This window comes from Talpa occidentalis, unplaced genomic scaffold (genome assembly GCF_014898055.3).
Source record: "Talpa occidentalis isolate TD23 unplaced genomic scaffold, MPIMG_talOcc4v2.1 talOcc4.11, whole genome shotgun sequence".
In the NCBI taxonomy this organism is placed as follows: domain Eukaryota; kingdom Metazoa; phylum Chordata; class Mammalia; order Eulipotyphla; family Talpidae; genus Talpa; species Talpa occidentalis.
This window is the reverse complement of record NW_023601104.1, coordinates 38177503-38244205: the sequence shown is the minus strand read 5'-3', so window position 1 is coordinate 38244205 and position 66703 is coordinate 38177503. Positions and strand designations below refer to the sequence as shown.

The window sequence follows — 66703 nt, the reverse complement described above, 5'->3', positions numbered from 1 at the left end:
AGCGGGCGGGACAGGAGAGGTCTGCAACGCCATGTGGGTATCTCCTGGCTGGCTGGGAATTGAACCCATGCTGCAGAGGCTGCGGACAGCTTCACAGCACTGTACTCAACCTCTTGTGCCACCGGAGGCATATATATATATATATATATATATATATATATATATATATACATATATATATATTTTTTTTTTGCATTGTTCTTCCTTTTTGTACAATGCCACTATATCTTTAATTCCAAAATCCAAAGACAATGATGTTATGACAAAAGAAAGTTAATTTCATCTATAGACATGAATGTAACAATCTTTAATAAAATACTAGCAAATTGAATCTATTGTTAGTATTAAAAAAGATAATACAACTTGTGTTATTCCAGGTATGTAAAGCTTGTTTAACATTAAAAAATCTAGGTATGTAATGGATCATGTTTACACATTGATACATGTGGTAAAGCATTGGATAAAATTCAACAGAAATTCATTTAAAAGATTGTAAACTACCAACACCAGAGAGTCTTATACTGAGAAATATTTAACCTGATAAGCAATATCTACAAAAATACTTAAAATAAATATCATGCTCACTGTTGACGATTAAACACATTCACCTTGAAAATGGGACAGAAATAAGAATATCATGCCTACTTTAATTCAACATTATTCTGGAGGTTGAGACAGTGCAATGAGGAAAGAAAAATAAATAAAATGGCATAAGAATTTGAATGAAAGAATAAAACATTCATTATTCATAGATGATGCTGTATGTGTATGGAAAATTCAAAGGAATCCACAAATAAGTCAAATTAGTAAGTGAGCTTAGCATAATTACTGAATGTAAACTCAGTATTTTGTTATTAATTTTTTTATTGAGGTTGCACTGATTTCCATTGTATAACATTTAACAAAATAAATTCACACCTCTTTAGTTATGTCACCACATACACCCACTACCAAATCACATATAATATTCCACCAAAGTCAGTACTTTAAAATCAGCTGAAGACTTCTAGATCTGAGATAATACGGAGTAAATACTCTTCTCTACATTCCTTCAATGAGAACAGTGAAAACTCTAGACATTATATACAAAACAAAATTAGGAAAAATCTGAAAGGTAGAGAGAAGACAGATTACTGAGACTTCAAGACACAGGAATGACATAATGGTGATTACCCTTATTTGACTTTTTCTTTTTTTTCCTCCTGTAAGTCTGACTGGATATTAGAGCAGATAGAAATCAATCAATGCCACCAGGTTAAACTATCTCAAGAAAAGTCAATTCTTGCTAGTCAAAATTCAAGTAATGATACAGTCTAGCAAGATGGAAAACTTTAAGACAACAAATTCCTATATCAACCTAACACCACCAATGCAGCCTAACTTTATCCCCGCTGGCAAGGACTGAGCAAAGGGCCTAGATTTTCAACCTCCCAGTGGTAATAATATCCCTTCCACTGGTGCTCTTGGAGAGTATGTAGCAAAGGGTCACTTTTCTATTAAAAGCTACTGTGAATAAGATTGTTCTATTTCTTTTACAAATGTTTCAATTGTCAGTATATAGAAATGCAGCTGATTTTTCTGTGATTTTGTATTCTGAAGTTCTTCTGAATCTCTTGATTAGTTCTAACAGGTTTTGGTGGGGCTCTTAGGATACTCTGTATATAAGAGCATATCCTCTGCAAACAAAGATAATTTTACCTCACCCTTTCTAATTTAGAGGCCTCTGATTTCTTTTTATTATCTGATTGCTGTGTAGGAGTTTTGTTTAATTGGAGTGGTGAAAATAGGCACATTTGTCTTGTTCCTGATTTAAGAGAATGAACTTAAATATTTTGTCCACTCACTTTATCTCATTACAAGGCTTATTTTCAGGAAGAGAAATATATCAATCATGTAGACTCTCCCTTCTGTTTCTGTCTAAGATGGAGACTGGACTTACTCTCCCATCGGAAATGACTCAAAAACATAAAATTCATGAGACAACAGTTCTCCAAACCATGTACATCAGGCAATGAAGGAAAACAATGACCCCCAAGACAAAAAAACAAATGAAGTGATTCCTAAAATTGCCCACCTTTTTGCACAAAGAAGAGAAACCTAAACAAATTTCCCTGAATCCCCTTAGTTGAGGAGATGCAAATGAGGCTCTAGTGAAACCAAGAAGCCAGTCTTCACAAGACAGAATACCAACAGAGAAAGATATGCATGTAGAGAGAAGTGTGTTAAGGCTCCTAAATTTAGTTTTTGAAATATCTTGATCTGAATAGTCTGAATAGTCTGTGATTTCACTAAAAGGACTGGATTTAATACAAAAGTGAAAATTCTTCAGATATAATGGTGTATTGAAAGCAGATATAATATTAAAATTATATAATACAAACATTGCATTTCTAAAGAGAAAGACAGATTCTTGATATTGGAAACTGGGAAGTAAGTATTTCTTAAATAGACTCTTAGAGCTGCAGAAATGAGTTACTTCCTTGGGCAAGAACCTCAGGTTCCTCTGTTGGAGGGAAACCCAATGATTAGATATATATTTTTTCTATTAAAATGTTCCTAACCTGGGGCCTTCCTGGTGGCGCAAGGGGTTAAGAAGCAACCTATGAAGCTGACCGTGCCTCTGCAGCATGAGTTCGATCCCCAGCCAGGGAACAACCCACATGGTGCAGCAGACCTCTCCTGTCTTGCCCACTGCTCCCCTCAGCAGTGTATTTCAGTAAGCCTGCCTGTTCTATTCCCCACCGCCCTGTCTCTGGTGAATCCTCTCACACCCTGCATCTCTGGACTGTACCCCAGCTCTTGTATGCGTAAATAATATTAAAAAAAAAAAAAAAGAAGAACAGGAGTACAGGCCAGAGGTGTGGGGGGTGAGAGGATTCACCAGAGACAGTCGGGAACAGAACAGGCAGATTGACTGAAATACACTGCTGAGGGGAGTAGCGGGCAAGACAGGAGAGGTCTGCTGCGCCATGTGGGTTTCTCCCTGGCTGGCTGGGGATTGAACTCGTGCTGCAGAGGCTGTGGATTGCTTCATAGTGTGGTGCTTAACTACTTGTGCCACCAGGGAGGCCTGTACCCCTGTTCTTGTATGCATAAATAAATAAATCTTTAAAAAAAAATCTTCCTAACCTTTTAATTTTCAAACTGCATCTAAGATCAAGGAATAAATGAGGAAGTAAAAATAAAAAGATAGTTCCCCCATGCATAGAAATGGGTTTTTATTTCAAAGAAAATCTTTAGATATAGGCTTCTCCTTTGAGAGTTGAACATTTCAAAATAATGAGTCTTTAGACAAAATAATTGAAAGCTTATTTTAATATTCAATAAACATAAAAATAATACTGTGCCACAGAGAGCTAGAAGGGAAAAGTAGCTTATCTATTAATGCTTGTAGTTCAGACAAAAAGGAATTACTTAAAATGACTTCAGTTTCACAGAAACTTCTCAATGATCTGGTCTCCTTATCACAAACAACATATTTTTTCAGCCAGAATTTTAAATTAATATATCCTGGTGATATATTCCTGAGAACACATTCTGATCCACTAATAGAGATTTTTTTCACAAGCAGATCTTTCCAACCATTTCTTATAGTATCTACTGTGGATAATGTCAACAATTACCAGTGGTTCTCAATTGTGGTTGTGAATTAGAATAAACTGAGGCACATTATAGTAAAAAGCACATTTCTGAGATTCATTCCTAAATTTAAAATTTGGCAGATCAATGATGGAAACACATTATTAGCATTTTAAAAGATATCTCAGGGAATTTTAATATAAGCAATCTTGAAATCATACTTTGAGAAACACTGTTATGTATTTAACTTGCTTTACTTTGAAATAGGAAAATGAGTTCTGCGAACACTCCCTCCAACATCAAGAAAGTTCTTTTCTTTGGAATCTGCGGCTTCCTATGAACTGTCATTGGCAAGTTTCCTGCAAAAGCCCTGTTTGTGGAACAGACTGGTAATTCTTCTCACTCAGATTGCATTAACACATCAGGCAAGAACAGGCATGCTCATTTAGCCCAGAGAATGAAACCTCAGGGCTTTCTAGCCCTAGGTGAAGGTGCAATGGTCCACACACATGTTCATGAATCCAGTCAAAGTAAGAAGGAGAGTTAAGTAGAACAAGAAGGGACAACGGACAATTGGTGGGGGGCGGGGAGGGGAAGGATTGGGGTCAAAATAAGGGGGTTGCAATTGTATGGGGAATATAAAAATAAATTTATTAAAAAAGAACAAGATAAACAAAAAAAAAGTCAGGAGTATTTTGTGGGATCTAGCATATATTTGTGGATTTACTATGTGATTGGTTACATGTTTAACACATACACACAGACACACACACTCTGTGTGTGCACACTCTGTGTGTGTGTGTGCGTGCACGTATGTGTGTAATAAAAGAATAGGACAGAGTCCAGAATCCTAGGAAATGAGAGAAAGGTTGAAGAAAGTGTTTCTTAAACATCAGAACTACACTAGGCCTCTCCCGCGTGGGCTCTCAGATTATACCATCTATATTCTTATTGTAGCCCTCATTTCACAGTATATGTTGTGGTTGTCTGTATATCTACTTTTATTCCACTTAGATAGGTATGGGTGTTCCTAAATACTTTATCTCCACACCTAACCTAGTGCATAGAATCGGAAATATAGCAGGAGATTGACATTTATTAATTGAATTAATAAGTATATAGGTTGCAATAGTTATATTTTGGTGACGAAAGTGCCTATGTCCAAAGTCTACAAGTCAATAATCAATGCAATATCATAAAAACTAAGAAAATTAATCTTAAGGTAGATATTCATTTCCTTTTAAGCTCTTCTAATGTTCACATGTATGGGTGTAATTGATCATAAAATTTGATTATGTTTAAAGTCTATAAAATCAGAACACACTGTTATCATGACAACAAACAAGAGTACTTATAGGGAAATTTATATTAAGGCAGAAGTTGGTTTCTCTCTGTGTTCTTGGTGTTCATGCATATATGTGTGATTTCATTCACAGGGAAGTTAGAGTATCCACGCACTTGCTTCCCCTGATTGAACACAGCATCCAAAATTATTGGAAGTTTTATCCATTTACTCAATTAATGCAATTACTACCAACATCCCCTGCCCCCTGCCGCCTCTGTTTTGTTTACTTTTTTGTAGGTTCATTATGAGAAAATTATTTGAATTCTCTTAACATTAACTTAGTTAATATGAAGTTTAACTTTTGTACAATTTTTTTAGGATCCAAAGACATTTAAAAACTCAGCAAAAGATCTGAAACTTGATATTCAAGTTTCTGATAGACGACTCACACACTTTCTGACAAAAGACTCCCCAGGGGACAGAATCAACTCAGTAGGATAGAATGTTTATTTAAAATCTACTGTGGGTGAAATTTAATTTATTTAATAATCCACTACATAGTAAATGGTAATACTATAGCTTATGCCTATACCATGAAATATTTAGCCATAAAATTCTTATTTCCTCATGTTAAAATTAACTGTTTCAATTGAATATCGTTATGCCTTTTGTAAATATAAAAGGTTAAATATAATACACATTCACAAGAAAAAGTACACTTTTAAAATCAATAGGACCTTGAAATAGTGTTATTTTCCTTCTCTCAGACTCTCAAAACCAGGACAAAGATTCACAAGTCAGTCTTTACTCTCAGCTTAGTTTCCTTGAATGACAAATGTTGTATGTCTTGAATGCCTATTGACAGTCCCTGCTGTGCTGAACTATGATTAGGAGATGAAAACCCAAAGTTCGATTAATTTTTTTTTTAGACAAAATAGACTAGTTAGAGAAATTAGGTTTGAAAAATTGCAGAGTTCATTCCAAAGTGTACGTGTAGGTTTGAGTGTATATGTATTGCTTTAAAAATAATTTGTTGAAATCAACATTTACTTCCCTGATACAGTATAACACAATACAAATTGCTTCAATTAATGACAGAATGAAATCTTTGAGCACATATAAACTATAGCTCCAGAGAAGTAGGAACATGTAGCTTCATGGACTTCATTAAAAAGTTTTATGACGGCTCCACAGTTTCTTCATAGCTGTTTTCATCTCCTTATTTCTCAATGTGTAAATAAGGGGATTCAAGAGTGGAGTGAAAATGGTGTAAAACACAGAGAGGAGCTTGTCCACAGAGAACCGATTAAAAGGCCACACATAAATGAAAATGCAAGGCCCAAAGAACAGAGTGACCACCATGATGTGTGCAGAGCAAGTAGAGAGTGCTTTGAAAACCGCACCAGAGGCACGCTGACGGACAGTGATGAGGATGGTAGTGTAGGAGGTCAGGAGAAGCAGAAAACAGCTCATGGAGAGCAACCCACTGTCTGAGATCATAAGTATACCCAAGACATAGGTGTCCATGCAGGCAAGCTTGATCACCAGAGGAAGGTCACAGAAGAAGCTGTCTACCTCATTGGGACCACAGTAAGGTAAATTCACAGTAAAGGCTACCTGACTGATGGAGTGCACAAATCCAATGGTCCATGATACCAGCACCAGCATGATGCAAGTCTGCCGGTTCATCATGGACATGTAATGCAAGGGTTTGCATATGGCCACATATCTGTCATAGGCCATGGAAACCAGAAGTACCATCTCTGCCCCACCAACAAAGTGCAAGAAAAAAATCTGAGCCATACACCCTCCAAATGAGATGAGCTTTCGGTCACTAAGAAAATCCCTGATCATCTTGGGAGTGGCAAATGAGGCCAGCCATATGTCCAGGAAAGACAGATTCCCCAGCAGGAAGTACATAGGGGAGGAGTTCAAAGAGGAGTTAAAAATGACAGTGACCACAATGGTGAGGTTGCCCAGCACAATGGCCACATAGATCACAGAGAAGAACATAAAGAGAACATTTTGGAGATGACGTGAAGTGCAGAGTCCTCGCAACACAAATTCTGACACCAAGGAATAATTTTGCAGGTCCATTACCTCAGGTTTCAGATTTATTCTGAATCTATATTGAGAAAAGAGATGGAAGTGAAAGTGCCTGTAAAGTACCAGGTGAAGAATGTGATCAACTAGTGTTATCTGAACATAATTTTTCATTTGTAGAAGATAATCTAAAATGTTCATACCAACAAGTGTACTTACCCTTTTCAAATGTCACTATTTCCTTAAGGGCAGTTGGACACTCTGAGACTCCAGCATGTGTGAAAGTTATAGGAACAACCCCAGTCTCTTTCTCTAGCTTTGTTCATAGGCAAATGTGAAATCAATCATATAAAAATTATGAAACAAAAGTCCTTAGGAGGACTAAGAACATACAAGATTTTCTGGGTGGTATTATTTTCTCTCCATCTGTGTCAGTGTTGTTGCTCTTGGTTAATTGTTTTTTTAAGAATCAGAACTAAGAATTAAAATTAAGGCTGAATTTAAAAAACTATCATCATGTAAAACGAAGACAATTGTACAGATGCTATCAAGCCTCTATTCCTCTTCTCTCTCCATTTATTCAAAGAAACACAAGACAAACTCTAGCAGAGACATTTTGGGGACACCTATGTATCTAAATCAAACATTTCTCTGTCTTGAAGCCAGGAGAAGTAAATTTCACTTCTTGATGGCAAAGTTAAATGGAGTAAGATTTCTTGAAGCTAAAACAAAGCATGTTCTGGGTGTAAACATGTTTGGGATGATGTATAAAAACATATAAAAACAGTAATTTGGGAGAAGTGACATCACAGTGGTATATGCAAGTCATAGAATAGCATCTTTTACAGTCTCAGATCATGCCTTTGAGGAAAATGTGATCTAAATAACAGCACAGTTACTTAAAGTCTCACTTTAAAATGTTATCTGTGCCACCTGGAAGCACAGCCTTTAACTGCAGGCTAAAGGATCCTCCCTCAGCCTTGCTCCTCATAAACAACGTAGATAAAACATTATTAGCAAATTTACAGCTAACACAAATATTACAGAATTCACATAAATATTTCAAAAATCTGGAGATAGGTCCAATTAAGCAAATTACATATATGTAGAAGAGAGAGAAAAGAATGTAGATCAGGAATATAGATTGGCATAGTATTAACATATTACTTTATAATGGTTGTGCTTCTTATGTGTTATAATTATGAGAATATATATCTACTTTCATAACTGAAAAGAAGGAAAAATTCTCAAAAAATCATGTTATAATTGTTATAATGCTTATAATTAAATGAATCATAGAGAAGATCATGTTCAGAATAATCATATCTTATTCTCAATTAATATTCAGTTCAAGATATTGTTTCCTAAGGAGCAACAGAGTTGGGATTTCTTCCACCTTAAGACTGCTTGGGATTTCTTTGTTTTTCAAACCCACTTTAGGAAAGGGGCGCAGGGCACTATGGACTGGTGGAGGACAATGGATGCTTTGGTGGTGGGTGTGATATGGCTTAACACACAAGAAGAGGTGGGAGCCTATTTTTTTATATTTGATTTTATATAATTATTACATAATTTTTCATCTTTGCACAATGTATGCATTTTCATTTTGGTTATATTCCCTATACAATTGCACCTCCCCCTTATTTTGACCCTAGTCCTTCCTCTCCCCTTCCCTTCCCTCCCCCCACCCGTAGTGTATCTCTGGTTTATAGTAGCTTGTTGATTTTGATTTTTACTTTGTATTAATTAGTCTTTTTCCTGGTCCCTTATTTAGGTTTTCTAAATTTCTGCTATGAGTGAGCCTATGTTTTTGAATCATGCACAGTATGTTAAACCAATGTTACCTTTATAAAATTATTTAATAAATAAAGTAAACACACTATATTAAGATGAAATCTACCTACCGTAAAATCCACCTATTTTAGTGAATTTACTGAGTGGTGCTACTGTCTTCATAATGTTTGCTTGGATCTTGACAATCTCAGTTCCTTTCAGGATGCCTCCTGGTAAGAGACATGCAACATTCTCCCTGTTTACTCATTTGCTCACTCACACACTTTACTCATTCAGACCATATATAACACCAACACAGTTTCTCACCTCTAAATCAATATAGAAACCAATCAATATAAAAGGAAATAGACAGATTAACTATAGTTTATACAATTCCCCCAATCTCACAATTTTTTTTATTACAGTTCTTGTCCTTTTTAGTCAATTGTGTTTGAGATAAAAAGTCAACGATCATATTTATTGTTTATAATAAAAATAACTATTTTTGAAAGGAACTTAGGTTGGCTTTAGATGAAAGAGATATTCTTTAAGGCATTTCAACAAAAACCAGACCATAAAACCTATTCAGTAAACACTGAGCGGCGTTGATTCCACAATCATACATGAGTGACTAACAAATTCAGCATTTGATTAAAATGTAGTTCTAAGCTTCCAGAAGCAGGGTGGAAGATAGAAGTCCCATTACTTTGTTATGAGTATCAACTACCTCAGTAAGGGAAATATTGTACAAACCCCTATAAAGGCATTGAACAAAATTCTTCATGAAATATTTCACAAAAGATATAGAACTATTCTTCACATGAGCTTTTATTATGTTGACCCTTTTCGAAATTGAAGAATGTAACTTAAAACGATAGTTTTGCAAGGTTTCTACAGGGCACTACAGTAACATATTCTTGATCTGAAATACTCTAATGCTGTGACCATCATAGAGTGAGAGAACTTAAACATCTATAGGAATTAATTAAATCTGTAGTAAGGCATTCAAATAGCACCTACCTCAACCAGGTTTTGTCAGGATAATAAGGACTCAAAACTCCATTTGTTCCTCCTGAATTTTTATAAATGAATTGTATTGAAAAGATTTTATTGTAATGCTTTTTTGGTCATACATGCCAACTTTCTTTAGATCAGAATAATAAATCAGATGCTAAATGGCTTTGTGGACACAATGCATTTAATCACAGCTCAGGAACTTCACAAGTTTAGTTAGATTATCCTGACAACCATCCTTGCGCACATATTACAGATTGTAAGAGTTGAAATTTTATTGGCATGTTCCTCTCTTTATGGGCATGAAAAATTTCACACATAAACCTAAAACAGTTGTGTTTTAGTGTTTTGTGAAGATTAGGGGAATTAAACCTAAAATTATCAAATGGAAATCTTGGGTAAAATAAAAACCTTTTAATTTGTTATTGAATCAAAGATGCTATAAAAGTAGATGTTGGTGATGGGTGCCCAACTCTGTGAATATGCTAAAAGCCACTGAATTGTGCACTTAAAAATGAGTGAACTTTATGGCATATAAATTATATTACAATAAATTTCTTTTTAAAATGGATGTTCAAAGAAATGGAATAAAATAGATTCAGAGTTCAAATTTCGAGAACTTTTTATGATTTGCAAATACTTTTTAAAGATTAACAAATTAAATTTGTTAATGAGGTTGATTTTTATCCTATAAATGCTCTTTAATAAGTGTAATGAAAATTTAATTTTAACTGACAAGTTTCTATACTGTCAGTTAATTTTAACTGACAAGTCATTTATTTAATTCAATGACTTATATACAAAATAATAAAATAGTCTTTAATTGGATTGTATCTTCAGGCACAAAGTCACTAAAAATATACATCAAAGGCTCTTTACTAACCTGGAATTAAGATGCTCACTGCTTACTCTGCAGGTTCCTCAGCATTCCAATCTACTATATTTGGATGCAACTTTTGAAAAGATATTTTTATTCCAAAGATGATCTGGTCATCTTTTTCTCCTGTTTCCTAAAAATGATACAGAAAAATAATCACTGTGAGACACTGGGAAACCACATTTGAATTTTTCTTGGAGTTCATATATAAATACGATATCTTCTCTTTCATCAAATTAAAAATCCCTTAAAGATGGGCATTTATGTCCAAGTACCATGGAGGCTAGGGAATAAAACATCTTAGATTGGAAGTTTGTGTTAATGAGTCATATTCATTTCCCCAAGTGACAAAGGATGAAAAACTTTAAAGATCTATCACATTATAAGCAGAACTACATTTTAATTCAAGGAGGGTAATATGTATTATTATCAAATTAATGGCATGTAAAATGTACATTTCCTTTAAAGAACCAAACTAACAAGCTGTATTCTAAAAAATATATTGAGAATCTGCCAAGCCTACACATTATTTTATCTGATATTGATTACTTATAACACTTTAGAGAAGTGTTATAGGAGCACAAGTTGATAGGTGTCAAAATATTTGCTTTCTCCAGATTCATCCTGTCATGTACAATGAAATCTGTAGGAATCTGGGTTACTTTGCAAATCATTTATAATTATTATCCCACTTTCTTCCCCAAATATTTAAAGTTAATGCCTTGCTTGGACACCAATGATAAATATCCTAGAATGTGCTGATGAGTGATATTACATTATAACTATTCATAAACACTGACATTTAATTCCATATAAGATGTATAAACATAACCAAAATTATAAGAATTTTATTGCCAAGACAACATCCCAGTGCAGTAAAATGTGTCAAATTCTGCCCTGACATTAGATAATTGTGTTTCACATAAAAGGAATCACAAAACATTTCTAAGTTTCTGTTTCTGTATTTAAAAGACACAGAGATAGCAATTGATAAAGAACAAAGAGTGGGCTGCAAGCATGAGCATTATTTGTTTCTGAAACGTAGCCATTATGTAGGTATAAATAAATCACTTAAAGCCAAGAATTGCAGAGCAGCTGTGGCAACTCTCAGAAGCAAATTCTTGATTTGGAGGAAGGGAGATATTTACTAAGTAGATGGTTGATTTGATAACGTGGAAGGGTTATCAGATAAGAGCAATATTTAAATTGGTGAGCCTTGTAAGTCAAGCAGATTTCTTTCCATATTGTGATTGGGCCTCAGATGAAGACCTGAATAGAATGAAAATTCCAGCCTTCCCAAGCAAGAAGCAATTCTCCAGTAGACTGACTTCAGACTTTATTTGAAATATTAACACATTGGAATACTATTCAGCAATCAAAAAAGATAAACTAATGCCATTCACAGCAACATCGATGGAGCTGGAAGGGATTATGCTCAGTAAAATAAGTCAGAAGGAAAAAGAAAAATGTCAGATGGTTTCACTTATAGGAGGAATAGGGGAACTAAACAAGGGATCAAGAAAAAAAATAACAATAAAAAACACAACAAAACAAAAATAAACAGACAATTATAAATCAGAGACATCTGCAGGGGAGGGAGGGGGATCAAAATGAGGGCGGGAAGAGCACAAGGGACTATGGTGATGGTGCACGGGTGAACTGGTGATGGAAATTCTATGGGGACTACACCTGATAAAAGAAAGCAAACACTGTAGAAAAAAAAAAAAAGAACAATGACATAAAATATATATAAATAAATAATTAAAAAACTATCAGCTCGCCTACAACTGACTCCAGTTTGCCACACTACACTGCAGATTTTGGACTTGCCAGCCACCATAATCACATGAGCCATTCCTTACAATCAAACTCCAAGCACTCTCTCGCTCTCCTTTGCTCCCTCTTTCCATCCCTCCATGACTAATACACTAAATATAAAGCCTGCAATGAAAGAATTCAGAAAATAAGGAGAAAATATTTTAAATCATTTAAAGTTAAAAATAAAGTTTGTATTTGAGAAAGCATCACAATAAAATCAAAATTCAACTACCAATTAGTTGGCTATATTTCTAGTCTTGTGATATCCAAAATCACTACACAGTGTTGTATAGGCTTTAACTGCTCTGGGCCAAAGGGTCTGGGGTGCGAGTAGGGGACATCCTGCAACAGACCATACATCCTGGCCAGGCCTGAGTCTGCCGAAATGGAAGCTCTTTTTTCCTAATCTATATACAGTTCCAGTGTGGCTACTGTAGGGCCTTATATCCTTAATGCCCCCCCCCCAAAAAAAAAAAAGTATTTGCAAATAAGTAAGTGAAAAAAAAAAAACTTCACTAAGAAAATGAGCAAAGAATATACCTATTTTTTTAAGTAAAAGAAATAATAGTCCAATAAACATTTAAAAGTTTATCCTCACGGGGCCTCCCCTGGTGGCACAGCGGTTGAGCACTGGGCTGTGAAGCTGCCCGCAGCCTCTGCAGCGCTGGTTCCATCCACAGCCGCAGGCAAGGGCCCCACATGGGGCGCAGACCTCTCCTGGCGCCCGCTGCTCCCCTCAGCAGTGTACTTCGTCAGACTGCCTGCTCTGCTCCCCGCTCTGGCTCTGGTGAATTCGCTCACCCTCCCACGCTTCTGACTGTACTCAGTGCTTGTATAAATAAATAAATAAATCTTTAAAAAAAATCTTAAAAAAAAAGTGTATCCTCATAAATGTGTGTGTGTGTGTGTGTGTGTGTGTATTAAAAAGCTAACAAGAAATGCTTTTAATCAGAAAAACATATCAAGTTCTTGGTCAGGTATGATAGACAATTCAATGATTAAAAATAGCAGTGCACATTTAAATAATAGCTGCTATATATTGGGTGTTTCTATCAGCCAGCACTATGTTAAGTTGATCCTTTCAATTAATCTTCACAGAAGTCTAACAGGAGAAACACAATAATTTCTAATTTACAAATGGGAAAACTGAAGCTTAAAGCACTAGGCACACAACATATTAGAAGTAGAACTGAAGTTCTAATGCAGGCATTTGGACTGTAGAATCTGTATGCTTAAACTGCAGAATGCTGCCTTCCTAACAGTAGTTACAATACATCTCTAACTTTTGATAGATCTTCATTTAAAATGTCAAATGTATAGTTAGGGATTAATATACAAGAATTATAAACAATTTAATTTTTCTACAGTAGTTAAAATCAATTAAAGTACATTTTGAGATAGTAGACAAAAGACATGAAAAATATTTCCACCAAACATTTCAATATATAAGGAAGGACTCATGGTGTTTTGTTATGCACACAAGAGAACACCAAATTATATATAGTATACATTCATGGGATGCATTGGTGAATGAGATCGATTGGAAAACACACAGACACATAAAGACAAACAAATGAGTAACTTATAATAAGTGTTAAGGAAAAAAAAATCAGTTGGGAATGCCTGAGATGGGGCTGCATTTTAAGTAGGATTTTAAGCTTAGGCCTCCCTGAGGTGACTTTTGATCAAAGACTTGAAAGAAGAGATGGGATCGGCCATGTGTATATCTGGAGAAAGTGAAATAGAGAGAGAACAGTCATTACAAGGGTGCTTAGGTGGATGCTGCCTCATAAGCTCAAATACTTCCTGCAGCTAAAGAGGAGTAAGATGGAAAGTAATTGGAGATGGGGACAGATAAGCAATTGTGGGGGGTGCACATGTCACACAGAGACTTATGAGACACTATCATCACAATGCTTTCTCTTCTGTGAAAAATGGGGAGCAATTAGTGAGTTTTGAGTAGAGGAGTGGTAATATTTGACCTGCTTTAATTTTTATTAATATAGTAATAATTAGAACTCAAAGTCCAGAATAACACAACTGAAGAGTGGGTTATTTTTGTGGTTTATCTTTATTAATTTATCTGTCATTTACATGTCTCAATTATTTTGGAGTGATATCTTTACTCTTTCATATTTGCACATTTCATCCATCTCTACCAAACCTCCCAGAGTGAAGTCTTATATCCTCCCTTCTCCTTATTCCTTTACTTCTCCCCTGTTCCCTCTGGTAACCAGTATAATTTTCAGAAAGTCTAAGAACTGTCTTTGCTGTGCTTTGCCAGCATGTTTTGTTTGTTTGTTCTTTTTTTTTTGGTTATATATATTCCACAAAAAGTGAAATCATCATTTCACTTTGTGACTTTATTTACTTAGCACAATCATCTCAAAATGTATCCATTTTGTCCCAAAAGGCACTATTTCATCTTTTTACTAGTTGCATATTATTACATTGAGCATGTATTCCACAATTTCTTTATCCATTAGTTTTTCAATGGGTACTTGGGTTGGTGCCATGACTTGGCAATTGTGAACAGAGCTGATATTGTTACAGGGCAGGGATAGGGGCACCCCAGAACCCTGCCTGCTCTAAATAGGTTCTGCCATCAACACAAAACATATGAGACTTTAATGAAAAGGAACTTTAATTCAATTAGGAAACAATACAAGAAAGGCAAAGAACATAGTTTCTAAATCAAGCACCCAAAGTTACCCGTACCTTCATGGGTAAAAGTCCAACCAAGCAGGATTGGCTCAGAGCAAGGCCCCAAAGCCTGCCACCAGTCTAAAGCATCTTCCAGTGGGGAACCGCAGAAAAGGATCAGAAACAAACAGACAAGTCTGGGAGGAAAACAGCAAAATCAAAATCAAGACAAAACTGCCATTGTCGCCTCCCCATGAGTCTAACCCACATCTGTGTCAAGCAGTCCACAACCAAAGGACAAGCACAGTTTCTTCACGTGTCTCTCGGTTCCATGTTCCTTCTCCAGGTCTCCTGGCTGTCCATTCTGCTTCCTTCCTTCCTCAGTCTCCTTTGTGGCTTCTTCTCTCCCTGCTCAGCTCCACCCTCCTTTTGGGTGGGGCAGTAAACCTGGAACCTTCCCCTTTCCTGGGGACCACCCTGTTACAATATGAACGTAGGTATACATAGTCTTTTCAGATTAGAGCTTTCATTTTTTTAAAAAAAATAACTAGCAGAGGCATTACTGGATGATATGGGAGCTGGGTACAGGCCAGAAGTGTGGGGGGTGAGAAGATTCACCAGAGACAGAGTGGGGAACAGAACAGGCAGAGTGACTGAAGTACACTGCTGTGGGGAGCAGTCGGCAAATCAGGAGAGGTCTGCTGCGCCATGTGGGTTGCTCCCTGGTGGGCCAGGGAATTGAACTCATGTTGCAGAAGCTGTGGACAGCTTTATAGGTTGCATCTTAACCCCTTGCAGCACCAGGGAGGCCCTATTTAGACTTTCTATGGGTAAAAATATGAAGTATTTACTGTTTTGTGTTTAACTTTCATCAGGCTACATTATTTATAAATTTCATTTTATTTGCTGTATGTAGCAATTTTCAAAACACAACACTTGAAAGCAGGTGTATCTTCAAGTTGAAGTGTTCTATAACACTGTTCATTGTCTTGAGTGTGTAAGAATAAATTAACCTTGAAATATTTGTCTGTAGATTCAGCCTCCCTGTCATCTATTATGTTTCAAACTCTTTCTGGATTTTAGGAAGGAGGTTATTAACAATTTTTTTTTAAAGTATTGGGGGAACATGTTAGAGGTAGGATAGAATTGTAAAGGGGTGTGTGGTTTCTCAAACAGCTTAAGTTTAAACCTCAGTCCTTTTACTTGCTAGTTCTAGGAACAGAGGTTACAAAATCCTTTTGCTTCGATTCCTTCATGCATAAAAGTGGAAATAAAACAGGATCTAACTCATAAAACTGACATACTCATGGACTTTAATAGACAGTTTTGTTATTAATTTAATTCTCATTGGAATCTACTAATTTTTCATTTTTTTTAAAACACATATTGAAGGGTGGTTTTGACTACTCTTTCTTTATTAGCCTCAAACAATTTTTAATTTTCTCTAGATACATCCTATCTCACCAGTTATGCTCAATGTAAAATCATTTGGGAGAACAATATTGAGCCAGGGGTTATAGTCTTATAAATTAAGGCTATAATGTGTATTATGCACTTGTAGTTATTCCCCAAAATTGAGAAGATCATTTTTACATTTATTTAGGTAATGTCTTAGATTTTAAAATCTATGGCAGATATTGATTTGAAATCATGAACAATGATGTTGACATCGCAGATCACTTCTTGTTATTACTTGACCTTGTCTTTTTACAGGAGTTCATTTTGTTTTTTTTTTTTTTTTAATGGACTTTTTTTTTTTTTAAGATTTATTTATTTACTTATACAAGCACTGGGGACAGTCAGATGTGCGGGAGGGTAAGAGAATTCACCAGAGCCCAGATCAGGGAGCAGAACAGGCAGAAGGACCGACGTACAATGCTGAGGGGAGCAGCGGGTGGCAGGAGAGGTCTGCCCGCCATGTGGGACCCTTGCCCGGCAGCCAGGGATCGAACCGGCACTGCAGAGGCTGCGGGCAGCTTTGCAGCCCAGTGAGCAACCGCTGCACCACTGGGGAGGCCCAGGTTCAGTTCTTAATGATGACTTAATGGATGTCAAAACTGTTAAATTCATTTGTGAAAAGGCTATTTTGGATAAAGGTGAGAGGGTAAACAGCTTGACTAACTTGAGGAGATCTAGAACTTGAGATTGCCTGTTGGGCAACTGGAATGTCTCCAGATTATACTCATTGTCTCAAATAATATATATTATATACAAATTATGGGTTACAGAGAATTTCAAAGATGTATTTCTAGTCATATGTGCATAACATATTCTAGACTAAAATTTTATTGGAAAAAAAATACTTTGAGGAGGATAGGAACCATGTCCCTGAGTATTTGGAACATCTATAAGAATGACCCACATCAAAAAGACCTGAACAACAAGTGTTTTCAAGTGTATAGAGAAAAAGAAAGACTGATACACTCTTGGAGGAAATGTAGACTCGCCCAGCACCTATAGAAAATAGTATAGAGGTTATTCAAAATATTGAAAAAAAAAACAACCACCATATGATCCAGCAATTCTACTTGGTATCTATGAAGAATGTAGATATCTATCTGAAGAATGTAGAAACACTAATTCAAAGGGATTTGTACTCTTACATTCATTGCAGACCTATTTACAATAGCCATATCATGAAAATAATCTAAGTGCCCTAAAAGATGAGTGAATTAGGGAGATGGTATGTGTGTGTTTGAGTGCGTGTCTATCCATTCATCATCTGATACATCCATCCATTCATCCATTCACCCATTCATCCATCCATGTACACCATGGATCACTCCTCAGCTAAAATAAATTATAAGCTCTTACATTCGTGACAACATGGATAGAACTGGAGAGCCTGGTGCTAAAACAAAATAAGTGAGGTGTTCCAGATGGTTTCATTTACATGTGGAATATGGTGAAAAAAACAATTGGTCAAAACCAAACCAATAACAAACCCTAACTATCTGATTGCAGAACTGAGGCTACTATAGCGGAAGTGAGAGAGGGTAAGAGCTAAATGGGTTGGGATCACAATGGCCTATGGTGGAAGATTATCAGTGCTTTGGTGGTGGGTGTAATGTGCTAACATACATCAGAAGGGTATAACCCTATACTTCTAAATCGTATACAATGTTGTAAACCAACACTATCTCAATTAAAGAAGTTAAAACAAATAAACTACATACAATGAAGAGTGTTAAAAAAGATCATTTAGCAGGGCCTCCCCTGGTGGCACAGTGGTTGAGCGCTGGGTTGTGAGGTTGCCTGCAGCCTCTGCAGCACCAGTTTGATCCCCGGCCACCAGCGAGGGTCCCACAAAAAAAAAAAAAAAAGATCATTTAGCAAACCAAGCATCTTTAATTTTTACTATGTGAAAACTAAAGGAACAAGAGCTTTTGTTAGGATACATAAGTCTAGGACAAAAGTCAATGTCTTTGGTGTATACATCATCCTGCTGATAAGAATGGTATATTCTCCTATTTGAAAAATTGTACTTTATCTCTACTATCAGAGTTTAAACATTTACTCCATAGCAGTCTCCATTAATTCAAATTGTTGGTATTGTTTTGTTTTAAATTTGTATGCCATAGGTAATAAATGTGCTTTTTAATTACAGTCTACTATCATTGCTATTGATTATTGGGTTTATAGGTATATATATTTAGATATGGAATATTTATATATATTATATAATATTTATATATATTTATATTTATATATTCAAATAATAAATACACTTGCATAAATAGATCTATGTGTATATATGCTATACAGATATGTAGATACATTTAAATATACTCTGTTTAGTTAAAACTAAATAATTATATATGCACACAAAATATTCATAGGTGTATGTTTTTAATAAATGTATGTTATATATACACATATGATTTTATTTCTGAACTTTGAAAAGAAGTTAAAAACATCAGTTCTGTCAATTAAAAAAATGATCTTTAAAAATGAAAAAAAATAGTCCAGAAGAAATCATGGAATCACAAGCTGTATTTCACTGCCCTGTCTCTTTATTATACTTAATCCTCAATGCTCCTAAATCATTATTTAACTCTCATGCCACCCATCACTAGTAAGTAAAGTTCTTGTAAGAATTTTATTTGAAAATGAGTCACATAAATAATAAAGCTGGAAATGACCATTTGTTTTCTGGAATCAGTACCAACAAAGTTTGCATAATCTAATTAATTTTACCAACAAATTTAAAAAAAAAACACATTCTAAATCTAACTGAAGAGAAAGAAGAATGCAAACCCTCAGCTCAACTCCTCTCCCATCTACCTAGTGGGTCAAATTTCATCTGTCATACTAAAACTATCTAAAAGACTACACCATCACAAAACACTTTTTTATGAGGCATTATACCCTCAACAGACATAATTCCCTTTAGAAAAACTTATATTTCCAGAACTTTGCAGCCCTGATTGGACACTACCTAATACCGGCACAAACTATATTAGGAAGTCCTCAGATTGCAGTTAATCTATTTCATGACCTGTTCTCTCTGATGGAACTCTGAATGCAGAAGTCTCCTGACCATCTAGATATTTTGTATCTGAAATTTTTAACTGCTTCTGAACTGGTGAGCAAAAGGCACATTTTATAATAATGTCAATGTATTCGTCAATTATATCTCATCCAAAATAGACATCATTTTTTGTTGTTCTATTAACTCTTTTTGCTTCTTTTGCTAAAACATTTCATAACAAATGAAAAAATTTTGTTTGATGACACTATCAAAATAAGGCTTCTTAAGATTATCATATTGCAGCAGTTGAAATTCTCCATTAGACATGATATCTAAATTTACATTGAATGTATTTCAAATATTTTCTCATTTTGTTGTGAACTTATAACTATTCTTTCTGGACTGTAAGAAAAGACATACAAAATAATGAGACTAATGCCCAAAAAAATATACCTGCATGAATTAAGTAAAATTTCTCAGAAATAAGATTTTAAAACAAGGCAACCTATATTCTGTATAGCAAATGGAAATGAAAGTGACATAAAGACAAATACCCATAAACTTTAAATCTTGAGAAACAATTACAAAACAATCAATAGAATTTGTTATCAGTTATGAAAAAGTAGTCTCAGGTTGGGAGAATGTGTCAGAGATCCTAAAGTAAATGTAGAGATCAGCAACTTAAATTCAGAGAAAATCAAAGCATCAGATAAAGCCCTTGAACCTGTAATCATTTATTTAAATATAAAAAGAATTTGAATCTTAAGAATATCTTGAGAATCTTGAGAAAAAATATTTTTTATACTTAAAAAACACAAAATATTTAAGAAATACAAAATATTTTTGTCGTGGCAAAACACAGGACACCAGAGTAGGGGAGTCTATTGTTCTGGTGGTCTGGGGAAAATTAAAGGTAACATTCAAACTTTAATACTTCTTTTCCCTGAAGTCCAAAGTATTTTACATGAGATACAAATGTATGAAACATCCAAATTCATGCTGAATAACAAGTCCTATGATATAAAGATGAAAAATTCTAAGCATCTATTATATGAAGTTGATCTCTAGGCATGTATGGTTTTCAAATTGTTGTCCAATGATTATCCAGTAAACCATAAAGGTTGCAAGTCTCATTTTTTGCTGCAGCTAATGGTCATAGTGAAGACTGAGGTACTATGAGGTAGAGTAGACTATAGTTTGCTGTGAGGAAGGGGCAGCAAGAATCATGGGCATAGTATCAATTCCACACCAAGAAAGCTCACTGATAAACTAGGTCATGCAAGAATTTTAACTCAGGGCAACAGACATTTGTAGTGAAATAAGAACTATAATACAGATAAATTACTAAGTTTGTTTATGTGGTAACAGTGAAACTTTTTCAATTATCTTATACTTTCTTTTTTAGTAGGTACTTGTCTATTAATTCTAATTGTATATCCAAAATTATAATATTTAAAGCTTGTGATGGTATGCAAGACTCAGCTGAAGGTAAGCTTTAAGTCTATGGTTAAATAACATTTAACTTTGGAGTCATGAATACCTAGGCTTGAATCCCAATCTGTATAAAAGTGTGGAAGTTAATAATAGGAATAATAACAGCAAGTAACATTTATTGTGTGGTACATGATACTAGATTATATGCTAAGTGCTTTTCTCACCATTTTTAATCAAAATACTCAATATTTTAAGGTCTGACATTTTTAATTACTAATTTTTAAGATATGGCATGATTACTCATAACAGTAACATGAAAAATAACGGACAACACAGATCTCTAAAGATTTCCAAACACTGTCTCATTCCTGGGACCCAATATTTGAGATGTTTTCTTTCTACTCTCCTGCTAAATCACATTTTATAAAGTCCCCTGTTGGCAAAAGATTCAAGGAACTGGTCTGTTACTCAGTTTCAGACAGCTGCCTCCCAGGAACATTTCAGTTCTTGGGGCAAGTTAGGCTAACATGCCACACTACCCCTTTTCAATGTGAGTTCCCTTTGAATCCTGGCTTTCCCTTCAATCTTGTATAGTCATCCCAATAGAACAAATACTAACTTTGAATCTTGGGAATAAATGTTACTTGATTCCTTCAGATTATTTGGGCATAATGGGTTATGGAGATATCTCACTAGAGATAAGCCACAAAGAAGTAAAATGTCCAATTATATCCCCTCCCTAAAGTGTGCCTACTCAAGCTAAGAGGGGACACATAACTGATTTTTTTCCTCTTAGAAAAGGAAATCTTCCCTAGGTTATTTGTAATCATGCCTATGCCATTAGAAAAAAATTGACTGATTATTTACATAATCTACTTAGCTTCAAATCACAGCTCTTTTCTGAACCCTTCTTAGATGTCCCGAGGTGAATTAAACTTTGCCTTCTCTGTCTGCATCCATAGTTAGTTTGAACACAGATCCTATTATAGCCTATCGTGAGTTAAGTGTTTGATTTATCCCATGCCAACAGTTGTTGTGTCCCTTGTGTCTAGGTTTGTTCATGGATTCCAACATAAAGTTTTAAGAAACTGAAAACTAACACTTTTTCATTCTACCATTTTTCATCTAACTTCTCTTTCTTTTTTCTCCCTCTTTGTCTTACCCAACTTTCAAGTGCCCCACAATCAATGGTAAATGTCTGAAGTATAATCTTCATATGAACATAAAAACACAAGAAAGGAACAAATTTCTACTTGCATTTTTCTGCAACTAATTTTTTCTCACTTAGCATTATATGATAATACACTGCTAGATCAGTAGAGGGAGTTCTGATTTTTTCTTTATAATAGTTGTATGAGGTCTCAAAATATGAATATAGCTAGCTGCACTCAACTATTTCCTTGTAGAGGAGCATGCACTCCCCTCCACTTATGACACATCAACCTTGGTAAAATGGCATTCATCAACATCTACTTTGATATGTTATAACTTTATTTCCATGGGATACATTACAAAAAGTAAATGTCTTTTTAAATTGAATGAATAGGATCATATTTCTTACAAAATAATTTTGTAATAAAATGAAAGCCCTTCAGTCACATCTCATCAGATCTGCTACCTTGTTTTTAATGTTTATCAGTTACATCAAAATTGATGTCATGTTGGGCCTCCCCTGGTGGTGCAGTGGTTGAGCGCTGGGTTGCAAGGCTGCCAGCAGCCTCTGCAGTACCAGTTCGATCCCTGGCCACCAGTAAGGGTCCCACAAAAAAAAAAAAAATTAATGTCATGTTGCTATTTTATTTTGCATTTTTTCTGACTTAATAAGATGACAAATTTCCCTTACAGATCTATATCTTATTAGAATTACTACTGAATGAAATGACTATTTTTTTTTTTAATTACCAAACTATTTTTTGGCTTCTGGTTACAGAAGAACTAAGGATATTTAGACTTTTTTTTTATAAATAATATATTTTATTTTTATATTCCCCATACAATTGCAACCCCCCATTCTGACCCCAATCCCTCCCCTCCTGCCCCCCACCCCAAAAAAGTGTCTCTGGTTCATAGTTTTTTGTTGATTTTGATTTTCACTTTCTTATAGTTATTCATTTTCAACATTATTATGTAAAATTTGATAGTTATCTTCAAAAAACAAGTAGGAGGAATTCTTTCTATAGTGTACTTTTTACCTTAAAAAAAGTGAATATTTTTCATGTTCTTAAATAGATGTTTCAAGCATCATTTCATTGTTACCATAATATTGCAGTCAAAATTTCCAATAATGTTTTCAGACAGAAAGCTCCAATGTAGGGATTTGTTGCTTCAAATATTTATATATACAATAATGTTACCATAATGATTTTATAGCACAAACTTAACCATTGCTTTATGATAACTTCTGAGAAGAGGAACATTAGTCACAAAGGTTCTGCACATTGTAAAATTTTGAAATACTGGAGTAAAAAAAATAAAAAATACTCCTAGCTAATAAAGGAGGCAAAAGAGTTATCATTGAGAAACTTTAGACAACAATTTGTATGTATTATTTATATCTGATTAACTAAAATTTAAAATCAAACTAGTGAATAAGCAATAAACTCTGAAATGGGGATGGAATAACAGCTCCATAAAGAATAGTAATGGGTCCCTCAATAACAAGCCTAGTACACACAGCGATGTGCTGATAGAAATAAATCAGGTGAAACAGACAAACATCAATTGATTTCCCTCATTGTGGTATACAGTGAAAACAAACAAATGAATTAAATGGAACAAAAATAGACTTAACAATTTAGACTTTTAGACTCTAAGACTAATTAATGGTTACCAGAAGGGAAGGGGCCTGGGGTTGGATAAATGGGATACACTGTGTGGTAGAAGACGGAATTGAACTCTTGTGGTGAACATAATGTTGATTTTAATTCATGCACAGCTGAAACTTCTGTAATGTTATGATACAATGTTATTTCAATTTTCAAAAGAGTCTATGCTCTCATATAACTGTTATTCAATAAAATATAAATAGGAAAATAGTGGTGCTAATTATGGTTTTTTTTAAATTCTCTTTGTATATAAAGAACTTCTGGAACCTTACTGAGTTGGGTAAATGGATCTTAAAAACGGATCTGTAGTGACTGAATTTATTTTACTAGGATTTTCTGCACAATGGGAACTTCAGATTTTCTTCTTTGTGGCATTCTCCTTGATCTACAGTGCTACTGTATTTGGGAACATTCTCATTATGGTCACAGTGACATTTAGTTCCACCCTACACTCTCCCATGTACTTCCTCCTTGGAAACCTCTCTTTCTTAGACATGTGTCTCTCTTCTGTAACCACACCCAAGATTATTACAGACTTGCTTATTGCACACAAGACCATCTCCCTGTGGGGCTGCATGGCCCAGATATTCTTTATGCATCTCTTTGGGGGTGCGGAGATGCCTCTTTTGGTAGCCATGGCCTTTGACAGATATGTAGCCATATGTAAGCCCTTGCACTACAAGTCGATCATGAGCAATAAGTTGCTGAATGGATTTGTGATCATTTCATGGATAATTGGTTTTATACACACCATGAGTCAGATGGTATTAACAGTGAATTTACCTTTCTGTGACAACAATGTCATGGACAATGTATTTTGTGACCTTCCTATTGTGATTAAGCTTGCTTGTACTGAAACATATACCCTGGAATTATTTGTCATTGCTGACAGTGGGCTGCTCTCATTTATCTGTTTCATCATTCTTCTTATCTCCTACATTGTCATCCTGGTCACCGTGCGACGAAGGTCATCTGGAGCACTCGCCAAAGCTCTGTCCACACTGTCTGCTCACATCACTGTGGTCACTCTGTACTTTGGACCTTGTATCTTTATCTATGCCTGGCCATTCAACAGTTTTTCAGGTGATAAATACCTTTCTGCATTTTACACTGCTATCACACCCTTACTGAATCCTATTATTTATACCCTGAGAAATAAGAAAATGCAAGGGGCCATGAGACAATTATGGTTCCGAAATCTTAGCTGCAAGCAAAATTTCTAGATTTCTAATCAACATAACTTTCAAATATTATGCTAACAGGATTGTCATAGATTATATACAACACATAGTTATACTTTTTTGATGTTAGAATCATAATCTGTGCATAAAAATTAATAAAATATTTTATATTCATATCACAGTGACCTGCTGTCCAATACACATAGATCATTATGTGATTTACCATAGTTTTTCTCTATATATCTTTTAGTGAGGAAATAAACATGAAAAAATATGTGGTGAATATTATTAGAGATGATTTAATAGATATGAATTATTAAATGACATACAAAAACTTACACTATCTTTCAATGAGATACTACAAACAAATCATTAAAGAAATAATGTTAGCAACAATGGAAAATATGATTGAACCTCTTGAATAAATGAGAAAAATTAAACATAAGTAATTTAGATTCAGTAGTATGGTGAATATAAGATGCCAGAGTGAGTTTAAGACACCAGAGGTGACAAAGCAAGGGAAGGGCAGTTGCAGTAGAAGTACAAAGTCTCAATAAAACTTAAGAACTATAAAGAGCCTTGAAACCAAATGCTTTAAGAGATATCATACATTTGCATAGACAAATAAAAGTCCTGATTTTATACAACATACCATGTAACTTTTTCTTTCCAAATGCCACATAAAACTAAAGCTAAATTTACCTGTGGTAGACTTGTAATCTTTATTGTGGTTAAAAGCTAAATATCTAAGTCTGACTTGTTTGTGAGTATTGAGGATGGGGGCAGTGTGTAATAAATTGAGAATCCCACACTTGAAATATTACAATTTGAGAACATTCTTTCCAATGTCCTTGCCCAGTTTAGATTTCTTTATTTTATTCTGTTATGGCATGCTGCAATTTTCATCCTTTGTATAAATTATGAAAACTATGTAAATACAGGTTAATGTCAACTTTATCTCCAATAGCTAGCACACATATATCACACAGAAGTTCATTGATGCCTACTGAATGACTCAAAAAAGATTAAATAGCTATTTTATGAGAATATTATTCAGCTTGACCTACAACTAAGGAACACATTCACCTCTATTGTGAGTTACTATCTGTCAAAAATATTAGAGTATATAAGGGCATATGCTGATATGCTTCAATATTTCAGTAATTTAATTATATGAATTAAAATTCTATAGTTAAATCAGATGAGAATGGACCACACGGAAAAGTTAAAGGAAATGGAAGAAATCAAATTCAAAATATTTGCTATGATAAATCATATTCAACCTTATACCTACACAATGAACAAGTCTCAGTTTTACATTACAGCATGACCTACATTAAGGAATTCTAACCATTTATAAGGTATATAGATATCCAGCAATGGATGGAATCCTATTCGAGTTGATAAAATCTGTAAAGTGGTGTGTCTGTCAGTATAGCATACTCAGGATCCTGAGCTACACTTGCAATTAAAGATGCTAAACTAAAAAAGCTCATGTGCACCAATAAGAACTTGAAGAACACTCAACGAAGACACACCAGCCTGGGACCCTTGCCTACACTGAGAACATGGACAGAAGATGGGGCTCAGACAGCCTGCAATTAGAACTGCAAGTCTGGGAGAGCACGGCAGACTGCACTTTGAGACTAAACTGGTGTGGAGATTTGTCAAAGGTCATGCTGAGGGTTCATATTCTAAAAAAGCAGAAAATGACAAGAAAGCATGCCTAGCAGAAGTGGTCAGCATGGAAAAAAAAAAATCCCTGTCTCAAACTTGACTCTTAGTGGAGATTCAAATAAAAGGTTTTCTGGCCAGACCTTGGCTTGTCATCACATTTTTTTTATGTTTCAAGACATCAAGGTGAGAATTCTCCTTTAACTTGCTACCTAAGGGAGTAGCCTCCATCATTTGACAGAAGCAAGCATAAATATTGAAATAAAAAGTGCTCCTTGTAAACAGACAACACAAAACTGTCACAGAAATATTTTCAAAGTAAAATATGATAATAAACAAATATTATGATGAATGAACAAAAAGCCCCAGCATAAATGTGAGCCAGGAGAAAGTGAAAAATCAATGCAAGAAATCATAGGAAATATTTATAAATCTTGTTTCTAATAAGGAATTTGTATCTATAAGGCAAAGAGACTGTTTTTACAAAAATGTTCTAAGAAGAGACATTTAAAGTCAGTTTTCCAAAGATTTAGAGAAAAATATAGAGGGTTGAGAGCAATCTCTATAAATGGTAAAAAACGCATTTCCTTGTAAGGGATAGCTTTTAAATAAATAAATTTGTGATATTGCCCCAAGACCTCAGAAAAACTTAAGGCAGAGCCTAGTAGACTCTCCTGGCTAGAAAATTTCTAAGGGCTTAAAGGTTTCGTCCCATATTAGCCACTTAAAGAAGAAAAACATGTCACAGAAAGAATTCTCTTTTTTTTTGACTATATTTTGTGTTTTGACTGGCTCCTTCCAATAGAACATCATAACCCTGAGACCATGGACATATGTTGTATATCAAAATTCATACTCAATTACTGACCCAACCATAAGTAATTCTTCCAAATAAGTAAAAATAAGTAAGTCTTAATTTTGTAAAATAAAGACATTATCTGTTTTTTAAGTTGTCCCCAATGGCAATCATTTTGAATTGTTCTGATCAATGTTAGATACACCTATTAAAACACATACACAGAAGTTTTTCTTTTCAATGCTATAAAATTGTCTCTGATACAAATTTTCTCAGCAGAGAGAAAAGCCTGCTGTATACTAGTTAATATCTCAGTATTTTTATTATTTCTAAACTATATGAGACATGATTTTGAATGCTGGCAACTATGTAATTACACAAAATAAAAGTAAAATTCAAAACCAGAGCAAAACAAACAAAAGAGGCCCTGCAGTTCCACAGATCTCTTCTCTCTCACCCACCCTTTTCTCTCTCTCGCCCTCTTAACAACCCACCTCATTTCCCCCTCACTACCCCTACCCCACCTCCTTTTAATGGGGCACATGCAGCTTCATGATCCAGTAATTATACTCTGAAGTAACTATCTGAAGAATGTAAAAACCAATTAAAAGGATATATGAACTCTTATGTTCATTGAAGAACTATTTCCAATAGCCACGTTACAGAAATAATCTGAGTGTCCTAAAAGATGAGTGAATTAGGGAGATAGTGTATGTTTGTGTGTGTGTGTGTGTGTGTGTGTGTGTGTGTGCATGCGCGCATGTGGCTAAGGTGGAAGATTTTCTGTGCTTTGGTGGTGGGTGTAATGTGCTAACATACATCAGAAGGGTATGACCCTATACCTCTACATCATACACAATTTGCAAACCAATGCTATCTCAACTAAAAAAACATTAAAATAAATAAACTACATACAATGAACAGTGTTAAAAAAAGATCATTTAGGCACCATGGGGGGGGTGGATCAACATGGCGGCGAGGAAACGCTGAGAGTAAGATCTCCCATTAAAAAAAAAAGTTAATAGGGAGGAAAAGTGGCAAGTCGCAGTGAGAACTGGGACACAGAAGATAAACGGACGACTCCAGCAAACTACCCGAAGAAGGAAGTTGCCATAAAAGAGGACTAGAAGGGAGGGAAGCTCAGAACCCTGCTACCTTCCCACACCCACAAAGTTGGCACTCTCCGGCCAACAGAAAGGAGGAAAAAACAAAAAACTGAAACAACCAACAAGAACAAACTACGCATCAAGCGGGACTGTGAGTGGAAAGGAACTATTTTAGCCACCATACCCAGTGAACTGGAGCTGTGGAGAACCCTGTAGGATTCACCTCAGAGGTGAGCGAACTGCTCCAGGCACCATTAGAGAAAAACAAAGACTCCCAGAGACCTAAAATAGCCCCAGGCCAGCCGGTAACTTGTGCTGAAAGCAGCGCACTTGAAAAGCAAACGCGGATCGCGGCTGCCCAGGTCCCCGTGCCTGCAACCTAGGCTTGCAGGGGAGATGCACGGGGCCCTCACTGAGGTGAATGTCCCTCACTGAGTAATCAGAAACCAGGCGCCAGGACACGGGAGCAGAGTGCAAAAGGCGCCATTTCTGCTGACACTGAACTGGGCTACAGCCTGCGTCCTGGACCTGAGGGCTTTGGAACTGAGACCCAGGGCACGAAATTCAGGGTGTGGGTTCCCCATGACGGTGGGGCACAAGGCAGACACAGCACCCCAAAGCCACTGAGGCTTTCCCAATCACTCCCACTCTGTTCCCCTTCCACGGGGTGAAAAAAAACAGCTCCCCAAGGACACTAGGAGAGATCTCTGGAGCCACCTAGTGACCAGAAAAAAAAATCACCAACACCCCATAGAACAGGGACCTTTCTTCAGTAAAGACTGCTTGAAACTGGCAGAAGGCTCCCAGAGAAGCCAGTGGTGAGCTGGGAAGTTCACCCATGCCAGGCCCCTTCTGACCAGCAGTCCGAGCCCAGAGGGGGAGCAGGCACCCACAGCCTGGGCAGACTGGGTGCGCAGAAGAGTGTGCCCAAGACTGGGTGCACAGGGAGTGGGTCCCACATCGCCATTTTAGAACAGGGACATTTCTTCAGTAAAGACTGCCTGAAACCAGCAGAAGGCTCCCTGAGGAGCCAGAGGTGATCTGGGAAGTTCGCCCATGCCAGGGCCCTTCTGGCCTGCAGTCCTAGCCCAAAGAGGGAGAGGAACCCACTGCCGGGGGAGACCAGGCGCACAGGGGAGTGTGTCCCCACATCGGCATTTTAGAACAGGGACCTTTCTTCAGTAAAGACTGCTTTAAACCAACAAATGGCTCCTGGAGGAGCCAGAGGGGAGTGGAGAAGTTCAACCAAGATGCTGGCCAGTCCCAGCAACACAATGTCACAATGCATACAGCAAATTAGAAAACAGACAGTAGGGAGTAGAAGAACCACACACAACCTAGCAACTCCTCAGGAAAAAAGCACACCACAAAAATAAAACCACCCCCCAGATTGCAACAACAGTAACTTGGAAGAACTTCTGACCTTTCCAGAAAGAGAATTTAAAATTGCCGTGATTAAAAAACTGACAGAAGTCATAAAGGAAAACAATGATAAGGGGAAAATAATCCACGATCAGAAGAATGAAATTAAGTCCCTAAAGAGGGAAGTAAAAGAAATGCAGGAGATCAAAGAATTAATGGAGGCACTAAAAAACTATGGGAAAAGCAATGAAAACAGAATAGATGAAATGGAAGAATGAATAAGTACTCTTGAAGACACAGAAATAAAAAGAACCAAAACAGAAAAGGAAAGAGAAGTACGAAGGAAAAAGACGGAAGAAAGACATCAGGAACTATCTGATTCCATGAGGAAAGGAAATATAAGAGTGATAGGAATACCAGAAGGAGAGGAGAGAGATGTAGGAACAGAGAAAATATTCAAGGAGATAATTGAAGAGAACTTCCCAAACGTGAAGAAGGAGCTGAAAATTGATATACAAGAAGCAAGAAGAACACCAAACTTCCACGACGAAAGGAAAAATATAGTAAGACACATAATAGTAAAGCTCCCAAGAATCCAGGACAAGGAAAAAATAATGAAGCTGACAAGAGGGAAGAAACAGATAACATTCAAAGAAAAACCAATCAGGCTGACATCAGACTTCTCTGAAGAAACACCACGGGCAAGGAGAGAGTGGAGGGACATAGTCAACAGACTCCAAGAAAACAGATGCCAACCAAGAATACTCTATCCCGCAAAGCTCTCCTTCCTCTATGAAGAAAGAATAAGGACCTTCCCAGACAAACAGAAAGTCTGGAATTTCATTACGACTAAACCCCTACTCCAAAAAATACTATAAGGAGTCCTAAAGCCAGAACCTCAGAGGGACGAATAACAACAAAAGAAGACCAAAAAAAAAAGTTATTAAAAGAATGAATAAATAAAATCAAAGGAAAGACAAACACAATGGCAAATACAGATGCTAACATATCAATATAAACTCTAAATGTAAATGGACTAAACTCTTCAATAATAAGACACAGAGTTGCAGGCTGGATTAAGAAACAAAACCCAACCTTTTGCTGACTCCAGGAAACACATTTAGCTACAAAAGATAAAAATAGACTCAAAGTTAAAGGATGGAAAACAATCCTACAAGCAAATGGACCAAAAAAGAAAGCAGGAACAGCTATACTTATATCAGATAAAACAGATTTCAAACTCAAAAAGATAAAATGAGACCCCAACGGTCACTACATTATGATCAAGGGGACAATACTTCAAGAAGAAATAACACTCATCAGCATATATTCACCAAATGAAGGAGCACCAAAATATATCAGACAACTATTGTCATCTCTGAAAACAGATGTCAGAGAAAACACATACATAGTGGGAGACTTCAACACACCACTATCAACAATGGATAGATCAACGAGACAAAGCTCTAAATAAGGACCAAGAGCGCTTGGGCTTAACAGACATCTATAGAACACTAAACCCAAAAAAAACAGAGTACACATTTTTCTCAAGCGCACATGGATCATTCTCCAGGATCAATCACATACTGGGACACAAGACAAACATCAACAGATACACCAAGATTGAAATCATACCAACGATCTTTTCTGACCATGAAGGCATCAAACTAGAAATAAACTATAAAAAGAAGGCAAGGAACTCTCCTACCTCATGGAGATTGAAAACCACACTACTGGAAGACCACTGGACTAATGAGGAAATCAAAGAAGAAATTAAAAAATTCTTTAAATGGAATGACAAGGAGGACACCGATTTCCTAAATGTATGGGATGCTGCAAAAGCAGTAATAAGAGGAAAATATATAGCAATAGAGCTCACGTCAAGAAACAAGAAAGAACTCAAAGAAACAACCTAATCTCGAAGCTCAAAGATCTAGAAAAAGAACAACAAAAAAACCCCAAACCAGTAGAAGAAAAGAAATAATAAAAACCAAAGCAGAAATAAATGAAATTTAAACTGAAAAAAAAAAAATCCAAAAGATCAATGAAACCAAGAGCTGGTTCTTCGAAAAAATCAATAAAATAGACAAACCCCTAGCCAAGCTCACAAAGGAAAAAAGGGAGAAAACACAAATAAACAGGATCACAAATGAAAGAGGAGAAATCACAACAGACACAGCAGAAATCAAAAGAATAATCAGTAACTACTATGAACAGTTATATGTAAACAAGTTCAACAATCTAGAGGAGATGAACAAATTCCTACAACTCTACAATCACCCAAAGCTAGATAAAGAAGAAATAGAACACCTAAACAGACCAATTACAAGCAGCAAAATTGAAATGGTAATAAAAACATCCCCAAAAACAAAAGCCCGGGACCTGATGGATTTACAAATGAATTCTACCAAATATTCAGAGACGAATTAGTGCTTATCCTTCATAAACTCTTTGAAAAAATTGAGAAGGAATGGACAAAACCAAACACGTTCTATGAAGCCAACATTACACTAATACCAAAACCGAACAAGACAACACAAAAAAGGAAAACTACAGGCCAATCTCCCTAATGAACACTGATGCAAAAATCCTCAATAAAATTTAAGCTATCAGAATTCAACAATGTATCCATAAGATAATTCACCATGACCAAGTAGGATTCATGCTAGGGACACAAGGATGGTTCAACATCCGAAAATCAATCAACGTTATCCAACACATCAACAAAAGGAAATATAAAAAACCATATGATAATATCAATAGATGCTGAGAAAGCTTTTGAAAAAGTGCAACACACATTCATGATAAAAGCTCTTGAAATTCTTGGGATACAAGGAACATACCTCAACATCATAAAGGCCATCTATGACAAGCCAATAGCCAGTATCATTCTCAATGGTGAAAAGCTGAAAGCATTTCCATTAAGATTTGGAACAAGACAAGGATGTCCACTCTCACCATTGCTTTTCAATATAATACTGGAAGTCCTAGCCAGAGCAATAAGACAAGAGAAAGACATACAAGGAATCCAAATAGGAAATGTAGAAGTCAAACTATCACTATTTGCAGATGATATGATAATATACATAGAGAACCCCAAAAACTCCACAAAAAAACTAATTCAACTCATCAATCAGTTCAGTAAAGTGGCAGGATACAAAATCAACACGCAAAAGTCAGCAGCCTTCCTATACACAAAAATAAATCTGAAGAAGAAGAAATAAAAAAAAATCCCTTTTATTATCGAAATAAAAAAAATCAAATACTTGGGAATAAATCTAACAAAAGAGGTAAAGGACCTATACAAAGAAAACTATAAAACACTGTTAAAAGAAATAGAAGAAGAACAAAGAAATGGAAAGACATCTCCTGATCATGGATTTGAAGAATAAACATTATTTTTTTTAAAGATTTATTTTTATTTAATTATACAAGCACTGGGTACAGTCAAAATCGCGGGAGGGTGAGAGAATTCACCAGAGCCAGAGCGGGGAGCAGAGCAGGCAGAAGGACCGAAGCACACTGCTGAAGGAAGCAGTGGGCGGCAGGAGATGTCTGTGCGCCATGTGGGACCCTCCTATGGTGGCCGGGAGCAGCCGGGGATTGAACCAGTGTTGCAGAGGCTGTGGGCAGCTTCGCAACCCCGCGCTCAACCGCTGCGCCACTGGGGAGGCCCAAGAATAAACATTATTAAAATGGCCATCCTACCAAAAGCAATATACAGATTCAATGCTATTCCAATGAAAATTTCAATGTCATTCTTCAAAGAAATAGAACAATTATTGATGAAATTTATATGGAATCACCAAAAACCCCATATAGCCAAAGCTCTCCTGAAAAAAAAAAAAGAAGGGAATGGAGGCATCACACTCCCAGACTTCAAACTCTACTACAAAGCCATAATCATCAAAACTGCATGGTATTGGAACAAGAACAGACACACTGACCAATGGAATCGAATAGAAAATCCAGAAATAAACCCACAGATTTATGGTCAACTCATCTTTGACAAAGGAGCAAAGAATATGCATTGGAGCAAAGAAAGTTTGTTCAATAAATGGTGCTGAGAAAACTGGGTCGCTACATGCAAAAGAATGAAGCTTGACCACTATCTCACACCATACACAAAAATCAACTCAAAATGGATTAAAGAACTAGACATAAGACCTGAAACCATAAAATACATAGAAGGAAATATAGGCGAAGCACTACATGATTTGCACATCAAAGACATCTTTACAGACACATCACCCAATGCAGTGATAGTGAAGGCAAGGATAAACAGCTGGGACTACATCAAATTAAAGAGCTTCTGCACAGCAAAAGAGACAATAACAAAAACAAAGAGAAACCCCACCGACTGGGAGAACATTTTTGCACACAACACTAATGATAAAGGACTGATCACAAAAATCTGCAAATAGCTGATGAGACTCAGCAACAACAAAGAAAATAATCTTGTCAAAAAATGGGCAGAAGAGCTAAAAAGAAACTTCTCTGAAGAGGAAATACAAATGGCCAACAGGCATATGAATAAATGTTCAACATCACTTGTAATCAGGGAAATGCAAATCAAAACTACCATGAGATACCATCTTACACCAGTGAGAATGGCACATATTAAAAAAAACTAGCAACAACAAATGTTGGCGAGGATGTGGAGAAAAAGGAACTCTCCTGCACTGTTGGTGGGAGTGCAAACTGGTCCAACCACTATGGAGAGCTGTGTGGAGATTTCTGGACCTACTAAACATAGAGCTTCCATATGATCCAGCAATTCCACTCCTAGGTATTTACCCAAAGGACACAGAAACATCAATTCCAAAGAGCACCTGCACCCCTATGTTTATAGCAGCACTGTTTACAATAGCTAAGCTTTGGAAACAACCTAAATGCCCAAAAATAGATGACTGGATCAAGAAGATGTGGTACATATACACCATGGAATATTACTCAGCATTCAAAAAAGATAAACACATGCAATTTGCAGCAACATGGATGGCGCTGGAAGGGATCATGCTCAGCGAAATAAGCCAGAAAAAAAAAGGAAAATACCGGATGGTCTCACTCATAGCAGGAATCTAGAAAACTTAAATAAGGGACCAGGAAAATGAATAACTGTAAGAAAGTGAAAATCAAAATCAACAAAAAACTATGAACCAGAGACACTCTATCACGGGTAGGGGGCGGGGAAAGAAGGGATTGGGGTCAAAATAAGGGGATTGCAATTGTATGGGGAATATAAAAATAAAATTTATTAAAAAATAAAATAAAATATACAAAAGTAAAAGAAAAATAAACTTTACAATGCAAAAACAAAAAAAGATCATTTAGCAAACCATGTATCTTTAAGTTTTACTATGTGAAACTTAAAGGAACTGTGTTTATTAGGATACAAAGTCTAGGACAAAAGTTACTGTCTTAGGTGTGTACATTATCCTGTTGATGAGAATAGTATATTCTCCTATTTGAATAAATTGTACTTTATAGCCACTGTCAAAGTTTATACATTTACTCCACAGTAGTCTCCATTAGTTTAAACTTGTGGCTATTATTTTGTCTTAAATTTGTGTGTCATAGGCAATAAATGTGTTTTTTAATTAGTCTACTATCATTGCTATTGATTATTGTTTTTCTATCTATATATATTTAGGTATGTTTTATTTCTACACAAATAATAAGTCACTTGTATAAATAGGTTTATGTGTATATATGCTATACAGATACATAGATACATTTAAATATACTTGTGTCTACTTATAGCTAAAAACTATATATGCACACAAAAATATTCAGATGTACATTATGTTTTTATTAAATGTTTTATATATACACATATGATTTTATTTCTGAACTTTGAAAATGAGTTAAAGACAGCAACATGGATTGAGCTGGAAGGGATCATGCTCAGCGAAATAAGCCAGAAAGAAAAAGAAAAATACCAGATGGTCTCATTAATAGCAGGAATTTAGAAAACCTAAATAAGGGACCGGGAAAAAGACTAATTATAATAAAGTAAAAATCAAAATCTTCAAGCAACTATAAACCAGAGATACACTACGGGGTAGGGTGGGGTAGGGAGTAGGATCAAAACAAGGGGGGTGGAATTGTGTGGGGACTATAACCAAGATGAAAATGCATACATTGTGCAAAAATGAAAAATGATGTAAAAATATATTAAATTTAAAAAAATTAAAAAAGACATCAGTTCTGTCAATTATAAAAAAATGTCTTTTAGAAATGAAAAAAAAAAAATAGTCCAGAACCAATCATGGAATCATTTCACTGCCCCGTCTCTTCATTATACTTAATCCTCAATGCTCCAAAATATTTCTTTAGCTCTCATGCCACTATAAAATTCTTGTATGAATTTTATTTTAAAATAAGTCATATAAATAATAAAGCTGGAAATGACCATTCATTTCTAGAATCTGTACCAACAAAGTCTGTGTAATCTAATTAATTCTACAAACAAATTAAAGAAAATTCTAAACTTAGCTGAAGAGAAAGAGACAAGAAAGCAAACCCTGAGCTTCAACTCCTCTCCCATCTCCCTAGTGGGTCAAATTTCATCTGTCATATTCAAACTATCAAAAACACTACATCACCACAAAACACATTTATCAAGCATTATTCTCTCAACAGACTGAATTCCCTCTAGAAACACTTATGATATTTCAAGAACTTTGCAGCACTTATTGGACACTACCTAATACCAGCACAAACTATATTAGGAAGTCCCCAGTGCAGTTCATCTACTTCATGGCCTGTACCCTCTGATGGAACTATGATACAGAAGTTCTTCTGGCCATCTAGATATTTTGTATCTGAAATTTTTAACTGCTTCTGAACTGGTGAGCAAAAGACACATTTTATTATAATGTCAATGTATTCGTCAATTATATCTCATCCAAAATAGACATCATTTTTTGTTGTTCTATTAACTCTTTTTTGCTTCTTTTGCTAAAACATTTCATAACAGATAAAAGATATTTTGTTTGATGACACAGTGTCAAAATAAGTCTTCTTAAAATTATCATATTGCAGCGGTTGAAGTGACATCTAAATTTACATTTAATGTGTTTCAAATATTTTCTCATTTTGTTGTGAACTTATAACTATTCTTTCTGGACTGTAAGAGAAGACATACAAAATAATGAGACTAATGCCCAAAAAATATACCTGCATGAATTAAGTAAAATTTCTCAGAAACAAGATTTTAAAACAAGGCAACCTATATTCTGTATAGCAAATGGAAATGAAAGTGACATAAAGAAAAATACCTAAAAATTTTGGATCTTGAGAAACAATTACAAAACAATCAATAGAATTTGCTATCAGTCATGAAAAAGTAGTCTCAGGGTGGGAGAATGTGTCAGAGATCCTAAAGTGAATGTAGAGATCAGTGGCTTAAGTTTAGAGAAGATCAGAGCATCCATTCAAATCCTTGCACCCCAAGTCATTTTTTAAAATAAAAATTGTTTTGCATTTAAAAAATACAATATATTTAAGAAATACAAAAATATTTCTGTTGTGGCAAAACACAGGAACCAGAGTAGAGGAGTCTATTATTCTGGCGGAAGGAGTATGGGGAAAATGAAAGGCAACATCCAAAATTTAATAGTGCTTTTCCCTGAAGTCCAAAGTATTTCACACGAGATAGAAATGTATGAAACATTCAACTTCAGGCTGAAAATACAAGTCCTATGATATAAGGATGAAAAAATTGTAAGCATCTATTATACGAAGTTGCTCGCTTAGGCATGTATGCTTTTCAAATTGTTGTCCAATGGTAAACCAGTAAACCATAAAGTTCAACTCATTGTTGCAAATGTTATTTTTTGCTGCAGCTAATGGTCAGAGTGAAGACTGAGGTATATGCTATAGAGTAGCCTGGAATCTGCTGTGAGGAAGGGGCAAGAATCATGGGCATAATGTCAGTTCCATACCAAGAAAGCTCACTGATACACTAGGTCACACAAGAATTTTAACTGAGGGCAACAGACATTATTATTCAAATAGCAACTATTTAATACAGATAAATTACTAAGTTTCTTAATGTGGTAACAGTGAAACTTTTTCAATTATCTATCACTTAGGTATTTGCCTATTAATTCTAATTGTATATCCAAAATTATAATATTTAAAGCTTGTGATGCTATGCGAGACTCAGCTGAAGGTAAGCTTTAAATTTATGGTTAAATAACATTTATATTTGGTGTCATGAAATGCTAGAATTGAATCTCAATCTGTATAAAGGTGTGGAAGTAAAACATAGGACTAGTAACAAGAAGTAATATTTATTGTGTGATACACAATGCTAGATTATATGATTAGTGCTTTTCCCACAATTTTTAATCAAAATACTCAATCTTTTAAGGTCTTAACATTCATAATGGTTAATAAGAGTGAGTAATGTGAAAAATAATGGACAATGCAGATCTCTAAAGATTTCAAAACAGTCTCTCCTGCTTGGGACCTAATTTTCTAGATGTTTTCCTTCCACTCACCTGCTAAATCACCTTTCACAATGTCTCCGATTGGCAAAAGATTCAAGATGCTGGTCTGTTATTCAAACAGCTGCCTCCCAGAACATTTCCATTCTTGGAGCAAGTTAGGCTACCATGACACAATATGCCTTTTCTCTTTTCTCTCCTTTTCTTTTTCTCATATATATATATAATATAATATATATTATATATAATATAATATAATTTAATATATATATATTATACATAATTCTTCCTTTTTGTACAATGTATGCTCTCTCATCTTGTTTATAGTCCCCATGAAATTCCCACCGATTCACCCCTGTACTATCACCATAGTTCCATGTGCTCTTACCACCCCTGTTTTGCTCCTCTTCCCTTCTCCAACCCTTCAGTATGTCTCTGGTTTATAGTTCCATGTTGATTTTGATTTTCACTTTAATTACTCCCTCCCACCCCATTCCTTATTTGGATCCTCTACATTCGACCTATATTCTCTTTGAATTCTTGGCTTTCCTTTCATGTCAGTGAACCTTGTACAGTCATCACAAAGAACAAAGCCTAACTCTGAATCTCAGGAATAAATGTTACACTGATTCCTTCAGATTCCTTGGGCACAATGGATTATGGAGATATCTCACTAGAGATAAGCCACAAAGACAGAAGTGAAATGTCCAATTATATCCCTCCCCAGTAAAGTGTGTCTTTACTGTAAGAGAGGACACACAACTGATTTTTTTCTCCTAGAAAAGGACATCTTCCTAAGGTTATTTGTAATCACCCCCTATGCCATAAGAAAAAAAAATATTTAATAGATTATTTACATAATCTCCTTTAAAGTTTAAAGTCAAATCACAGCTCTTCTGAGCCCTTCCCAGATGTCCCCAGTTGGATTAGAGTTTGCCTTCTCTGTGTCTATAGTTAGTTTGAATACAGCTCTTATTACAGCCTACTTTGATTCAAGTTTTGGTTTGTCCCATGCCAATTGTCATGTCACTTATGTCTAGGCTTGTTCATGGATTCCAACATAATGTTTTTTTTTTAAAGATTTATTTATTTATGCATAGAAGAGCTGGGGTACAAACCAGAGGTGTGGGGAGTGAGAGGATTCACCAGAGACAGGGTAGAGAAGAGCAGGCAGACTGAAATACACTGCTGAGGGGAGCAGCAGGTGAGAAAGGAGAGGTCTGCTATGCGATAAGGGTTAGCTCCCTGGCCGGGGATCGAACTCATGCTGCAGAGGCTGCAGATAACTTACAGTGCTGTGTTTAACCCCTTGCACCACCAGGGAGGCCCTCCAACATAATGTTTTAAAGAACTGAAAACAAACACCTCTTCATTCTATTTCTGTTTTTCATCAGACTTGTCTTTCTCTTTTCTCCCCCTTTGTCTTACCCAAATTTCAAGTGCCCCCCATCAATGTTAAATGCTTGAGGTATAATAATCTTCATATGAAGATGTAAACACAAGAAAGGAACAAATTTCTACTTGCATTTTTCTGCAACTAGTTTTTTTTTTTTTCCTCACAGCATTATATTATGATACACTGCTAGGTCAGTAGATGGGGTTGTGCTTTATTCTTTATAATAGTTGTGTAAAGTCTCAAAATATAACTATAGATAACTGTACTCAACTATTCCCTTAGAGAGAAGCATGCACTTCCCCCCTTCCACTTTTGACACATAAACCTTGGCAAAATATGTGTTCATCAACATGTTGTTTTATATGTTATACCTTTATTTCCATAGGATAAATTACGAAAAGTAAAGGTGTCTTTTTAAATTTAATGAATAGGATCATATTTGTTACAAAATAACTTTGTTATAAAATGAAAGCCCTTCAGTAATATCTCATCAGATCTGCTACCTTGTTTTTAATGTTTATCAGTTACTTCAAAATTGATGTCATGTAGCTATTTTATTTTGTTTTTTTTTTTTCTATTAATAGGATGACACATTTCCCTTATAGATCTATCTTGTCAGAATTAGTATTGAATCAAATGACTATTAATATTATTATGTAAAATTTAATAGTTATTTTTAAAAAACAATTAGGAGGAATTCTTTCTATAGTGTACTTTTTACTTTTAAAAAAGTGAGCATTTTCCATATTCTTAAATAGTTGTTTCAAGCATCATTTCATTGTTAGCATAACATTGCAGTTCATATTTCCAATAATGTGTTAAGACAGAAAGCCAAAATGTAGGGCATCTATTACTTCAAATTTTTGCATATACAATAATGTTACCATAATGATTTTATAGCACGTACTTAATCATATCATTGCCTTATGATAACCTCTGAGAAGAGGAAGATTAGTCACAAAGGTTCCACACATTATAAAGTTTTTAAATACGGAAAGTGACAAAGCATTTTGAACTAAAAGGTACTTTTAGTGGAGGACAAGCTCAGAGGAAGGACCAAGAGCATGTCTATGGGGGCGGGGTGGTACAATGGGCCCATGAAGTAAAGAAATAAAAAATACTACTCACTAATAAAGGAGGCAGAGGAGCTCTCATTGAGAAATTTTAGACAACAATTTGTATGTATTATTTATATCTGATTAAAAGTTAAAATCAAAATAGTTTATAAGCAAAAAAACTGAAATGGGGATGGACTAACAGCTTCATAAAGGATAGAAATGGGAGCCTCAATAATAGGCTCAGTACACACAGCAATGTGCTCATATAAATAAGTCAGGTGAGAAAGACAAACGCCATTTGATTTCCCTCATTGTGGTATACAGTGAAAACAAACAAATGGATGAATTAAATAAAACAAAAAAAAATTTTTAGACTCTAAGTCTAATTAATGGATACCAGAAGGAAAGGGGTCTGGAGTTGGATAAATGGGATACACTGTGTGGTAGAAGACGGAATTGAACTCTTGTGGTGAACATAATGCTGATTTTAATTCATGCACAGCTGAAACTTCTGTAATGTTATGATACAATGTTACTTCAATTTTAAAAAGAGTCTATGCTTTCATATAACTATTATTCAATAAAATACAAATAGGAAAATAGTGGTGCTAATTATGGCTTTTTAAATTCTCTTTATATATAAAGAACTTCTGGAACCTTACTGAGTTGGGTAAATGGATCTTAAAAACGGATCTGTAGTGACTGAATTTATTTTACTAGGATTTTCTGCACAATGGGAACTTCAGATTTTCTTCTTTGTGACATTCTCCTTGATCTACGGTGCTACTTTATTTGGAAACATTCTCATTATGGTCACAGTGACATTTAATTCCACCCTGCACTCTCCCATGTACTTCCTCCTTGGACACCTCTCTTTCTTCGACATGTGTCTCTCCACTGTAACTACACCCAAGATGATCACAGACTTGCTCACTGTACACAAGACCATCTCCCTGTGGGGTTGCATGGCCCAAATGTTCTTTATGCACCTCTTTGGGGGTGCAGAGATGCCTCTTTTGGTAGCCATGGCCTTTGACAGATATGTAGCCATATGTAAGCCCTTGCACTACAAGTCGATCATGAGTAACAGGTTGCTGAATGGATTTGTGATCATTTCATGGATAATTGGTTTTATACACACCATGAGTCAGATGGTATTAATAGTGAATTTACCTTTCTGTGACAACGTCTTAGACAGTATATTTTGTGACCTTCCCCTCGTGATTAAGCTTGCTTGTATTGAAACATATACCCTGGAATTGTTTGTCGTTGCTGACAGTGGGCTGCTCTCATTTCTCAGTTTCATCCTCCTGCTTATCTCCTACACTGTCATCTTGGTCACCGTGCGACGAAGGTCATCTGGAGGGCTCTCCAAAGCTCTGTCCACACTGTCTGCTCACATCACTGTGGTCACTCTGTACTTTGGACCTTGTATCTTTATCTATGCCTGGCCATTCAACAGTTTTTCAAGCAACAAAATCCTTTGTGTATTTTACACTGTTATGACACCCTTACTGAATCCTATTATTTATACCCTGAGAAATAAGAAAATGCAAGGGGCCATGAGACAATTATGGTTCCGAAATCTTAACTGCAAGCAAAAACTCTAGATTACTAATTAACACAACTTTCAAATACTATGCTAACAGAATTGTAATAGATTATATACAACACATGGGTTTGCTCTTCTGATGTTAGAATCATAATCTGTGTATAAAAATTAATAAAATACTTTATATTCATATTATCACAGTGACCTGTTGCCAAATAGATCATTAAGTGGTTTTCCACCGATTTTCTCTATGTATCTGTTACATAGTGAAGAAACAAACACGAAAATATATGTGGTGAATATTAGAGATGATTTAATAAATATGGATTGTTAACGACATACAAAAACTTATACTACCTTTAAATGAGATACTTCAAACAAGTCATAAAGAAATAATGTTAGCAACAATGGAAAATATGATTGAACCTCTTGAATAAATGAGAAAAATAAGCATAAATAATTTAGATACAATAGTATAGTGAATATAAGATACCAGAGTGTATTTAAGACACCAGAAGGGAAATAGCAAGGGAAGGGCAGTTGCAGTAGAAGTACAAAGTCTCAATAAAACTTAAGAACTATAAAGAACCTTGAAACCAAATGCTCTAAGAGATATCACACATTTGCACAGGAAAGTAAAATTCCTGATTTCATGTAATATGCCATGTAACCTTTTCTTTCCTAGTGCTTTACATAAAACTAATGCTAAATTTGCCTCTGTAGGCTTGTAATGTTTATTGTGGTCAAAAGCTAAATCTGACTTTTTTATGGTTATTGAGGAGGGGGGCAGCATGTAAAAATTGAAATATTACACTTGAGAACATCTTTCCAATGTCTTGTTCAGTTTATATTTCTTTATTTTACTCTGTTATAACATGCTGCAATTTTCATCCTTTGCATAAATTATGATAACTATGTAATTATAGTTTAATGTTAACTTTATCTAAAGTAGCTAGCACACATATATCACACAGAAGTTTATACATGCCTATTGAATGAATCAAGAAAAGATTAAATAGCTATTTTCTGAGAATATTATTCAGCCTGACCTACAACTAAGGAACATATTCACCTCTATTGTGTTTTAAAGAAGCAATTCAATATGCTAAAATAAAAAGGCACACCTGAAAGCCAGTAAGAAGCTTGAAAAACACTCCATGAAGACACACCAGCCCAGAACTGTTGCCCACGCCAAGAACATGGACAGGAATACTGTGGTCCAAAGAGCGTACAAATGAAACTGTGAATTAGGAGAGCACTATAGACCACACTTTGAGACTAAACTGGTATGTGATTGTGATTTAGCTTTGGTCTGCATTTCCCTAAAGATAAGTGATGATGAGCATTTTTTCCATGTTCCTGTTGGCCATCTGTATGTCTTCTTTGGAACAATGTCTATTTAGCTCTTCTAGAATAAAAAGTGATAGTTCTTGTTCATGGGTCATGGTTTGGAAATATTAGCATCATTAAAATGTCCTATAGCAATATACGGAGTCAATGCATTCTTATGAAAACAGAGTGAATGAGGCTATAACGCAAGCACCAGACACTAGTAAAATGCACATGCATGGATTCATGATGGCCAGGTAGTTGAGGGGCTTACATAAGGCCACATAGCGGTCCAAGGCCATGGCAATGAGCAGTACCATCTCAGATCCACCCAGAATATGAAGGATGAATATCTGGATGACTCATCCCTGGAAGAATATGGTTTTCCGCCCAGAGGACAGTTCAAAAGTCATCTTAGGAACTATTAAATTAGAGAGACAAAAATCAATAAATGAGAGATTGGCTAAAAGGAAGTACATGGGGGAATGTAAATGAGGATCATGTCACTGTAAGCACAAGGAGGTTGCCCAGAAAAATGATTAAATAAAACACCGCAGAGAAGGCAAGGAGGAATTGCTGCACTGCTCTAAAGTCAGAAAACTCCGAGCAATATAAATTGAGACACTTCAGAGTAGTTAGCTTCATACATTAGCTTTGTATGATGATACCTAAAGGACCAAAAGCAAAATTAGTACTAATTCTTTTCAAAAATTCATTTGTAAAAGCAAATAAAGCTCTTATCAATTTCATATTAAAACAAAATCTTCATTAACTGCCTTAAGATGTTTTGAAAATGTTATCCATTAATACCTCCATTCAACAAATATTCCTAGTGAAAATAACCGATATTCCTAATGTGCTTCTACTATATGACAGGTAATTTGTCATCTGAGACAGAACACAAATTTAGCCTTGAGGGAGATTATAGGATAGTGATGGATCTAGACATTAAATAGCTTTAAATAAAATACAATTCACAGGACTGATGTAAAGGAAAAGAGCAGAGTGCTATGAGAACAAGGTGACATCACAGTGATGCTTGTTCACACCTGCTAATTGGAGAGATCACTGAACAGACAGTGGAATAGCCTAGACTTGGACATGCCATGTGCAGAGTTCCTGAGACAGGAAAGCCAGTGGGAAAGAAGATAAATGATACATCAGGAGGGAATAATTGGCCACACAGGATGGAATCTTGCATCCATGATGAGAACTTTGCCTTTATCTTAAAAGCAATAGACAAGTACTGAGTGCATAAGTAGAAGTTTGATGATATTTTTCCTTAAAGTAACAAAAGTCTCTATTAAATAATGGGATGAAAGATGTAAACTATGAGTGACTAATACAGTTAACAAGTTTGTCTTTCCCCCATTTCTTGCAATTCTCCCTTATCTAGCATTAACAGGATTAATAGCTTGTCTTTCCCCATTTGTTGCAGCTTCCCCCTCCCCTTAAGAAGAAAAACTAGCTGGCATCCACCAGTTTCTGTGCAGACCCCATCTCCCTCCCCTTAATGAAAACCAGCTGGTACCCATCCATCTCTGTGTTGAGCTGGTGCCCACTTGTCTCCGTGCGGACCCTTTCCTCCTCCCCTTCGAGGACCCCTACCCATCTCCCATGTGTATAAATATGCCTGCACTCTACCAAAGAGCAGGACAGCTGTCTTTCAGACATGAGTCTGCTGCCCTCCTCATTTGTCGACAAATTAAACCACTTTCCTTTTCCTCAAACTCTTTTTCCTTTTATTGGCTGAGGGAAACTGAGGCTGGCGTTCGATATCATGACCAATCAGGAGACTACTGAAGACATTTCACATCAGTGTGGACAGGGTAACTTATTCAACCAATGGTGCTGGCACAACAGGTAACACTTGGAAAATTCAGATCTGTGCTTCTCAAGATAAACTCAGTAAAGCAATTGAATATTTAAATGTTAAATAGCAAATATTACAATAAAAATCTATATAAGCATTACCCTTCTTAGTAAATCAGGGAGGAAATAATTGAGTTTCTAAAATATTGTAATCAAAATAAAATAAAATTATACATCAATATACAATGACTGTCTATAAATATGTACATATAAATAACTTTATTTGGAGGTATCAAACATGCTAAAAACAAACTATAGAAAACACTTGTAGCATATCACACTGGTGATTAACATTTTTAAGTTCCTTCAAAAAGATATCAAAGTATGGCATTTCAATTATAAAAAAGCCAAATATATGTGTAAAAATCAAAGAGTAAGATGGAAAATCCACTGTAAGCATGACCTTTGTTAAAAAATCAGGGAGGGTTGGGGACCTCCCTGGTGGCCTAATGGGTAAGTCTCAGTGCTATCAGGGCTATGACCTAAGTTCCATCCTGGGCCAGGGAGCTAACCCACATGGTACAGCAAACCTCTCCTGTCTCTCTCACTGCTCCCTGCCGTGTTGCTTATAGCTTTGCCTTAGCTTTTACTTATTTAGAGATCAGTATCAGGTGTGAAAGTTTAGTTTAGGGTCTCCTTATGTCTTCTTTTTTGAACATATGTCCTGCTCTGGTCATCCATATGTTTTTCTAATTCCCCAATATACTCAGTTGCCTATGACAAAACAATTTTTAAACAAACACTCTCTCCAAACTTCTCTCCCAAATATCTGTGCTCCATTGTATGCCTCATTTCTAAGCTTTTGACCATGTGCGGTCGATTGTTTATTTGTATTAAAATGGTTTTGTACTACTTTTCCAATTTGAGTGAGTTCCAAGGTAGGCGAAATAAATTCAAATATTTATCATCAGTGCTTCAAATAGTCTAAGACAAGCAGAAAAAGAAATAATATTTAGAGAATATCGGTTTCGTCATTCCACAGAATGACAGAATTTTGTTATTCCACAGCCTCTGTCCTCCATAGTTGAGGAAATGTCAGCTGTTATCATTGAGGGTTCCATGTATGTGATGTCTTTTTTTTTTTTTTTTTGCTGGTTTCACAAGTAATTATTTGTTTTTGGTACCATAAACAAAGGGATGTTCTTGACATGTGCAAAAGTAACAGCTTTGATAACCATGCATATTTGGATAATAGGTTAAATTGTACAGTTACCAATAAAATAGGTCAATCATGCTGTCAATGTATAAATTGGGGTGTTTCTTGGGCAATCTGCAACTATGCTGGGTATCGTGTAATTTTTGCTATTAGCAGCTCTCTTCTTCTCTTTCTCATTAATCTCATATTATTATTTGAAATACATTGACCATTTCACTGCCACAGCAAACTGAAAGTGGTTAATACATAATTGATTTCCCTTAAATCTTTAAATGTTCATTTTTAAATTAACTAAGCCATTAATTGTTTAAAATGAACCTGTCCTGAGAACCTATTATATACCAGGGATTGTGCAATAATCTAGTGGGAATAAGAAAAATGAGACATCATTGCCTCAAGGAATAATTTGGTTAGGGGTACTTGACAAAAAATAAATAAATGGTTACACTTGAAATGATCATTTGTATAGCAGGCGCAATGGGTACACCAAAAGGAGGCGGGTTAAAATAGGCAAAAATATCATTGAGGACATCGAATCAACTGCTCACCCTTTTTATTTTTAAGATTTATTTTTATTTATTTATGCATAAAAGAACTGGGTGTAGACCAGAGATGCTGGAGGTGGGGGGGGGGGATGAGAGGATTCATCAGAGACAGAGTGGGAAGCAGAACAGGCAGATCTGCTGAAATATACTGCTGAGGGGAGCAGTAGGCGAGACAGGAGAGAGGTCTGCCATGCCATGTGGGTTAGCTCCATGGCCTGGGACTGAACTTGTGCTGCAGTGGCTGTCGGTAGCTTCATAGTGCTGTGACTCAACACGTTGCACCACCAGGAAGGCCCTGCTCAAATTATTATTATGTATTGAGTATTTAACATTAAATGTAGAGCATGTTAGTATGAGATGGATGGAAGAATGAAACAGTGAAAGATTTTTATGCAGAAGAATTTTCTCTAGTGTGACTAATAACAAATCACCAAAATATTAGTATTTAATTAATTTTATCTCACTGACACTATGATTTCCATAGTACTCTTATGGGTTTTGCTAAAAACAAATGCATCTATTTTTCAGGGAATGAGAAAATCTATTATACTTATTATGTATTTGGCAAACATTTAATTCATACTCTGACAGATATGTCTAGGCATTATGCTTCAATGGCATTTTAATTTGGGGTAATTTCAAACAGTTTCAGTATTTTAGTTTTGGGTAATTTCTGTAAGAATCTTACTCTACCATACTGTATATCTGTTTGAGGCTTTCACTAAGGGAACCATTCAGTAGAGAAATTGGTTGGCAGTGTGTATGCACACACTTAATTTCATTTAGTAATGCCATATTTCTCTCCAAATTGATTTATCCTCCCACTATCATTATATGAAGAATCCTGTATTGCCCTTTCCTGCTATGTGCATCATCCAAATTATTATTTTTATGTTCCTTTGATGGTGCATATCTGGGTTTAGTTTTTTAAAATCATTTATTTTTTTAATCAAAAAGTATTTTATTTATTTATTTATTTATTTATTTATTCTATTTTCTAAAGATTTATTTATTTATACAAGAGATGCTGGAGGTGGGGGGGAGTGAGAGGATTCACCAGAGACAGAGTGGGGAGAAGAACAGGCAGACTGACCAAAAACAATGCCAAAGGGAGCAGAGGGCCAGACAGGAGAGGTCTGCAGTGCCATGTGGGTATCGCTCTGGCCATCCGGAAATAGAACCCACGCTGCAAAGGCTGCAAACAGCTTCACAGTGCTGTGCTCAACCTCCTGCACCACCAGGGAGGCCCTATTTATTCTTAATTTAAAATTTTTTTTAAAACATCCTTGTTTATTTTTTCACAATTTAGAATTTCTCCCCTCAGGTGTGGGAACTCCCACCGTAGTTTTCCCATCACCAAAGTGCCCACAGTCCTCCACCACACTCTCCTTCCCTGCACCCTCTTCTCTACTCTTCTCCTCTCCCTCCCTGCCCTTCTCTCCTGAGTGTCTCAGATCTGTGGTCTGCTTTCAAAGCTAAGTATTGCATTTTGTCTTTGATTCTTTGTTTAGTTGCTCTAGAGTCCACATATAACTGGAAGCATCCAGCATTTATCTTTCTTTTCTGACTTATTTCATTTAGCATAATCCCTTCTTAGGTCCATCCATGTTGTCGTAAATGGCGTTTAGTTTTTTTGTTTTTGATTGCTGAGTAGTATTCCATTGTGCATATATTCCATATAGTCTTAATTCACTTATGTGTTCTGGAGCATTTAGATTGTTTCCATATCTTGGCTATTGTAAATTGTGATGCTATAAATATAGGAGTGCAGGTTGAATTTGGCTATAATTTTTTCTTATATAAGAAATCAATTTTTCTGTTGTATTAGTTTCCTAGGGCAATAATTATCAATTACCATAAACATTAAAGTAATGGAAGCCTATCCTTTTATAGCTCTGAAGCAGAATTCCGAAATAAAGATATCTGCAAGGCTGTGGTCCCTCTGAAGCCTCCAGGAAAGAGTCTCTCCTTACCTCCTTCAGATTATGGTGGCCCAATGTGGCTTGGATTCCAGGAACATAATTCCAATCTCTGCTTATCTGTATCTTCACATGTATTTTTCTCTGTGTGTCTGTGTCTCTTCTTTTCTCTCATGGGCGCTCTCTTGTTTTTAGGGACTACCCAAGGCAATTTGATCTCATTCAGATCCCTATCTTACTTACATCTGCACATATCCTAGTTCCAAATAAAGTTAATTCTGAAGTTCCAATTGGGAATGGACTTGTGGGTAAACTATTCTACCAGCTATACCTCTATTTAAACTTTCTATGGTTAAAAATATAAATTATTTAGTGTTTTGTGTTTATCAGTTTATCAGGCCTGATAAACTGCTGTATGTAGCAGTTTTCAAAACACAACACTTGAAAGCAGGTGATTCTTAAATTGAAATGTTCTATAACACTGTTCTTTGTCTTCAGTGCGTAAGAACAATAAATTAACCTTGAATTATTTATCCATGGACTCAGCTTCCCAGTCCTCTATTATGTTTCAAACTCTTTCTGGATTTTGGGAAGGAAATTATTTAAAAATGTATTTTCCAGAATTTGGGCAACGAGTTAGAGATAGGATAGAATTAGAAAGAGGTAGGTGGTTTCTCAAACAGTTTAAGTTTAAATCTCAGTTCTTTTACTTGCTTGTTGTAGAAACATAGGTTATAAAATCCTTTTGCTTCCATTATTTCATGTTAAAAAGTGGAAATTAAACAGGATATAACTCATAAAACTGAGATACTCAGGGACTTTAATACTCAAGTTTTGTAATTAACTTAAGAAAATAAATAAAGTTAATTACAAAAAAAAGAAAAAAAAAAAACCCAAGGAATAGAAATAGGAGAAAGTAGTCACTAGGTGGCGCACAAATTCCTTTTAAACTGGTTTCAATTTTTGGAGGGAGTTGTAACTTCCTATTTTCTTAGATTTCTTGTACTAACCTACTGGAAATGTTGACAATAGTTCCACTGAATTTAGTAAATTTGTTCATGTCAAATAAACCAAATGCAAATTGTACCTTTCATCATCCCAAATACTGTATCTATATGTTTGTTAAAGTGTGTAAAATATTCATTGTATTGTATAAACACATTAAAATCAGTAATTTTCCTCACTGGAATTGTGTTTTCTAAGAACTTTTATAATATATACCTATTTTGATCTTTAGCTTTCAGGGAAAAAAAATCAGAAATATCTATTGAATGCTAGGCATGTCATGGGCTAAAATGTGGATTAAGATATTGAAAAATATTAGGAGACAGGATTATTGTAGATAAGACACTAGATACCAAATTTAAGGACTTGACTACATAGCATATAGGATTTTGGAGGTTAATGAAACTCTCTTGTGTTGCAATTGTGATAGTTGCATGACCATCTGCATTTTTTAAGATTCACAAAACTCTAAAGAGAGTAATTGTTTTTCCTATAAACTATACCTTAACATTTTAAAAAAGCTTAGTATTGATATTAAGAATTGACAGTAGGTTTCTCAGAACTGTTAATTATCTCTTCTCTGTTGTGTGTTCTGACTCAATTTACAAATAGAAAGAAGGACAAGAAAAAGACAAATATCAGAGTTATTGGTGATTAAGTTGTACTGGACCTGCAATTCCAAAAGTCTTTATACATCCTTCCCTTAATTTTAATTCTGGGACTCATACAAAGGCAGTGTTTGCAGAAAAAAACAAAAACAAGGACAGAACTGAAATGGAGGGGTAAATTTGGACTAGTCTGTACAGGGATGGTCTGTGCTTTCTCTCTCTCTGTCTCTTTCTTTTGGTTTTTAATTTCAGTATCACATGGTTTTGAATGCCTCAGAATGCCTTCTTGTCTTTTACTATATAATCAGATTACATTTCACTTCCCTCTGCTTCTTCTTTAGCCATCAAACTCCATGTTTCAGCTCAAGGAATTTCTGTGCATTACCTCCAGTGCATTCTGTTATTTCAAGTTTCCATGTACTCTCACATACCACTCCCTCAGTCTGTGATGCCTTTCTTCTCTATCAGCTGATGCTTACTATAAATTCTTCCTCCTCCTGGAAGTTTTTCTGGCCCTTGCCTGGTTTAGACACCCCTTCTCTATGCCCTCACAGCACCCTGGGCATCATGTAACATGGAGCTGCTCATGTGACAACACAAATGCCAGTTTACCTCATTCTTTCCATCCATAGGCTGTTAAGCAGCTTGAAGCCCTACAGATAGCTTCTGGCACTTTGTAATCTCACAAAACTTTTGAAAGATAATTGTATCCACTGTGCCTATGGCAAATATCTGAAAATTAGTATACCTTAACTGAGGATTGCCTACAAATGCAGTTTCCTAACACTGAATAGTAGCTAGCCACCACTCAGTTAAGCAACGGTGTGAGTTGTCATCAACATGTATTTTCTAACCACAAATTAGCAAAAATAAAACCAACACAATGATAATGTATTTTGTAAGGATTAACAACATGCAAAAATAGTAACAGAAATATGTAAAGAAGTTTTTGCAGCTAAAGAAACTAAGCTACAGAGAATTTATTCATATTTTTCAAATTGCATAAGGTGTGGTCTGCCAGGCCAAAGACATTTTGCTGTTAGCCATTAAAAGTGACAAAAAGAAGTTTACTTTTAACAATTTCACATATTATCTCCTTATATAGAACTTGAAATACATTAAAAGCTTACTCCTTAATAACATCCAAACACATTTCATTTACAAAGTGTGTTTTAATTTATATGTCGAGTCCTTATCTTCTTAATGGCTGCTTTTACCTCTTGATTTCTTAATGTATAAATAATAGGATTTAAGAGAGGGGTGAAAATTGTATAAAACACAGAGAGAATTTTATCTGCAGAGTATTTTCTGAAGGGCCATGTGTAGATGAAGACACACGGAGCAAAGAACAGAGTCACAACCGTGATGTGTGCTGAGAGAGTGGAGAAGGCCTTAGAGGAGCTCCCTGCAGCGCGGTGCCTGACCGAGTATATGATGACTGTATAGGACACAAGCAAGAGGAGGAAGCAGATGAGGGACAGGAGACCACTGTCAGCAATGACTAGGAGTTGCAGCACATAGGTATCTTTGCAGGCAAGTTTGATCACAAGGGGCAGGTCACAGAAAAAGCTGTCTACAACATTGGGACCACAGAAAGGCAAGTTCAACATGAAGGCCATCTGACTGGATGAGTGCACAAATCCAACTGTATAGGAGCACAACACTAGCCCAGTGAGCACCCGTGGGTTCATGATCGTCATATAATGGAGGGGCTTGCATATGGCAACATACCTGTCTATTGCCATGGCTACAAGCAACATCATCTCACTCCCACCTAGGAGGTGCATGAAGAACATCTGAGAATAACATCCCCACCAAGATATGGTTTTCTTTTCTCGGAGGAAATCCATAATCATCTTAGGGGTTGCAAAGGAAGCCAGGATCATATCAATACAGGAGAGATTGATAAGGAGAAAATACATTGGTGTGTGAAGGCGTGAATCAAAGGTGACAGTGACCAAGATGAGGAGGTTTCCTAACACAATCCCCACATAGACTGCAGAGAACCCCAGAAAGAACAAAACCTGAAGATGATGAGACTTGGAAAGTCCCAGCAAAATGAACTCAGTTACCACTGAATGGTTTGTTCTTTCCATATCATCCACTTTTCCCCATAATAATCAAAATGAGTAAGGGACTGGACCATTGTGTTTCCAGGAAGGATGGTTCATGTTGATGTCCAACTTTTATTACAAAATGGCCCTAAATGGTCCAGAGAAGTATACCAAATAGACGCAGAATTCAGAACATATTTCTGAAAAACAAAGATAAAAACAGTACATGAAACCACAATTGGATAGATTGTGGACTTGGAACCAGAAGATCTCAATACAACACTTAGTTGAGTCACTCACTGGGCAACACAGGACAAGTAATTCTCCTTTCGAGGGTTAAATTACTTCCTCAGTAAACTCAAAATACTGAAACATTATATCTAATGCCTTTTTGTGCTATAAAGATCTCCAGAAATTTTCATGATGGGTTCTGTGTTCACAAAACAACACTGACTTTTTATGTAGAAAATACATCCAGGATTTTCAAAAGCCATTTTTGAAACAGATTCTGATTTTAAAAACTATGAATTTAACCTATTAAGTGTTAATGTAAGTTTGAGGTCCTGAGAAATATACCTCCTCTCTTCCTTGCTCCAGATTTTTTTTTTTTTGCATCAGTGCCTCACAGTTCATTCTAGTATTAGTCATTAAAGTGATAATTAGACACTTGTTATGAATCTATAACAATTATTGTGCTTGGAATTTAGGTATGGAATTTATTCGCTTAACACTTACCATTATTAATATCAAAAATCTCCTTTGGGATTATAGGAAAGGATTACAAAGGATGCAGAAAATCTACAGTCAATTGTTTTTTTTTTTTTAATTTTTATAAATTTTATTTTTATATTCCCCATACAATTGCAACCCCCTTATTTTGACCCCAATCCCTCCCCTCCTCACCCCCTCCCACCCTTCATAGAGTGTCTTTGGTTCATAGTTTTTGTTTTTCACTTTCTTATAGTTATTCATTTTCCTGGTCCCTTATTTAAGTTTTCTAGAACTTAATTTACTTCATTTCCAATTTGTATTCACTTGCTTGCTTGTTGCTACAGTTTGTCACATGGCTTCAAAATGAAACAGAGCTTGAGGTAGCTGACACGTTGGTACAAAAATGATACTTTCAGTATCATCATCTAAATTTATGACATAACTGCCATCAACCCATGATTATTATAAAACTAGTTTACTGATTTTGCTTTAAAAAATTACATTGATCACTAATAATTTCAAAATTTTCTAGTTTACACAAGGTACTTCAAAAATAAAATATAGTCTATGTGCCATTATTGCTTCCAGAGAGAAGGAAATATTTTCATGTGAAGGTGCCTTATGAGAACCCCAGGAATACCCTCGCCTCTCCTTTTCCTGTATTCCTTTCAATTTATGTTGATTTACTTCTTCAATCATCAGAAACGGAAAGAGGAATAATAGTGCTGTACTGTTTCTTTGAGACAATCTCTTGGGTATACTTATTCAATTGGGGCTGCTTTTTCCCCTTTTATGAATATATTCATTGGCCACTTTCCTACTTGAGAATCTTGGCTTCATGTAATGTACTAAATCACATCAAGTATGTGAAGTTATTTCTATGTCTTAAAAAATGATGTCTCCTTTTAGCTTTATGCTTAGTATTTTAAGGATCCATATATAATGTTCCTTCTTGAAATTTAGCTTTTGAAATTGTATTAAAGAAAGTAGGTCAGTTTTCAAATATACACGAAGTAGTAGCTGGAATAGTACATGAAATTCAAATATCCATTGCATGGATGAATAAACCATGTAATGCATGTACAGGATATAGATTAAAACATTTTTGAAGCAAAATTCACAAAATTTGGAAACTTGAGTCATTTATTTTTAAATGTAAAATTGGATTCTAAAGGAGTTTTAAAGTGAAACAGAAAAACCATTTAAAAATCATAAGAAGTATGTATTTTCTCTTTAATTTACTTAAAAATAAAAGCAGCTTATGCAAAAGGGAAAAGAAAGGCATGCCATACATAATACAAGAATAACTAAATATTTGCAGTTTGTTCTCTTGATAGCTTTCCAGAAAAATAATACACATATTAGTACTCTGTGTATGTGCACAGATGTGCTGAGTATTTGTGTATATTTTCATTTATAAACCTTTTATTAAGACAACAGTGTTCATGTTATGTGTACAGTTATTTGTCTTATCAATTACCACATTAAAATAAGTTCCCGTGAGTACATAAAAGTCATAATGGCTATAATGAATTACATTTTGTAGATAATATATAATATACCCCACACACAATTTATTAGGGATTTAACATTACTTACAAAAATTCTGTTTTTATCTTATTATTTTCTGATAAAAAATGTGTAATTACATAACTAACTTGTCGATCCCAGAATTATTTTAGGCATTTCATAATCAGCATCTCGTCTACCTTAAAAAAATCTAATACTGTTTATTACTATTACAAAAAATCAATTTCTATTTCAGTAAAAACATTCTCATGGTTTTATACATTCTTCACACACATTTTTCTATCCCTGCTTGCTTTCTTCTTTGTAGCTAAACAAATTCACTTGTCCATATAATCAAATCCTTCAGAATATTTCAAGTTCTCTCTCCTACATAATAAAAGCTTCCCTAGATATGAAACTCATACAATTTCTCCTGTAAGTACAGTCCATTTCATGCATTCTACTACTTAATAATTATCCAGGTACATTATCTGCACTAGCTCTTAATACTCTGAAATAGAAAGAACACTAGGACAAGAGTAAGACCAATTTGTTCTAATTCTAGGTCTTTCATTTCTTCTTTCCTCAAGTCACTTTTTAGCTCCTTGAATATCACAAATTACTTTTACATTTCCCATAATACATATCATAAATAGAGTTGTTGATGGAATGTAAAAGCAGGTGGATATATTAAAAAGGAAATTTTTTTTTACTTTTTCTAGAATATGCATTTAAGATATAAAATTATGGTGTAGAGAATTTTGTTACATACCAAAGATTTTCTGCTTTATACTCCTTAACCCCTTTCTAGTTCTTCAGTATAACTTGCACTAATCTATGATTTTTATTTAGGAGACATTTTCATATATCTTTCACTTACACACACACACACACACACACACAGAGAGAGAGAGAGAGAGAGAGAGAGAGAGAGAGAGAGACTCCCTAAGGGTGTGGAGAGGTCAGATGAGATACAGAAAAGAGAAAAAGTTTGTTTTCAAAAGGATTATTTTGGTTTTCTGCCTGGCAGCATCCACCCTTCCTGCAGAAGCAGGGTATTTATTTATTTATTTTTTTGCTGTGAAAACTTTCATATTATCTTAAAAGGACTGGGAATAAATATGTAGAACTTTAAAATCAACATTTTAATTCTGATGCATAGGTTCTTGCACAATTAATATAATGGAACTAAAAGACACTGAAATTTACTCACATATTATAGTCATCAAAATGAGATGAGAAAAAGACAAATTGTGATTATCATTTAGTTGCTTGATCTACAAAGAACAAAATGTCCAATTACTAGAGAACCTAGTAATCCTTTATTCTATTAAAATTTATGTTTTTGACTATTTGTTATTTTGTTACATAATAATATAAAATAAAATCTATTAGCATTTAGGTCAAATTTACTGAAAATCATGCTCTTGTCTACATGATACTAAGTCAATTAAACTGATTTTTTTAAAAAGTAGAACAGGATAAATTCATGTGTTAGAAGTAGGAAGTTTACAAACATTTCTTGGAAAACAAAAGAGTTTTCTTGGAAAACAAAAGGGAAGGTTTCATTAAGCCAGTTTCTTCTTGACTAATCACTCTTTGACATCAATTAGAAATGCTGTAAAATTTTGACTGGTAATAATAACATGATGAAGTTTGACATGAACACTAGCAAATGCAAAATAAAATCACTTGAATTAAAGTGTACTCACTTTATATGTCCCATATTGTCACACTTACAATGAGAACATGCTATATTTGTATGAACAGAATAGCAAAATGTTTTCCAGAATTGTATAATTTTAATACACTGCTCTGCTCCTAAATAACTTTTGACATTTCATTCTACCTATGACCATATAATTAAAAGGCAGTAGGGAAGACTGTCACTATATCGTTTTATTTTATGTTAAAACTTTCTCCATGACTTACCAATTCTAGAGAGTGTGTCACAACATTACTTGACTCAGGACACACTGCAACCTGGAGAGTTTCCCTCTCAAAAATAATGGTATTTTCCCTAAAACAATGTTATATATATATAATGGTATTTTCTCCAAAAAAAAAAAAGGTAATAAATATAGAGAGGGTGGTAATGAAGAAATAATGCATTTTGAGACCTAACAATACCCAACTGATGATCAAGTACCAATGGGAATTATTAAATATATCATGTTTTCCCTGAATTACAACAGTGAAAATTCATTTCTGGCATTGCATAATTATAGAAATTGATGTTTTACTTATGCACAATACTTAAGAGGGACAACACAAAACCATTATGTGGTCTGGGAATTTATAATATGAAACTTTACCTGAAGAATATTAAAAATAATGAACCATAAAATACATAACTTTTACTAGGTACTAATTTCAGACCTGGCACTATTTTTAGCATAACTGGGCCTCTTAAAACAGAAGATCCAAAGATCTAAAGCTGGCTGATTGCATTTCTACTATTTCCTCATTTCCATCTCCAGTTCTAAGAAACTTCCTATGGATTATCTCCCTTGCTCTCTTTCATATCCCATTGAAAAATACATTTACGCAATAAAATTATCCCTTTCATGCCTTTACTCACTTCTATTTGAAATAAATGATGCTTCAAATTGCCTGCTTCCATTTTTAATAACACCACTGTTCTAAGAGTGATAAGAATGTAAGATAGTATGGGGAATATAACCAAAATGAAAATGCATACATTGTGCAAAAATGAAAAATGATATAAGAATTATATAAAATAAAATATTAAAAATAAATACGTATAAGAAAAGCAAAAAAAAAAGAATGTAAGATAGCCATATGATCCAAGATTTCCTTGCCCATTTTTGTATATTAATAACAGTAAGATGCCTTTCTTGAGCAGAGAAATGATACCCACATGAAGTACAATTATGCACTATCTAATGTTATAAACCTTTCATTGTATTGTTGGTGGTTGTTTCCATAAGAGCATAAGCAAATTACAGAGCTGAGTATACATCAATTTTATGGAATACCCATTTTCAGACCAGAGAGCTTCAAGAATTAGTCCACTATAATCTATTTGCTGGTTCTGTACAGGTCCTTATCTTCAGAGACTTCTATCTAAAATCATCTTCACATTATTTTCCCCTAAAGACGCTGAGTTCAGGCAAGAGTAGTGACTTCAGTGGGGATGAAAGAAGTATTTCACCACAGCATTTCCATGTCCTTTTTTTTTTTTTTTAAAGATTTTTATTTATTTATTTATACAAGCACTGGGTACAGTCAGAAGCGCGGGAGGGTGAGATAATTCACCAGAGCCAGAGTGGGGAGCAGAACAGGCAGAGGGAGCAAAGTACACTGCTGAGGGGAGCAGCGGGCGGCAGGAGAGGTCTGTGGGCCATGTGGGACCCTCGCTCCTGCGGCTGGGGATCGAACTGGCGCTGCGCTGCAGAGGCTGCAGGCAGCTTCGCAGCCCAGTGCTCAACCGCTGTGCCACCAGGGGAAGCCCCATTTCCACGTTCTTTTATTTCATGATCCTGAATAACTGACTTTCTAGGAAACCTAAAATCACCTACTGCCTCAGCACCGTATCTTTTTGGGGTGGTTTCTACATGAGTTGCCTCAAGCTTTCTCTAAGTTCCCACTTATATTTCCATAACTGAGTACTTAAGATTAATACTTAATTGGTTCCATTATCTAGAGTCAATTTACTTGATCATATAGCAAGACAACTGATTTAAGAAAATGTCAGTATCTCAACTTATAATTAAGACATTGAGGCCAGGAGCCTATATCCGCTTACAATGCTAAATACAAGGCTCTTAACAGCATCTGTAATACCCTTATTTTCTTACATTAGCATTTTACTTCGTCTGATTTGTAAGCAGCAACATGGTCCTCATTCTGAAAACCCCATCAATGACCACAGAGCCTATTTTATTTGACCAGGAAAGAATTAAATGCCATACACGGTTTCCCTCCTTCTTTCTCTCCCTCCCTCCCTCTTTCTTCTGCTATTCTGTCATTCCAATGTCCTCGCCTTTTTTTTTTTTTGGTAATAATTGTAATAATATAATATTTATCAGAAACCAACCATCACAGTTACTTTGAATTTAAGACTCCTTCTTGTCTTTAAGTGCCCTGTTGAGAATTCTAGGTAAGTGCCTAAGTGCAGACTGACTCAGTCTGTTGGTGACTACAAAAAAAATCACCTGTTGATAATTATAAAACCAGCAACATTCTGTTCTCTCCTTAACTGCAATTAGGAACAAAACAAGAGACCATCTACTGATGATTACATGAGACCTCACACAGCAGCTTTCTGTCTGAAGACTTGTCAACCAATCCAAAGGTTTCAAAAAAAAAATGATGTAAACTCAGCTCACAACCTTGTACAATTCTTTAAAATTTCCCTATGCCCTGACCCTGGTGAAACACCAGGGCCACCCCTTGGTTGTTCATCTAGGCCATGAACCCAATTCTTCATTTTTTTTTTCCAATTGTATCACAACTTGATTATTTTCGTTGACATATATAGGTTTAAATGATCACATTCTAGTTCATTCAAATAACATATACCATATCTCATAGAACATAATGAATTTCTTTATTCCCTTTCTCTCTGTACCATTGTTGGCACATGTCATACTTTTATTTGTTCATATTATAAATGTTTACAAATTGTCACTACAACTTCATTGAATATTTCTATTTATATACTGTAAGGGCAGGAACAGACACGGTGCAGGTTTTCTGATCCAGCAGACTGGGTAAAGGAGGAGTCAGAGTCCTCAGTGGTATTTTGCAGGCTTTTATTGGGATTTACCCGGTACACAGCAGGCAGGGGTGCTGGGGGGCCGGGAGGCTGGCAGTCCTCCTAGCCCCCAGCAAGTCTTCACTCTGTCTGGGCTCTCCAGCCTTCTCTCGGCTTCTGCTTCTTTGGCTTCTCTCTCGGCTTCTCTTTTGGCTTCTGTTTCGGCTTCTACTGGCATCCCCGTGATGCCGCCCTTAAAAGCAAAGTCTTAGCGTGGGTGTACCCACTTCAGGGGCCCGCCATCTGACATGCATTCAGGATCACAGGGTTCCCTCATCTATCCTGATGGCAGGAGGGCAGAAAAGCCTGATACCTTTTACCTTACCCTACATATACATTGCTGACCATTAATCCTTTAATCTTTCGTTTGTGTATTATTTTTTTAAACAATATTTGCTTCCCCCAACCCCCTCAGATTGAGTCCTCATAGAATTTCCTTCCCCAAGGCACCCGTGCACCATCTCTACAGTCTCCTGTGCTCCTCCCTCCCTCTGATCCCTCTCTTCCTTCCCTGCAGGATGTCTCTGATTTATAATTGCCTGTTTTTGCTTTGTTGTGTTTTGTACTGTTATTATTTTTTTTTACACTGATGTCTGATTTGGTTCCCCTATATTCCTGTTATAAGTGAGGCAATCCAACATTTTTCTTTTTCCTTCTGGCTTATTTAACTGAGCATAATTCCCTTTACTCCATCCACGTTGCTGCGAATGACATGCGTTTATCTTTTTTGATTGTTGAATAATATTCCATTGTGTATATATACCACATCTTCTTGATCCAATCTTTATTTCTGGACATTTGGGTTGTTTCCAGGTTTTTCCTATTGTAAATACTGCTGCAATAAACATTGGTGTACATGTGTTTTTTTGAATCAATGTTTTTGTGTCCTTTGGGGAGATCCCTAGTAGTGGAATTGCCAGGTCGTATGGTAGCTCCATTTTCAGTAGACTGAGGAACCTCCAGACAGCTTTCCACAGTGGTTGGACCAGTTTGCACTCCCACCAGCAATGCAGGAGAGTTCCTTTTTCACCACATCCTTGCCAACATTTGTTGTTGCTTGTTTTGTTGATATGTGCCATTCTTACCGGTGTAAGGCGGTATCTCATTGTGGTTTTAATTTGCATTTCCCTCATTATAAGGATGTTGAACATTTTTCATATGCTTGTTGGCCATTTGCATTCCTCTTTGGAGAAATGTCTTTTAAGTTCTTCTGCCCATTTTTTGACTGGATTGTTTATTTTGTTTTTGTTGATTCCTGTGAGTTCTTTGTATATCTTCCTGATCAGTCCCTTATCAGATGAATGGAATGCAAAAATTTTTTTCCCAATCAGTGGGGTGTCTCTCTGTTTTGGTTAATGTCTCTTTTGCTGTACAGAAGCTTTTCAGTTTGATGTAATCCCAGGTGTTCATAGTAATCTCTGATTATTCTTTTGATTGCTACTGAGTCTGTTGTGATTTCTCCTCATTCATTTATAATCCTATTTATATGTGTTTTCTCCCATTTTTTCTTTGTGAGTCTGGCTAGAGGTCTGTCTATTTTGTTTATTTTTTCAAAGAACCAACTTTTTGTTTCATTGATCTTTTGGATTGTTTTTTTAATTTCCATTTTGTTTATTTCTGCTTTTGTATTATTTTCCTTTCTTTTACTGGCATTAGGGTTTTTTGTTTTTTTTTTTCTAGCTCTTTGAGATGTGATATTAGGTTGTTTCTTTGAGTTCTTTCTTGTTTCTTGATGTGAGCCTGTATTGCTATATATTTTCCTCCTATTACTGCTTTTGCTGCATCCCATACATTCTGGAAAGTGGTGTCCTCCTTGTCTTGAACACGTTTTTCTATGAAAATCTTAATAAATGGAGAAAATGACTGGTTGTGTAGGACATTTGTTGACATAATAAACAGAGGTAGTAAACTATGAGAAATAAAAAAAATTAGTCAACTATTTTTTCACATAGGAGATCAAAGAAAGAAGAGTGTTTTTCATTTTTAACCATGAACTATTTGGGCACAATTCAGTACTAGCAGAGCTCATAAATCCAAGAGGAACTAATTATAGAGGGAAATTAAAAGTTATCACAACATGTGATTCTTAGGAAATAGTTATTTCCATTATTGCCAACTACATTAGTACTCTTCTCTTGACCTTTATTCAGATGATAGTACTAAAGAAAGATGTTTGGGGTCACCAAAGTTTTTAAAGAATTTTTTTGTAATAAAATAAAAGCAATAAAACAATTTTGTCACATTTATAAACTTTTCTTAGCTCAATGAAAATTCAATGTTGTCTATGGTTTTAAATAAATACACAGCTTATATACATACCTGTCTGTATGTCACAAACAGGGTATATTATATGGTAGTTAATGCCTAATTTCTATACCTATTTTATGAGAAAAAGTTAACACTAATGAGACTTAATAATGTAGCTTCCCAAATGCATGGCATTTTAATTGCTGAGGGAATTGATTTATGAGTCAAGGTTTTTCCAGGGTCACTAATTGATACAATTCTCATTTTGCTTATACAATTTGAAAATAAAAGGAATTTCTCCTATGTTAGATTTAGCACATACAATAAACCAAAGAAAGTGGAGTCAAGTGAGAAGTCTTAGAAGAGTCTCACTGATTTACCATTGAACTTCCAAAGCAAGCAAAAGGTATGGAGAAGAAAGGTTAAAGAGGTTCTTATGTTTGCATATTAGTAAGTGAAATATCTATTTTAGAATTTTTACAATTATATAATTAAAGCATGTAAATTATGTATTTGTGGTATATCAAGAAATACAAATGTAACCAGATAGATAATTCTACCATCCAAAGTAAATCACTAAAATGCTTTGATGTGTATAAACTCAAATTATATTTTTAATGAAATTAAACTTTTTTACATGTTCAAACATTGTTTACAAATTTTCCTAAATGTTCTATATTTTACTATGGCTGATTTGTATTATTGAACTCTTGAAATTTTTCTTAATGACCAATAAGAATTTGTTACTAAGGACCTATGTATGTGCCTGTTTTCACTAATATACTAATATATCTAAATGACCTTAAGCTATAATTTCATTAAAATTAAACTTTTTTTCATATATTTAAATACCATTTATATATTTTATTAAACATTTTGCATTTTATCTTAGCTTATTATTAACATTGCCTTATGAAAAAAAAAATTTTGGGACCCTCGTCGATGGCCAGGGAATGAACCAGCGCTGCAGAGGCTGCAGGCAGCCTCGCAGCCCAGCGCTCAACTGCTGCGCCACCAGGGGAGGCCCGCCTTACGAAAATTTTTTTTTTTTAAATAACTTTTATTTTTATATTCCCCATACAATTGCAACCCCCTTATTTTGACCCCAATCCCTCCCCTCCCCGCCCCCCCCATCCCCCACCACAGAGTGTCTCTGGTTCATAATTTTTTGTTGATTTTGATTTTCACTTTCTTATAGTTATTCATTTTCCTGGTCCCTTATTTAAGTTTTCTAGATTCCTGCTATGAGTGAGACCATCCAGTATTTTTCTTTGTCTTTCTGGCTTATTTCACTGAGCATGATCCCTTCCAGCTCCATCCATGTTGCTGCAAATTGCATGTGTTTATCTTTTTTGAATGCGAGTAATATTCCATGGTGTATATGTACCACATCTTCTTGATCCAGTCATCTATTTTTGGGCATTTGGGTTGTTTCCAAAGCTTAGCTATTGTAAACAGTGCTGCTATAAACATAGGGGTGCAGGTGCTTCGGCACCTTACGAAAATTTTTAAAGAAAAAACCTTTTGCTTTTTAAATTTTGTTTGTGCTATTGAGATAACAGGGAGCTACATCATCTTCATTGAAAAAAATTCATTAACATTTACTTCTGCCTTTGTCTGATTCTAATTCCATATTACAAAATAAAATAAAGCATACATTCCATTTGCATATTTACCTTGGTCTTGTATGAATTGCTATTATTGAAATGTTTAAATATCTGAATTTATTTTAAGACTGTGTAGGTAACCAGCTTTATAAATTTCCAAATAACATCACTATTATCCTAAACAGCAGATTTTTAATCTATGACTCGGTTTCTGAAATCTCAGATTTCTAATATTTATTTATTATCTATTCTTACAAAGGTAAGTACTATTCTATTACTCAAGCTTTATAATAAATTAATGTCTGTTAGGTTTATCTCCTACATTGAAGGATGTTAACAGGACTGTAAATTATCTTGCAGAAATTGCCTACACTCTCTTTTTTAATGCTATGAATTGAATTTTCTTCTCTTTTCTCCTGTTTTGTTCTTGCTCTGTCACTTTTCTCCTTTTCACATCTTTTTTTTCTCATCTCCATCCTTAAAAAATTAAGAAATCTATCAACATAAACATTTGCACACACACACACACACACACACACAAGAACTCCAGAAAGATGGTGTTAATCATTTAAAAATACAAAGGTTGCACACAAAATGAACCCTTGGAAAGAATATTTGTGATACTGTTACTTTGACTTTTGATAAGAAGAGTTGGTCACCTACTAGTAAGTTTCGTTTCATTATTTTCAATGTGTGTTTTATTCTCCTTTTAACACGCTGTGTATATTGAATTTTCATGTTTACACTATATATATTATACTTTGAAAAATCCATATTTTTATTAACAATTGTAAAAGTTCATTAAAAAGCCATATATAAAGATTTTAGAAAGTTAAAGTCACATATAATCTGTCACATTTTACTATGTTAATAATTATTAAAGGTTATTTGTTTTTTAAGATGTTTTCATGTGCATATACTCAGAATCATGTTATTAATTTTATTATGCAAGATTTTTCACTTTAGGTCCCTGTTATGTAGGTCTATATTATTGTTTTTAAGGGTTACATAGTATTTCAATATATAACTACATTATAATTAAGATATTCTGTATTAATTTATATTTCAGTTACTTAAAATTCTTTGCCATTGTTGTTAAATAATACCGTAAATAGTAAGTATATATGGGTATTGTCCCAGTAAGTGGTGACATTCCCTTTTAGTTATGAAAAAGTTTTGCCAAAAATGGATTATGTAAAAATCAACCTTATTTTGCATATGTTTCTGTTTCTTTTAATTTATTTGAGTGTCCATTTGAACTTATTTTAGTTAAGGTATAAGATAAGGAATTCAATTTATTTTTGGCAAGTTTTGAAAGTGTGCGACACCATTTGCTGAGAAATTCATCTTTTCTATACTGATTTGATATGGTCCTTTGATAGACTCCCAACAGGCCTCTTTTCCTCTATTACAATTCTTCATCTTTCAGCTACTGGAAACTTTCTAAAGCACTGATATGATTATAGTAATGTTTTGCCTCAAGTGACTTCCTATCACTTCTGAGACATAGACTGAATTCAGACCCCACAGGATTCAACTTTGATCAAACCTCCCTGGTCTTCTTTTGCATAGTCCAAATTTTTCAGTACCTTCATGCAGTTTCTTCATGCTGCAGAGTATTTCCCATGCCTTTCCTGTGGGCATTTCACTCTTTCTCCTTTTCCTCATTTATTTAACTCCTATTCATTATCTAGAGCTTAGCACAAAAGTCTGTCCAGACCATGGCATTTGGCACTGCTATGAGGTCTATAGTTCACCTAGTCCTTTGTTAAAACAACTTTTCAACCTTACATTCAACTTGTTAGGGGATAGTAATCTAAGACTACCTTCGCAAATAGTCTATAAGCTCTGTAACGAGAAAGTATGTGTCTTATCCCAAGTACATAAGAGGTCTCATGGTAACTACTCAATGAATATTTGTTAATTGAATAAACTATTTTGTGATAGTTTCAAAGGAAATCTGCGATGAAGAGTGAAAATTTTTTTCAAAAATTTTCTCCAATGATATCTGCTTCTTTCATTATCTGCTGTATTCTTTTATAATAATTTTTATTTGTTCCTTTCAGGTAACACAAAGTCAATGAATAAAACATATTATTCTTCGGTGTCTGAATTTGTGTTCCTGGGACTTTCTACCTCTAGACCAGTGCAGCATGTCCTCCTTGTCTTCTCTCTGGTGCTTTATGTCACAATTTTTCTGGGAAACCTCACTGTTGTGCTTACAGTGATCTTTGCTCCTCATTTACATTCACCCATGTACTTTCTTCTAGCCAACCTCTCATTCATTGATTTGTGTCTTTCTACCTTAACAGTTCCTAAGATGATTTCTGACCTGTTCTCTGGGAATAAGACCATATCTTTCCAGGGGTGCATTGTTCAAATATTTGGTATTCATATCCTGGGTGGCTCTGAGATGGTGCTACTCATTTCTATGGCCCTGGACCGGTATGTGGCCATATGTAAGCCTCTCCACTACATGACTATCATGAACCCACGCGTGTGCATTTTGCTTTTATGTGGTGCTTGGACTATTGGCTTCATTCATGCAGTAGCTCAGTTAGCTTTTGTTGTCCACCTGCCATTTTGTGGTCCTAATGAGATTGATAGTTTTTACTGTGACCTTCCTTGGTTTATAAAACTTGCCTGCGCAGACACCTATGGATTGGAATTTATGGTGACTGCCAACAGCGGGTTCATTTCCATGGGAACCTTCTTCTTATTGATTATTTCCTACATATACATCTTGATCACTGTATGGAAATGCTCTTCAGTTGGTTTGTCTAAGGCTCTCTCTACCCTATCAGCTCACATCACTGTGGTGGTTTTATTCTTTGGACCATGTATTGTCATTTACATGTGGCCATTTCCCACAGTGCCAGTGGATAAGTTTCTTGCCATTTTGGACTTTATGATTACACCCATTATGAATCCTGCTATTTATACTTTGAGGAATAAAGAGATGAAGCTAGCAATGAGGAGACTGAGTAGTCAATTCCTCACATTGAGGGTATCTCCTAA

The 66703-nt window shown here is 35.3% G+C and overlaps 5 protein-coding genes across 5 annotated transcripts in view; 3 read left to right on the top strand and 2 right to left on the bottom strand.

Moving 5' to 3' along the window:
• Positions 1 to 6031: 6031 nt before the first annotated feature.
• Positions 6032 to 6970, bottom strand: LOC119237983 (olfactory receptor 4K14). The gene has a single exon (XM_037501790.1). It carries the CDS (start codon positions 6959 to 6961, stop codon positions 6032 to 6034), a length of 930 nt encoding a protein of 309 aa, XP_037357687.1. The 5' UTR covers positions 6962 to 6970.
• A 17076-nt stretch (positions 6971 to 24046) lies between these two features.
• Positions 24047 to 24985, top strand: LOC119238186 (olfactory receptor 4L1-like). The gene has a single exon (XM_037501894.1). It carries the CDS (start codon positions 24047 to 24049, stop codon positions 24983 to 24985), a length of 939 nt encoding a protein of 312 aa, XP_037357791.1.
• A 16480-nt stretch (positions 24986 to 41465) lies between these two features.
• LOC119237982 (olfactory receptor 4L1-like) lies at positions 41466 to 42401 on the top strand. The gene has a single exon (XM_037501789.1). It carries the CDS (start codon positions 41466 to 41468, stop codon positions 42399 to 42401), a length of 936 nt encoding a protein of 311 aa, XP_037357686.1.
• Positions 42402 to 51949: 9548 nt separating this feature from the next.
• On the bottom strand, positions 51950 to 52876 carry LOC119238185 (olfactory receptor 4K13). The gene has a single exon (XM_037501893.1). The coding sequence runs from the start codon at positions 52871 to 52873 to the stop codon at positions 51950 to 51952; it is 924 nt and encodes a 307-aa protein (XP_037357790.1). The 5' UTR covers positions 52874 to 52876.
• A 12889-nt stretch (positions 52877 to 65765) lies between these two features.
• The window catches only part of LOC119237981 (olfactory receptor 4F6-like), a 942-nt gene continuing 4 nt past the window's right edge, over positions 65766 to 66703 (top strand). Inside the window, exon 1 of the mRNA XM_037501788.1 lies at positions 65766 to 66703. This exon is cut by the window's right edge and continues 4 nt beyond it. Coding sequence (XP_037357685.1) covers positions 65766 to 66703 — 938 coding nt within the window.

Excerpts from the sequence above, each read along its gene's own strand:
- LOC119238186 (XM_037501894.1), top strand. The coding sequence starts at position 24,047 with ATGGATCTTAAAAACGGATCTGTAGTGACTGAATTTATTTTACTAGGA.
- LOC119238185 (XM_037501893.1), bottom strand. The coding sequence starts at position 52,873 with ATGGAAAGAACAAACCATTCAGTGGTAACTGAGTTCATTTTGCTGGGA.
- LOC119237982 (XM_037501789.1), top strand. The coding sequence starts at position 41,466 with ATGGATCTTAAAAACGGATCTGTAGTGACTGAATTTATTTTACTAGGA.
- LOC119237983 (XM_037501790.1), bottom strand. The coding sequence starts at position 6,961 with ATGGACCTGCAAAATTATTCCTTGGTGTCAGAATTTGTGTTGCGAGGA.